We start from the raw sequence: 72089 nt of genomic DNA, 5'->3' as shown, positions 1-72089 counted from the left end.
TAAATAAACAATTCAACCTTCTGATCCTCCATCGATTACTGCTTTGCCAAGGATAGCTGATCAAATTTCTTCTCAAACTCCCATAGCGATTCTCGTGCAGATAAAATTTTACTTCTCTTCTTCACCCACTTCATGAAGCTCTGTTTGGTCACCCTCTGTGAATCCTCAAGAAAATATTCCTCCTACAGTGCCTTCTTGAATTCCTGCAAATTTGGTCCTTGAGCTGCCTGAATCTCTTTAGTTTGGCCCCTAAGTTCTAGCACCGCAATTAGATGAAATCCTTCCATTGCATTTTGATCATCAATTCCATTATCTTCCATTGCCGGCTCGTAGATATTGCAAAATTTAGAAATATCTCGACCTTCAAACCACTGTAACTTATTTGTAATTGTTTGTCGAGCTTTACAAATCCAATCTTCTAGATTATACTATTGTTGCATATAGGCTGCAAACTGTTGCATCATATGTTGCATGGCTGCCTCTTGCAGTGTAGACATCTTTCTCCACAAATTCTTCCCACCCCGGCTCGGTTTCACATTGAGTTCACCAAGAATGTCGGGGAATATGTGTTCAAAACGTGAGCTGGGAAGGTGCGAGGCCTCTGGCTGTGAGAGGTGTGTGAGAGAGAGAACAACAGACACAATCAATGTAGACAAAGCTTAAACACTTGAATCTGATAGCTTAAACAAGATTTTGAGCCTGATTACCCAAAGCGGGCTGTTAACAACACCGCTACTTAAATTAAATGTTACTTAAGGAGTTTAGGCTCCTTACATCGATTTAACCTGACTTAATTCGGGTGATAATAGAGAAAATAAAACTTCAGTTATCTTGATGATGATAATTTTGAGGTCGACGATAATAATATTGAGGATGATGATGCTTTCCCCCTTGCCTCACTTGGCCTTCCAAGCTCGCCTTGATGCTCTTCCTCTCCTTCAATCCTCCTTTGTTGCTTCAAGGTCGAGAGGAAGATATTAAATGATGGAGCAAGAGGGCATGCTATGAAAATTGAGAGAGAAAATATGAGGAGGCTCCATTCATTATGGCTTAATTCAGATCAGGCTAATAAGATTGGACTCAACAATAGAGAGGAAGAGACTTTGATGGATTTCCAAGATTTTGGGAGAGAGTGGGAGGGATATAATTCCACAAGGCTTGAGCATGAAGAGGAAGGAGAGAGCTTGGGATAAGAGTGGGCTATGGGAGGTCTCTCTTGAGAGAGATATCAAGGCTTATGGCATAAGGAGAGAAGAGAGAGCTTGAGGGATTTTTCATGAGATTTGGCTATGGGAGCCTGGATCTTTCCCCTTTTTCTTTTTTGAGAGTGGCCGTTCTGCCCACTTTCCCATGCAATAACCCCCTTTCTCAATTTAACTTCAAGTCTTTCTCCCCTACCACTAGCGATATCGCTAAGTGGAGGGTGCGGGTATCACCTCTTCCTCATGTGGCATGGCCGGGGTCGACGAAGTGCACGAAAACTGCCAAGAGTAATACCGAGCAAGGGTGCCATGACCCGGTAAACAACTTTCATCTCTTTGGTGACATCATCCAAGCATTGTGTTGCTCCTTGCGAGCTCTTTGTCCCCCTTTTCCTGCTCTGTTCACTGTCGTCCGCCATTACTCCCCCCCATTCACATTATGTTCCAAAAGAAACCCTTTTTTGGGATAGTGGGCAATGGTCCTTTTGACTTAGTGGGCGGCTGGGACCTCTTAGTGCAACACATTTGGCATACACTCCAACCAAGGCGCCACATTCGGCATGTTTTTTGGCCAAGGAATTGCTGGCTAAAATTTCTAGACTCAAGCTCATCAAGAACTTAATATGCTTTTGTAAAGGTACCACATTTGGTTTATTTATCGGCCAAAGCACTGCTCCACACGGCATATCAACCAAAGCAATGCCTGTCACAACACATTTGGCATACATCTTGGCCTTAGCATTGACGATCATCATATTTGATTTACATCTTGACTACGGTGATGCCGAGCACACCCAGCTATCAATGCACTACAAGAGATGAAATTCTGAACAAGATACTCCTTGAGCACTTATTCTACCATATTTTAGAACCTAGTTGAAGCTCAAAACTCCTAGATGATGAACTAATCAAGGCTATCAAAGTGGTACGGAACTGGCCCTTGGTGAAACTTAAACTAGCAATATCTTGACAACCAGAACTCTGATTGACAATCTGAAAAGACTGACTCGCTCCTCAAAGTGAGCACTTTAGACTCATACATTCATATCAACTTTGACCCTTCTGCCCAATCCGGTACAGATCTCCTATTGACTCAAACTTCAAACTGGTATAATTTCCTATCCGTAGCTCCAATTGATGAGCCGCAAAGACAAGACTGTAGAGCACTTCAAGTACTACAATTCTAAACAATAAACTCCCAATTATGACCATTTCAAGAATACTCTCTTTTAGCATCTACCAAGGCAATTTTTGGCCCTTTAAAGCCGCATTTGGCATACTTTTAGCTTAAAATTGGCTTGTTATCAAGCCTTGACCACTGATCACTAAATATATAGCCTTCACAGAAGCTTAATTTACATCCTTCTACTCATTTTCCCTCCATGGAGGTGGAGCTATAGGACAACGCAACTACATGGTGGCTTTTAGTGTAGTCAATGATGCCACAACATCCCTATTCAATGCCATGTATGGCCTTGATTTAAATGCACACCCAACCAAAGGGGATATTGAACTTTTTGCCGCTATCGTCAACAATGCAATAATGATTTGGGGGGAACATGATTATCGCACCCCACAAGAGTGTGTAGCCTTTGAGTGACATGTGGAGGTTTTGGTAGAAGTGTGGATGACATACATTGTTGTGCAAGGATAAGCCAATGTAGCTAGCAATGACAACAACAAAGCCAGCAATGACACTAGCTATGAGGACAACTAGATTTCACCTTTGTTCGCTAAGTGTTAGAGAAATAAGCCCCTGAGACCATATGAGTATATTGCACTATTTTGTTTTGCTCTATATCTATCTTATTGTAGTTATTGTTTTAAGATGTGTAATTTCAACCCTTTACATAATAGTTTATATAGGTTTGTTATTGTAGTATTTCAGTGTTGTTCAAAGTCAACTTGGATTATTATGGACTGTAAACTGTTGAAATTGGTTTGTTGCAAACGATTCGTGTGCATGTATCATTGTCCGGTTGATGGATAATCTTGTTGCACGGTGTATATCATGATGTTTGAAAAGAGTGTGTGTGCTCTAATCTGGGTATATGTGTTTGTATACGAGTGTGCATGTGTATGAGTGCACACAATTGGGACGAAATAGAGAGAGAGAGACTTATCACGACAAAAGTTGGATTGCATTATTTTAAATTGTAAACCCTTAAAATTGGATTGTTGCAAATGAGTCGAATGCAAGCCTTGTTGTCCGACTGGTGGTTAAGCTTGTTGCTCGACGTATATCATGACGTTTCAAAAGACTTCATGTGCAATGATTAGGGTGTATTTTTGTGCTTGTGTATAACTGTACATGAGTGAGGTAGAGACTAACATCAATTGTCGCATTGTCCAGTTGGTGGTTATTTTGTTGCTCGACATAGATTATGATGTTCTAAAGTGTGTGTGTGTGTGTGTGTGTGTGTGTGTGTGTGTGTGTGTGTGTGTGAGAGAGAGAGAGAGAGAGAGAGAGAGAGAGTGTGCACGTGTGCCTGTAATATTTATGTGCTTGAATGAGTGTACATGAGAGAGACAACAAAAAGAGAGAGATTTGTAAATGATGGATGTTTGATCGAGGTGTGTCCACCAAGAGAGAAATTCAATGTGTGTGTGTGTGTGTGTGTGTGTGTGAGAGAGAGAGAGAGAGAGAGAGAAGAAGAAGAAGAAGAAGAGAGAGGGGAATTTTAACATCGTAGGAAACTATCCAAGAGACAATAAAGATCTATCCGACGAGGAGAGTTCTAGATCAGTTATTCAAGAAGGAAATGGCATAACCAATCTACCACACTTGGGTGATAGAAAGGTTTTACCATTTTCCTCTTTTTTTTAGCACGCATACACCCACCGACATAGGCACACACTCATGTGAGAGAGAGAGAGAGAGAGAGAGAGAGAGAGAATCTTTTTGGAATCTACTCATCGGATTCCAAATAAGCGCTCAGTGAAAAATGCTCGCCAAATAATTACGTCCCCCCAATACCATGTCTTATATCAAAGGGAGTGGAAGCTAAAACTGGATCGTTGCTCAAGTGGAAAGCGTGGATGGAAAGATAAGCTCAAGCATTTAAAGGTGAGTTGAGTAGATCACCTCTCGGAGATTAACATTCTCTAACAATGATGGCAATGTGGTAATTTGGACTATTATAAATTGTCATAAATTCACTATCTATTTAATGTTTGAACTCTTCAGCCATCACCATAGTATGATTTATGCTATCATGATCCAATGTAAGTCTCTCAGATCATCATTCATCATCAGAGCATTAGTAGATGCTTGATTTCCCGCAATTTTAATCCAATGTTCACCTAGCTGCGTTAGTAGACCAAATTCCATATAATTTTTTACTCGTGGTTAACCTCGTTGTTTTTTAAATCCTCAAACATATAATTTTGAAAGGGTTTAAATGATGTCATAATGGATTTTGGAAATAGTGAGTGGACTGGCATAGCAATGGGGAGAGCTGTGAGCGTTATGCTAGGCTATGTTTATATGACTAATCAAAGTTTGAGTGTAGTAATGACTTTGGGTTGCATTGTGGGTAAGTTCAAGATACAATTATAGAACAATTATGGAAAGACTCTTACTTTTGTTAATACAAAGTGATCAAGGGAGAAAGAATGTCTCTTTTCAATGATACGTAGAGAAATAATGCCACAGATCCTATCCATGGCATTAAGAGAGCCCCCTAAAATGCACACACACATGGTGCATCAAATATGTCCACTACCTAGCACAACACATAGCTGCAACAACGCATGGATCACATACTAGTAGTTTCTTGAAAGTCTTCTCTTTGCGGTCCTATCTTTAATGCCTCCGGGAAAGGCATGCAACATGCATTGGAAGGGAGTGGCCACTTTCTCTCCTCTTAGAGTGTAATAAATCCAAGTGGATTATGGTATCAATCTCAAAGCCCATTCAAATTATATTCATCGGGCCATTGTGAATTCTTTGGACCAAGAGTTGCCAAACTACTCTAGTAACTTTAACTCCATAATCGAAGGGAGGTAAGCCCAAAATTATATATTATTCAAGTAAGGAAAAAAATATTTTGTTTATTTTACTTTTAGGAAAAAGTATTTTGTTTATTTTACTATTTGTACATGGTTTTAAAGTAGAGTAGATGAATGTGGTTTACTAGAAGATAGATAAGTAGATGGTTTTAAAGTAGAGTTTAGATGCAATGGAAAAACATACATAAGATAAATGTGGTTTACTACAGGATGGGTAAATACAACTTGCATTTATTGAAGTTAATATAAGTATATTAAAATTCTTAAAAGATAGAATATTGGGTGCGAATAAATACGATGGCTATGAGTGCATTGAGAGTGGGAGCATAGCTACGATTCTCTTTTTCTAGCAACGGTAAACATTAAAGTTGAAAGATGGAAGCATGTTTTATAAGTGCTTGCTCAAGAGAGTTACCATTTTAGGCGAGTCAACATAACTCATGCATACAAAAAAGACGAGATCATGTCTTCTACATGGAATTTTTGCCTTGACACTGAAAAGAAAAGGAACCCCCCCCCCCCCCCCCCCCCCCCCCACCCTCGACTCTAGCTCGTTGTCACCATCTGTTAATCCGGTCCTCAACTATTACCATGTTCTCTAATACTCTCTCTCTTGCAAAAGAATTTTTCATGCCAAGTTAATTAAGTACTATGTTCATGTTGCTACCATCAATTAAGTTCACCCTCTATGTTCTCAAAGTAATCTCACAAAAATGCTCACTCTAGTTCTCTTAATTCCACTATTCTCAAAGTTCATAGGCCATTTACATTACATTGGTATCAAAGCATTTGGTTTCTCTTTTCTTGCTTAAGAAGAGAGGTCCTTAAGTAGCCTATTAATGGTTGGTTTTGTTAATTATATTAGGGTAAGTGGGACTGGAATCTATTATCGGTTTTGTTGAGCCAACTATGTGGGATATGGTGCACACCTCGGGAGCTTCGGTCTTAATAATGGGGTCTTTTTAGACTTGCCTATGGATTTACCATTATTGAACCATAAGAAGTCCAAAAGGAGCTATCCCTAAGCAATTCTGCTATCTTAGACCCACCCCACTACTCTCTATAATTAACCAATTCGAGTCGTGGCTGTAGATACTTAAGTGCTTATTTTCAAAGGCTGAGAGGAGTTGCAACTAAGGTTTTGAATTTCCAAAGAATACAATAAGTAAATGCATAAGTATAATTAGCATGGCTGACAATAACTAAGAGAGTAGAATGAACATTGATAACTTTGATTTTGCACATGAAGGTGCTAATGATGATGCCCCCATGTTTATCAATTATCTTGTTACTAGGTTGCATCAAGCTATGGGCAACCCTACTTTGCAAGGCGAAGTTACTCAACAACTTTGTGCTTATGGGATTTCCCTTCCTCTCCAAGAGGAGAGAGCTTAGGAGGCCTCTTGATGAGACCCCCAAAAGAAGACTCTCTCCCATACGAGAGGAGGAATCCAAAGAACAAGAAAGTAATGAATCCCTAAGTTCCTCTGAAGATGTGGCTCCACGAAGATGGTGGTCTAGACGATCGCCAACTCCTCCATGAGGAAACGGTCAACACATAGCCTTTCTCCTGGTCACTCCAAAAGGGAAGAGAGGAAACAAAGGAAGAAAGAGGTCACCCTCTTCTTCTTCTTCTTCTTCTTCTTCACCTTCTTCCTCTCCTGAGAGGAAAGCTATGGATATTCTCCTAGAGAATACAAGAGGGGAGGACATCGCAAATCATACCCTACATGGCGAAGATCACAAAAGCTCAGAGAAGTTCAAAGAGGGAGAAACGAGTATCTCTTTTCTCACCTCACCTATGAAGGCACCTTTGGTGCCACTTACAAAGTATTGGCCTTCATCTAGCAGTTTGATGCGGCCTTTGGAGACGAGGGCTTCACAGAGTCCTCCAAGCTAGCTATGCACTTCTAGAAATTGGCTCGTCAATGGTGGGCTAGCCTTTGTGGCAACGGTGAAGCCCCAAAGACATGGAAAACTCTACAAGTTTTCATCATGAAGAAATTTCTTATAAGCGATGCAAAGGACAAAGTACTTACCGAATGGCGTAGTTTGAAGCTTCTCTCACATGAGTCTATTCACGAATATGTGGATAAGTTTTGGGATTTACATCTCAAGGCTGCTGTCTTCCAAAAGATAGACTTTGTCGAGCAAAAGCAACAATTTTGTGCGGGATTACGTGAAGAAATAGCCAAGTATATCAACTCCCAACGGCCTGGTTCTGTCACCGAAGTAATCCACCACACCATGGTTACTTCCCGCATCAATTTCCAACAAGGGGCTAGACGTAATGTCAAATCCATGGAAAACAAAGACAAAAATGATGAAAAGGGGAAAACCAATGCCCAAAATTCTTCCCAAGGCACTTCCTACAACAACAATAACAACGACAACAACAATAGGGCCAATGAGAAGGGAGTTTACAAAGATAAAAACAAACTCTTTCATGAAGAGCTTTAAGCTTTTCACAAGGACCATAAGTGTTTTAAGTGTGGGGAGCAAGGACATGGCTATCGTTCTTGCCCCAAGAAAAAGGCTCGCAATGAGACTCCTAGGGCTTCCACCATCGAAGCTCCAAAAGAGGATGCTCATTGCAAAAGATCAACTCTCTCCTATGCTTGGGGAAAGGTAAGGGAACATGATGCCTTCATCTTGTTTGACCCTGGCTCTACCCACAACTTCATATCAATGGAGTTGGCCACCAAGTTGGGCATTCAAGCTTTTGAGATGGGAGATATTGTAACGGCTGACACAACTTTCAAGGGACAGTAAGCCTCTGTTACTCCCTTGATTGGGAAGTTGAGGCTTCATGTCCAAAGCTATGTCGACAAAGAAAAATTTTCATCTCTCCTCTCCAACATAGGATGCTATCCTAGGGGCGCCATAGTTTGATCACATGGCTACCAACATGAAGTTCCCTGAAAGGAGAATCTACTTCACCTACAGGGGAAAGAACATGTATATAGATGATAATGAATCTGGTTGTACTATACCACTTGTAAATTCACCAGCATTTGATAAGTCAATAAAAAGCTCAATTTTTGCGTACATGATTTTTGTCAAAGAATCCACTAAAGACGCTAATGATTTATCAAATGAAAATGGTAGGAATCAAGAAGAGTTAGACTTGTCTACTTTTCTAAATGGATTCCAAGATGTTTTCATTGATGATATCTCTATGTGCTTACCTCCAAAACGAGGGGATGATGACCATCAAATTGAGCTCCTACCAGGAAGCTCACCGCCTAACAAGCCTCCTTATCGAGTTTCCAAAGCTCAACAAGAGGAGATCATGAGGCAAGTACAAGGAAGTTGAGGCCTAGCTCCTCTCCCTTTTGTTCTCAGTCCTTTTAGTGCAAAAGAAAGATGGTACATACCGTATGTGTGTGGATTATCGAGCACTAAACCATATCACTATCAAAAACAAATTTCCCGTGCCTCGGGTAGAAGATTTGTTTGATAAGCTACAAGGCTCTACCTACTTCAGTAGTATTGACCTTAAAAGTGGCTATCATCAAATAAGGATAGTTGATGAAGATATCCTAAAGATCATCTTTCGTACAATGTTTGGTCTTTATGAATATCTAGTCATGCCTTTTGGCCTGAACAATGCACCAGCCACATTCAATCGTTCGATGGAGAAAATATTTAGACCCTACCAAAAGTTCACCAGAGTGTTCTTTGATGACATCATCATCTACTCCAAGTCCTTGGAGGAACACAAGCAACATCTCCAAGTGATTTTTCAAGCATTGAGGGGAACAAGCTTTTTCTCAACCAAAAGAAAGGTGAATTTTTCCTTCAAGAGATTCAATACTTAGGTCGTATTATCTCTGAAGATGGTATCCATATGGATCCATCGAAGTTAGAGGTAATAAAAGCATGGCCTAATCCAATGAATCTACATGAGCTAAGAAGCTTTATTGGTATGTGTGCATACTATAGACGCTTCATAGCAAAATTTTCTCAAATAGTAGGACCATTACATGACTTAAAAAGTAGAACGTTAAGTATTAATGGACTGCTAAGGAGCAAAATGCTTTCGACAAGCTCAAAGAGAAGCTACCTCTCAACCAGTCCTCATGCTTCCGGATCTCTCAAAGCCGTTTGAGGTCCAATTTGATGCTTGTGGTGATTGCCTTGGAGCAGTCTTGCTTCAAGAAGGGCATGACATAGCATATGAGAGCCGAAGGCTCAATACGGATGAACGGGTCTTGAGCATTTATGAGAAAGAGATTTTAGCTATTCAACATGCCCTAGACACATGAAAGCACTATTTATTGGGGACTCCATTCATTTTACGAACAAACCACCAAAGTCTCAAGTACTTCATGACGCAAACCAAGATTTTCGACAAACAAATGAGGTGGACAAATTTTCTTTCGCAATTTTATTTTCATATTGCTCACATTGCTAGTAAGCACAATCAAGTGGCCGATGCACTTTCACGAGACGAACAAAAGTCAATGCGATATCTATAGCAACTCACAGTGATCTATCTTCTATGATAGATGAGTATTCTACTGACCCCGACTTTAAAGATGTAATGTCAGCCCTTGATTTGGGGAAGAAAGAGGAACCATTCACCTTGCAGGATGGTTATCTTCTCCATGGCAGTAGGCTATGTTACCCACTCCCTTTGCTAGAAAGTCATGTACGAATCCCATGCCCTACCATGAAATTGGACATACAAGAGTATGTTTCAAAATGTGTGGTATGCCAAAAGACTAAGTATGATAGAGGGAAGAAACCTGGATTACTCTAGCCATTGCCAATCCCTAATTCACCATGGAAGAGTATATCCATGGATTTTATCTTTGGATTATCCAAGTCTATCCATGGGAATATGGGAATATGGACAATAATCGACAGGTTTAGCAAGCAAGCACACTTTATTCCTGTCAAAGAGACTATTAAGGCACACCAAATGGCAACCATCTTCATATCTCAGATTTTCAAACACCATGGATTACCAACATCCATCGTGTCAAATAGAGATCCTAGAATGACCTGTGATTTCTAGAAAGGTCTCTTTGAAAATCTAGCTACAAGATATAATTTCTCTTTGGCCTACCACCCACAATCGGATGGCCAAAGTGAGATAGACAGTCTTACAATACTCGATCTACTAAAGACTTATGTTACAGAAGTAGATCAACGATCATAATGGGAGAAGTACTCACCCCTTGTAAAGTATGCGTACAATAATATTGTCCATACTACTACAGGAAAAGCACCTTTTGAGATCATAGAGGGAAGACCTAAAAGTCCCTTGCTACTTAAAGTACATGGGAAGATCTTCACTGCTGATGAGTATAGCCATGACCTACAAGAATCTTTTCAAAAGGATAAGGAGGCTATATCCATCTCTCAACAAAGGCAAAAAGCTGATGCTGACAAGCACAAAAGATACTTAACGTTCAAAGAAAATGATTGGGTCTTACTTAAGTTTCCCAAGGCTCAATTGAGGCAAACGATAAGCAAAAATCCTACGGGCCATCAAAAGTATTATGCTAAATTAGCAAAAAGATACTGTGGCCCTTTTCAAATCTTGAAGCCAATCAATGACATGGCTTATCAACTCAAGTTGCCCAACCATTGGCTCATACACAACGCTTTTCATGTGAGCCTACTTAAGCCCTACAAAGGAGAGCCACCAATAGAACCAATTATTGAAGACCCTTCAGAAATCGAAGACCAAGAAGAGGTGCTACAACCCGAAGCTATCCTTCGGCATGAAGACAAGGTACTATGGCATGGTAAGATTATCCGACGGTATCTTATTAAGTTCAAAAATTATCCTTTTGAAGATGCTAGACGGATGCAAGAGATACATCTTAAGGATAGTATGAACCTTGTCAATGCATACAATGCTGCACTAGAGTAAGCAAATGTAATTGCTTTCTAAATGAACAATGTTTTTGTCTTATAAACTAATCCTCTTTTGTGCACAAATTTAAATAGTATGCATGCTTAGAATCATGTTTGTGATGATGACGTCACTCAAACACCAAGTAAAATTTGTGAGTCTACTTTGGGAGTATGATATGGACTAAAGAGTAAACATGCTTGCGGCAGCTACGTCTCCCAAGCACCAAATGGACTAGTCATCCATTCTGGAATGATGTGATGCCGCAGGGTGAAAAGGGATCCTCTACCCGCTAAGAAACATAGACTAATGACTAAGACTTTGTCTCTTCTACCTCATAGTCGAGGACGACTATGATTTCAAGAGAGAGGTAATGTCATAAAATCTAATATCTAACCAACCCAAATGATTTTCTCATATTAAACTGATCATTTAACGTGGGAGAATAAACGAGAACAAGGGTTAGAATATAGACATGTGCTTATGGATCTGTCTCAACACGGGGCCAAGGTTAAAGGGATCCAAATGAGAGATGGTTTGTTAAAGAGCAATGCTACCTAATAGAGCTTAAAGACCTTAGGGTTAGCTTCATTAAAGACCTCCAAAAGTTAGTGTTAAAAAGTCCTTTGACCTTAGGCAGGCTAGGGATGACCTTAAGGTGGGAACCCTGTCCAAGAATGAGGTACTTGTTGGCTTGCTAACTAAAGTGCTTAAAGTGTTTGTGGGAACCTTGCCCAAAGCTTGAGGTGATTTTTATGCTTAAAATGACTAAGGTTCTTGAAGTGTTCAATTAAAAGATAAACTCTCAAGGGGCATAAACGGTTTCCATGGTTTCCATGCTCGATTGACTAAGTGCTTGAAGTGTTCAATTCAAACCAAATGACTTAAGAAGCATAAAAGACACATGGCAAAATTCTCCACATGTGGCTCTCATAATGTGCTTGAATCCTATTGGATAGGCTTTAAAGGGGTCCAATGAGAATTTAGATGCATAAAAATAAATAATTAAGTTCTTTCTCTCATAGAGGAAAAAGAGGACACATGTCCCAAATGATATAATTACATATTACTATAGAGAGAGAGAGAGAGAGAGAGAGAGAGAGAGAGAGAGAGAGAGAGAGAGAGATGTGGACCAAGCATGAGAGGGGGTATACTCTCCCACATACACACACGTGCACACACACACACACATTCTCTCATTGTGTGGAGTGTAAAGTGCAAGAGCTCCATCTCCTTCTCCAAGCTTGTTGAGAAGTGGAGAACCTACACCAACACTCTTGGCTATGGAATGCAAATCCAACCAAGAGCCATGCTTCAATGCTTAAGCTTGTCATCTTCTTCATCTTCATTACTATGCTATTATGCTATGCTAAGCAAGAAGAGTGATAATAAGTGAGGAACTATTTCTATCTCCTATGGATGATTCTTCTTCCTCTTCTCTACCCTCATTCCCCGCTAGCTCTCTCCACCTTCGAAGGTGTTTGAGGCCTTGGGACTCAGGCTTGGGATAGTTGCTTTTTGCAAAGTTTATGTTATGCTTGTGAAGATTTCCATCTTCATTGCATCACCTAGGTCACAAGGAACACAAAGATTGTATTGTATCAAGTCTCTCTTGATGGGAGAATCTATAATACAAACGCCTTTTGGAGGGGGGACATGCACCAAGTAAATTCGGTCCTCAACTATTGTCATGTTCTTTAATACTCTCTCTTTTACAAAAGTTTTATCCATGCCAAGTTAATTAAGTACTATGTTTATGTTGCTAACATCAATTAAGTTCACCCCCTCTGTTCTCAAAGTAACCTCACAAAAATGCTCACGCTAATTCTCTTAATTCCGCTATTCTCAAATTTCATAGGCCATTTCCATTAGAAGAAGGACTGTGTGTTGACTGTTTCCTCATGGGAGGAGTTGACGATCATCTAGACCGCCGTCTTTGTGGAGCCACATCTTCAGAGGAACTTAGGGATTCATTGCTTTATTGCTATTTGGATTCCTCCTCTCGTATGGGAGAGAGTCTTCTTTTGGGGGTCTCATCAAGAGGCCTCCTAAGCTCTCTCTCCTCTTGGAGAGGAAGGCAAATCCCATAAGCACGAAGTTGTTAACTTCGGCTTGCAAAGTAGGGTTGCCCATACTTGATGCAACCTAGTAACAAGATAATTGATAAACATGGGGGCATCATCATTAGCACCTTCATGTGCAAAATCAAAGTTATTATGTTCATTCTACTCTCTTGGTTATTGTCAGCCGTGCTAATTATAATTATGTGTTTACAGAGTGTATTCTTTGGCAATTCAAAACCTTAGTTGCTACTCCTCGTAGCCTTTGGAAATAAGCACTTGAGTATCTACACCCACGGCTTGAATTGGTTAATTATAAAAAGTAGTAGGGTGGGTCTAACATAGCATAATTGCTGAGGGATAGCTCCCCATTATTAAGACCAAAGCTCACAAGGTGTGCACCATATCCCACATAGTGGGATCAATGAAACCGATAATAGATTCCATTCCCACTTACCCTAATTGCCGAGGGATAACTCCCCATTATTAAAACCAAAGCTCGCAAGGTGTGCACCATATTCCACATAGTGGGCTCAATGAAACCGATAATAGATTCCATTCCCACTTACCCTAATACAATTAACAAAATCAACCATTAATAGACTACTTAAGGACCTCTCTTCTTAAGCAAGAAAAGAGAAACCAAATGCTCTGATACCAACGTAATGGATATGGCCTATGAACTTTGAGAATAGCGAAATTAAGAGAATTTGAGCGAGCATTTTTGTGAGATTACTTTGAGAACATAGAGGGTGAACTTTATTGATGGTAGCAACATAAACATAGTACTTAATTAACGTGGCATGAAAAATACTTTTGCAAGAGAGAGAGTAATACAGAACATGACAATAATTGAGGACCGGATTTACTTGGAGCCGGTCCCCCCTCCAAAAGGCGTTTGTATTATAGATTCTCCCATCAAGAGAGACTTGATACAATACAATCTTTGTGTTCCTTGTGACCTAGGTGATGCAATGAAGATAGAAACCTTCATGCATCACAACATACCATAAACTTTGCAAAAAGCATTAACTATCCCAAGGCCGCAAACACCTTCGAAGGTGGAGAGAGCTAGCAGGGAATGAGGGTAGGGAAGAGGAAGAAGAATCATCCATAGGAGAAAGAAATAGTTCCTCACTTATCATCACTCTTTATGCTTAGCATAACATAATAGCATAGTAATGAAGATGAAGAAGATGGCAAGCTTAAGCATTGAAGCACGACTCTTGGTTGGATTTGCATTCCATAGCCAAGAGTGTTGGTGTAAGCTCTCCACTTTTCAACAAGCTTGGAGAAGGAGATGGAGCTCTTGCACTTTGCACTCCACACAATGAGAGAATGTGTGTGTGTGTGTGTGTGGGAGACTATACCCCCCTCTCATGCTTGGTCCACACCTCTCTTTCTCTCTCTCTCTCTCTCTCTCTCGTATTATTTAAATATTTCAATTGGACACGTGTCCTCTTTTTCCTCTTTGAGAGAAAGAACTTAATTATTTATTTTTATGCATCTAAATTCTCATTGGACCCCTTTAAAACCTATCCAATAGAATTCAAGCACATCATGAGGGCCACATGTGGAGAAACATTTGAAATTCTGTCTTTTATGCTTCTCAAGTCATTTGGTTTGAATTGAATACTTCAAGCACGTGGTTAATCACACATGGAAACCGTTGATGCCTCTTGAGAGTTTATCTTTGAATTGAACCCGTCAAGAACCTTAGTCATTTTAAGCATAAAAATCACCTCAAGCTTTGGGCAAGGTTCCCACAAACATTTTACGCACTTTAGTTAGCAAGCCGACAAGCACCTCATGCTTGGGTAGGGTTCCCACCTCAAGGTCAAAGGACTTTTTAACACTAACTGTTGGAGGTCTTTAATGAGGCTAACCCTAAGGTCTTTAAGCCCCATTAGGTAGCATTGCTCTTTAACATACCATCTCTCATTTGGACCCCTTTAACCTTGGCCCCGTGTCGAGACAGATCCATAAGCACATGTCTATATTCTAATCGTTGTTCTCGTTTATTCTCCCACATCAAATGATCAGTTTAATATGAGAAAATCATTTGGGTTGGTTAGATATTAGATTTTTTGACAAGTAGTGTACGAAAGCAAACATACCATACAATAAACCGTCACTTATATATACCTACTGCCAAGCCCATTTAGGTACACACACCACTCTCACATTTTTCATGAATACTTGTAAATAGTTACATTGCACCGTATAGGTTTTAAAAAAATTACAGTTTGGAAAAAATGCAAAATTTTCCATGATTACAATATGAGTAACAGATTTGTTTTAGGAATATGTTCTTCCCTCCACAAACCTTTGTACTCACTGGCAAGGTCTTTAATGACCTCGGGTAATGGGATTGACGACGGGCAAAGCTTTGCACTACTCTCGAGGAGAATGTGCGGCCTTAAAAATGGGTGCTAACTTATCCGCTCCCTGTCTAGGTCTCAAACTCACGACCCCCTCGTTGGGAGGATGGTACTCTAACCACACACCATCATGGGTTTGGTCGTCGAGTCCTCCACTTCAAAGCGTGATGAAGTAAACATGCACACACAAAAGTAACCGAGACCTAATTAGTAAACCATGACGCCATAAGCCTGTTGTCACAAAAAGCATGCTTTTCCTCGAAGTCCCAAGCTCCGTCTTCATTCAAGACCCCAAGTGATATAGTGCGGAGGCTCAAGAAGACCACCACGTGTGCCGATGCACATCAGCACGTGCTAAAAGGGTTGTTGAGGAAGTGGGCACTGCCCATTTTGCACAAGGTTTACCGTATGAAGCTTTCTGGGAATTTTTCAGTAATGCCCTGCGCGTGACTCTGAGTTACGATGGAGGAAGCGGCATCGTCTTCCTCCTCTTCCGGAGCAGCATCAGCATCAGCATCGTTTGCTGCAGCAGCAACGTCGTCGTCTTCCTCTGTTGAAGCAGCAGGTGCCGCAAGGCAACTTCTGATGGAAGCGAGAGATGATGGGCTGCACGAACTTTTGAGGGAAGCGAGGGATGATGGGCTCCATGCTCACAGTCGACAACTTCAAATCAGAGCGCTGCGCGACATTCGTGGTGAGTTACCCCCCTTCCTCTTCCTTCTTCCTCTCACGACCTTATCTGTTACCTAACGCAAGCAAAGCCGAGCCTATATATTTGTTCCAGCGTTTTAGCAGAGGGACCAGGATTTATTAGGGGAGTCTAGATTGCTGGCTTCGCATGCCATGTATGTTTACATTGGCAGACTCAGATTATCACCAAATGGTTGGGAGGACTTTTACAGGCGCATTTTCTTCATTTCTATATTGTCGCACGCGGAGTCTACTGATTGAAGTTGGGCTCTTATGGCTTGGACCTAGTGCACAGTATACGTGTAGGCTGATGACTCAAGCATCAGGGCTTTCGTTTGGATTATGCCTAATTTCGAGGTGGCTCCTTATCAGAGCAGGGTTATGGCTGGCAGGTTAGGGAGAACTAGTGGCCAAGGTAAGGTGCTGTCCATGCCAGAAAACGCAGCAAAAGAGGCTGAAAGATGCCGCTGTAAACAGAGTATTCAGCATCGCTCACGGTGTCGGGAGACATCGGATGCCGGATGTTGGGGCAAGAGGACGGGAGGGGCACCAAGTAATCGACTGAAAATCAGCAAAACAGTCCCAAATCCGAAGTAGAAGGTCCAACAGTTGGTATGAGCAGCCATGGAAGGAGCTTTAGGTTGCCAAGGAGGTGTAGATCCGGCTTAAAAGAGGGGCATCCAATCATTGAGGTACAAATCTGAAAACGCTGGTGTGTAGATCTCCCTTTTGCAAAACACTGGGCAGCAAGCAAAAAATGCTGGCTGCATAAAAAAACGCAAGGCAAAGAAGGTGTCCTCTGCTGAAAACAATGACCTGCAGAAAAAACGCAAGTGCTGAAATGTTGCAGCAGCAGAGGTGTGGAGAAGAAGGCGCAGGTGGAGGGGAGGAGGTTGGAGATCGAAAGGGAAGCAAAAACGCTAGCAGCCCACAAGAACGCAGCCTAGAATGGAAAACCCTAGTGGGGTAGCAACTTCGTTGCGATGAAACTCCCCGCAATGGCCTCCTTGCTGATGGCGATGGCAGATCTAGCACCCTTGTGCTCTGATGCCATGTTAGAGTGTGCAGCGGAAGGTGAGAGAGAGAGAAAGACAATTGCACGAGAGAGAGAGAGAAGAGACATGACATGAGATAGATGGTGGGTGGAAAGGTTGGCAGCCCAATAACTCCAGGTGGCTACATGGTGTGAGACAATACAAGACAATGAGAAAGAGGGTGCCCCTCCTCCTATATATAGGAGAATAGGGGCTGGTCGGGCAATAATCCTCAATATAGCCAATGACCTAAAAATATGACCCTCAAATATAAATGGGGGAATATGTGACCAAAACAGGTCTAAAGTGGGAGTGCTGAACAACCTTAAGTGTGCCTGAGATCCGTGTCCAACAGGTGTACGGGTGGCCAACCCACAACCAAGGACCAATGTGCGTGAGTGGTGAGGAGCCTGTAGACAGTGTGCGAAGCATCTGGAGATGAAGAATCTAACATCCATAAGTTGGTAGGACTTCTTCTTCTGTTACTTGTTCTTCTTAGGGTTTAGGCCTCTCGGCCAGGATCTGCAAGTTGGCTCCATTCTTTAGGGCTTTGACATGTTAGCAGTTTGTGATATCCCCCCTTCTTGAAAGAAAGTAATCGTCCGCGACTACAGCATATCTGCAAAACAACTCAAGTTAGCTCAAAATTTTTCTAAGGGACAATCCGAGGGACAATCAGTTTGCTCTTTTTTTTTGTTAAGGAGTTGGCTTCTCCTTTCGGCTCTTTTGATCATGCAGTTGGCTTCTCCTTTCGTTCGGATCAGAACTCTTGATATTCCGGTGTAGTAAAATTAGCCATCACACTCAGACCGCACTGATCTTCCACGGGTGTGATGCACTAAAATTACATACCCAGGCAATCTCATCCAATTAGGAATATTCAGTGGTTGGCACATCACAATGCAACACAAATGCTCACATATGCATGTTACAAGACATAGAAACATAAAGTCGTCAATGAACACTTCTCTCGCATAACCTAACAAGGTCTGGGCCGGGAGATATTCAACAACTCCCTCATCTCTCCTCCTGCTGAACCTAAAAAGGTCTGGGTCGGGAGTTATAGAGGCCTTTTACAACCAAACGCCCCTCAGACCGCAGCCTGTGTCATTTGGAGAGTATTGGCTCCAAACCTTGGCGCCCCTTTCGGTATTTCTTTATATTGCATCAACACAATACAAGCCTGTACTCAAGACTCTGCACCTTCTCCAAGAAGCATGCCAGAGAATGAGCCCATGGCCTCATATTTAAAGTCCCTAGGCCCCAGAAGTAGTTTTACATGAAAAGCGCTTAAACTCAAAAGCATTTGGTCCAAAAGCAATGCCCAAAAGCTACCAGCGTAATTTACGGAGTCCGTACAGCCTGCCACATCAGTATGTCAGCGTAAAACGTGGAAATCCATACGGCATGCCACGTCAGCACTGTCATCGTATTTTTCGGAGCGCTCGTACTGTTGCCACTTCATCAGTTGCGCGTGTTTGAATGGGTTTTGCTTTATTTTAATTCCTTTATGTCACTGGGGCCCCATCGGATGGGGTCCCACATAAGTTGTTAGGACTTCTTCTGTTACTTGTTACTTGTTCTTCTTAGGGTTTAGGTGCCTCGGCCAGGATCTGCAAGTTGGCTCCATTCTTCAAGGCTTTGACACGTCAGCAGTTTGTGACAGAGAGGCAACCCCTGATTTGCAATGGGATTAGGATGGCCGTCAGCTAGGAATGAGGACTAATATAGATTAGGCCGGTGGAGATCCTGCCTTGTCATTGCTTCACTAGTCAGAAGCTACCATGATAGATGTAGAGTTTGCTGGTCGAGAGTAGGGAACCCGCAGCGGGATTGCTCTTCAAATGGCTGAGATTGAGGCAGCCATCTCCTGATAATTGGCACTGGGGACTCTGGATCAGCAAGCATATCTCATATTTCAAGTAGATGTTGGTGCCAGGTGCATAAAGGTCTCCTTGTTGACATTCAAGCACCACGACCTAGGCATGATCCAACTTGTCAGCTATGGTCTTTACAGATTGATGATTCTTTATGACACTACTTATGGGTATGTCCATATGCTCATTTGGGTTGGCGAGTGATATGTATGTTTATGTGCTGAATGTTAAGAGTTCATCTTCCTGTCCGGCGATCCCAAGAGCAGATTAGAGAGTGAGGGTTGTTTTGTGACTGTGCCCGCCCGTACTTGAGGTAGACGTACCTGTACTTGGTGGTGCACATCATTGTATTGCTGGCATGAGGCGAGACCTCCGTTCCTAGGGTTTCTCGAGGTCAGAGTCTCGAGACATCTGCAGTCATGCTACTAAATATGTGTCTCTTACTTTCAGTGAGTTTACATATTTATTAGCTATTTGTTATCCATTTGTGGGGTCGTGGGGTTTTCTGGCTTGGTAGGGCAAATTGGAGTTTGTCCTATATAGGCCCCCCCCCCCCCCCCCCCCCCCCCCCCCCCCGTACTCTTGGCATAATGTGTTAATCAGATTACCAGCGTTTGGGCACTCTCTGTCTCCTAGCGTTTGCAATGTGGGCAACACATTCTCTCTCTAGCGTTTTTGCACATCCTCTCTCTAGCATTTTTTGCAGGTGGCGTCATTCCCTTGCGATCTCTGCTCCAAGCCCTAACGCTCCCTCTTCCAAACTGTTCCCACTGCTTTGCGGTGGTTGTGCACCTCCGGCGAGATCTAGTGCCCATTCGCGCTTGTGCCGTGACGGCGAGGAGATCCATCGCGATAGATTCGAGATCTATTGGCTGCCTGTCACAAAGAGGTCTTGATCGTGGTGGTTGACGAGTCTCTCATCTGATTCACCTTCTTTCTGTTGCACCTTTGACACTAAATGGGATTGCATCATGGTTTTGTGACTTGGGGGGCAGCCAATTGGCTTTAGCCTTCCCAAGGTAACAATTATAGGAGGCAGCTCAGGGTTGTCTTTGTACAATTATACAGTAAAGTATGGTATAGTTTCGTATGGGAAAAACAATATGTTACAATTTATATCGTACTGTTTAAATTCGTAGGGTGTGTTTTTTAATAGTGTTATAACCATTTAATATTGTACCGTCATACAACATGGTTGTACAATACACCATATTTGCACGATATGGGCTTTGAATTTTTGACACCATACGGAAACTTCCACAAGGCAGCTACAAAATTAGTGTTCATGCTTAGAGATTGGGGATATCGACAAGGCCCTTCAGATATGCTACCTTACACTATCAATGATTTTGATGCCCACTCGTGAGACACAGTTTTCATTACAATGTGCTGCATTACTCTATGGATTACTTGGAAGGCTTGTTGCACCCGTGTCTTGAGTGTCACTCCTTTCATTACGTCACACACTTTGGTGGAAATGTGGTCAACGCTATTGTATGTTTTGTTGTCCAAGCCGTACAATGTACTAGAAAAAGGGAACACCACGATGGTCGGCAGAGGCGAAAGGATCCGTCACAACCTCTCCATGGTCCCACTAGAGGCTGAGTCCCGAACACCCGCAACCTCTAGTCTCTTGTGTCTGCCTCTTGAGAACTGAGAATCTGGATCCAGGAACCATTGCTGCGCTACGCTCCCACAACTCTAATCTGTTGGAAAATGTGGAAGAAAGCCGACCTACACAGATCGTGAGCAAGCGGACCCTCTTCTCTTGCACCTCAAGGAAGAAGCATAGATCGGGATCCCGAGCTCCCACAACTCTAAGCTTTTGGATAATGTGGAAGAAAGCCAACTTGCACAGACCTTGAGCAAGCGGATCCACTTCTCTTGCACCTCAAGGAAGAAGCACACTCCCTCATTGTAACAGGCCATGATTGCAATCAACACCTCTATCAACACCTCTATCTATGTGAACGCTAGGGTCTAAAGCTCAAACCAATCTGCAAGGGCCCGAGAATGCTCCTTGCACGTCCTGCCTCATAGCTAGTCGTTCCCAAAGTAGACTTAACATGTCCTCGAACATCCTTGAGCATGCTTCAAAAGCAAACCCACTCCCCATAGGGTGGTCGAGAGAGGCAAAAGAATTCTCACAAAGTGGTGACGTTGCATGACTTTACTGGATTGGACAAAGTAGAAACATGGTACGGAGAACGAGGATGGAGAACGGGGTCGGTGTGTTGAATAATAAAAAGCTTTTTTTTTTTTTGGATTTTTTTGAGCTACACATATGTCCCATAGACCTAACAGCCAAGCCTCAAGGCAATGAATTATGAGAGCAGAGGGGGATTCAGCCTGAACAATAAAGGCTAAGGAGGCCAAGCTTGAGGTCCTCCTTTTGTAAGCTATGGGGGCCTCCAAAAGTGGCCCTATAGGAGCCCAAAAGCCATGGTGAAAATGGCCCTAAAAGGATGCTGGCTACTACCTCTTTCACTGACTTTCCAGGTAACATCACTTGTGAGTGGAAAGGGGTGTTATACTCGGAGGTAGACAGGTACATGCACGGCCTCTCCTTATTTACAAACGGATCGTGAGATAGAGGTTGGGTGTGTGAGAGCAACCTCGAGATAGACCTCTAGAGGAGAGGTTACGAGATCGGGATGGAGAGGAGGACCTCGAGCAGTGGACAAAAGGATAGAGCAGGAGGATCGGTAGTTGGGCCACTTCAGCAGACCTTGGATCTCTTGGAGATTCTATCGCAGGTGCCTCTCACTGTAGGATCTATTGAGTGAGATCACAAGAGTGAGTCCTCTCATTTTGCGGAGGAGTTTGACTACTTAGCAGGCTTTGCATCATGAGCATATGTCCCATCAAGCCTGCACAGTTCTTTGTGCTTGGTCCATGGAGATCTCCAGACGTCTCTTTGAGAAGTGGACCACTGTGTATTGACATGTTTTTCGTTCAGTTGTCAGGATCGTGTCACATTTTCCTTCATCTAGAGAGAGCTCCATGATCAGATTCAGAGTACAGGTTTTACATGAGGGCACCTTTTGGACCAGGTAGGCTGTTTATGATACCATACAGGAGCAGATGATGGTTGAGGCCAACTATTTTATGGATATCAGACAATTTGCAGATTTGTTTGAGAGCGGCTTTGGGGAGGTTGATTTGGTCAGAGAGATGTTTATCTCGGTATCTCCCCTTAGCTTTTGAGGTGGACGACAAGAGGGTCCGTCTTGCCTCTCTTACAATATGGTTGTGCCACAGATCTGCTTCCTTTTTTGGAGTTCATCATCAAGAAATGTTAGAATGGATGCGGATGATTTTAGAGGCACATCCTAGGGGTTCACAATCCTTAGCTTTTGTGAGTTGCTATAGGAGGTCTTTACAACGGATGCTTTATATTAATCAGGTACACAACACTGGACTTCGTGGTTTTTGCTACATTGTTCAAGGTGGACAAAATTTTGGGCACATTTGTGTAGGCTTGATCACTATCCAGATAGCTACATTTCACTACCTGATTAGAGCATCTTTATCCGCAGATGTTTCCTGTGGTTGGTTTGGGGATTTTTCCCATGACGTCATTGTTTTTCTTTCAAGGTTTTTCCCATAATTGTTGTATATGGACCATGGTTGATTTTATGTAATGCATAGGGCACGCGCGCGGGCGCACACACACACATAGAGAGAGAGAGAGAGAGAGAGAGAGAGAGAGAGAGAGAGAGAGAGAGAGAGAATGAAATGACGTGTCAAGCCATTGAAAAACGGAGCCAACCTGCAGATTTCGTCCGAGGGGTCTAAATCCTAAGAAGCAGCAGCAGAAGAAAGAAGTCCTACCAACTTATGGGACCCCGTTTGATGGGGCCCAGGGGACCTAAAGGCATTAAAACTAAAGCGGGACCAACACGCGCGCACGTGTGCACACACACACAAAGTGTAGAAGATGATGATGTGGCAATAGTATGGACAGCCCGCAAAACGCGTTGACATGTTATGTGGCACCTGCACAATTTCCACGTTTTACGTTGATGACGGGTCGGATTTTCGTAATTTGCGCTGACAACTTTTTATGCCAATTTTTTGGGACGAGATGCTTTTGAATTTGAAGCTTTTCATGTAATTGTTTTTCATAAGCCAAGGGCCTTTAAATTTGTGCCATGGGCTCATTCTCTGGCACGCTCCCGCGTGGAGGTGCAGAGGATGGAGTACCGGCGTTGTATCTTGTTCAAGCAATATAAAGAAATACCGAAAGTGGCACCAAGGTTTGGGGCCAATGCTCTCTCGGGGTGCCCGTTCCCATGATAGTGGTATCAGAGCTTCAGGCGTGTGCCTTTCTAAAAGCATACCGGTCCTACCAAAGAGCAGACAGAGCAAGATGACGCTTCCAAGTTTTACAGAATTTTTATCAAAGAATCTTCGTGTCCAGACCCGAGACTTTACTTCCAAGTTTTACAAGATTTTATCAAAGAATCTTCGTGTCCATACACCGGACTTATTAGCCACTCTCACCCTTCATCGCGCATCAGGCGCGCTCCCGTCTTCATCGCTATGTTTGACAGGGCACAAGCCATGGTGAAGTAATTAGAAGAATCTGAGATCTCTCGAGCCATCGTTTTTTTTTCTAGGGGCAGTGCCAAGCCGCTAACTCCAAGGACTTGGCAAGCTTTCAGTAAATTTTTGCCCGAAGCTACATGCCTTTAGACATCTTTCTTTGTAACAAACTTGGACACCCCAAGTCTAGAATCTGTCGCGACACTGGAGAGAATCACTTAAAACACTTCACAACTTTAAAATCACAGTTCAATTCGAGACGACACGCCTCGGCGTAGTTCTGTGCCCAGAGAGTACAACTCCCGCAGGGTCCTCGCTCTCAGACTCTGCGTCTAGATGCTCTGAGAAGTGAGGCCCATAGTTATTGGGGAACGGACCTTAGAGGGCCTGGAACGTCGGAACGGCATTCCACAGTCCACAGCAACAAGGAACGGCCTGGAACGTCTGGGTGTTTTGGCAGACAGTGACTCACCGGAACGGCGGGACCGGAACGCCTCGGAACGGCCAGTCAACGGACAAATTCCAATGGTCATAAATGGTAGATTTTGGGACACCGACACCAAGTACTTCATCCATGGTTGAGGTCGAGCCGGGCCTAGAGCTTGATGATGAGGAATGGGAGGATGTGCATGATGTACAGCCGGCTACTACGAATTGGGAGGCTTCTCAGGCTAGTGGCTCTTGAGTCTTAAGTATTGAGACTCAAGAGTTGCGACTTTAGGACTTCCAAGTTCCATTATCCTTACCTTTTTGTATGGTTGCTTGCCCTCTTTGTAGCATCTTTATGGTATTTGTCACCTTTAGTCTTTTTGTAACAAATTGTTGACGTGTTGACCTACTGAAGAACGGAGCTACCAGCCGAGGGGCCTAAACCCTAAGAAGAACAAGTAACAGAAGAAGTGTCACAAAGTGATGATGTGGTTGCTCGAGAGTAGAAACCCTAACCCTAATTTTTGCAAGAAACCCTAACTGCTGAAACCCTAATTTTGAAACCCTAACCCTAAAACTTGCAAACACTAATTTTAGAAACCCTAACCCTAAAACCTGCAAACCCTAATTCTAGAAATCCTAACCCTAAAACTGCAAAAACCCTAACCCTAATGGAGCAGGAGATTTCCGCGTTTTGCGTTGGCTAATGATGTGACAGGGTGTACGGATTTTCGTGATTTATGCTGGCAGCTTTTTGGCTTTGCTTTTGGACCATAAGCTTTTGAGTTTTGAAGGCTTTTCACTGTAATTGCTTTTTAGGCCAAGGGCCTTTAAATATGAGGTTAGGGCTCATTCTCTGGCATGCTTCCTGGAGAAGGTGTCACCAGCGTGTGACTACTATTTATCCTTTTTGTTGATTTCTTTCTTATTATCTATTTACTTTCACTTTTTGGAAACACCCCTCGGGAAATCTAACTGCCCTGCATTGCATAGCTAGTGTGGAACTGTCCAGAGGGAGTCCAGGCCTGAGGGCAAGAGAGCACTAAGGTTGGACAAGGACTATGGTTAGCCAAGTGGGGTCATTGACTAGCCAAAGTGGAATCCTTTGCTACAGATGTTACATTTCAGTTTTGGATGTGGCCGCAGTGTACAAAGAGGGTCGGATGACCTAGAAAGATACAATGGCAGCATCTCCTAAAATTTAGGGAACTGCTATTTTGGGACCTGAAAATGTGTTGGCGTCATTACCTCCGGAATGACAAAGGGAACATTTTCTTACTCTGCCGTGAAGTCAACTGGGCAACCGGTTGGGATATTTTTAGGCGGCAACCCCGAAACGGGAAAATGCTTGTAAATGTGCCAAGTGGCACATTCTGGTGCACTTGCCTTATGCAACAAGAAGTGGCGCTGAATTTGAAGAGGGGAGAGCCTCATTTTCAGATTTTGTCACAGGTTAAGAGCTATGGAGTGCTTGCTTTCCCTCTTATGCACAGTGCGGTGCCAGGAGTGATGCCCTGCACGCTATGCACTGCCCTCTCTCTCCCCTTTGGCAGTATGTTATGCCCCTCTAGTGGGCTCTTCATTTGACCAATGTACAGTTGTGTGGGTTCATGCGCGATTGCCGAGGCAAGAGCCTCTTGCACAGGTACTGGATTAGCTAGCGGCTAATCCCCCCGCAGGTACAGGTGAATTCGGAGAGGTTTCACGCCAGAAATCTCGTCCGATTCAAAGGGCAAGTAGCCCTACAGGTGCGGGAGCTCGAGGACTTGCTAGGGATGCGACCGGCACGTGAAACGGAGCCCGAAACAGCGAATTACAGCCTGCTGTGTATTTTTGCAGGTTTAGGGTTTTGGCCCTAAACGGACCCTAATACCCCCAGGAGGTTCGGGGACGCAAGGGGACCGCTGTACAGGCGATCTGGCGCATTTTCAGGGCTGAAAACAGAGAATTCAGCGTGCTGCAGATTCTCGCCAGGTTTTGCAAAGTGCCCGTATGCGTCGGGAAAGTCGGTCAATGTGTGGGAATACTGACCGTGAAGGGTTCTAGTACAGTTATGTTGCCGAAATCGGGCTGGAACAGAGGAAATTCAGCCGAGTTTGTGCGGGGCAGCTTGTAGGGAACCTCAGCGTTTATTCCCTCTTGTGAACAATAAAGAAATACCGAAAGGGGCGCCTAAGTTAGGGGCCAATCTGGTGTCTGTCTACTCATACAGGTGCAATCTAGCAGCCTGTATCCCTCTCCCCTTTGTTGTGTCTTGAAAGTACAGGTAAAATAGACGACTAATAATGGGTGAAAGCTAAATCAAGGTTTAAAGTAAAGTCTACCGCCCTTTTTGGATTGAACAGGCCGGTTTCATGGTTCCATCGACGGGATTAAATCACTTTTTCCCATAGAAGTGAGCCTTGGTCAGTTTTGGACTTGAAGACACAGGGGATCATAGACCAGACACAGGGAATTGCAATTATGGCTGACAGACCAGATGATGTGACTGAAGAGGTTTCCTCTTCACAGGGTCAACAGACACATGAAGTGGGTGAGTCCTCAAGACCACCACAGACTGATGATGATATATTCAGGACCCAGTTGGCTAGTGTTGTGGCTATGTTTACACAAGTAATGCAGAACCCAAGGTTTTTAGCCTTTCTGCAACCTCCTGTTCCGTCTCAGCAAGTTGGGTCACTGGATCATATTCAAAAGCCTGTTAAGGCTCGAGCACAGGTGATTCATACCGCACAGTCAATGGAAACACCTGTACACTGGACGGAGAACATGCAGTCTCCACAACGTATGCCTAAGGTGCAAGAAGAGGTGGCTGAGATGCCAGTCTTTCAAGCTGTACCAGTTCAGCCCGCCACCTTTCAACAGCCTATAGCTGGTTCTAATGGGCAGGGAAGCAACTTACAGGCTATGCAACAGGTCTTCCCACCACCTTCAGTACACCCTGGCTATGTTGGAGGTGGATCGGTATTCGAGAGCATGGCTGGTCATGCACCTGGAAATCAGTTTTACACGCCAGGAACAGTGTTTGGCGGTGCTCAAACGATGATGCCTAACCCCATGTACAGTGTCATGGGTATGCAACCAGGGTTTCAAAGCACTCAGGGACAGTTCGGGATGCCACAGGCAAATTTTGGTATGGCTGGAATTACAAATCAACAGCCAAATATGGCATTTCCAGGTCAAGTTAATAGCGGCCAAGGAACACAGATGAACCCTAATAGTGTTCCCATGTTTCAGTCACTTCCATACGACAATTTAACGCCGCTGGAGAGGCCAACTCCGTACAAAGAAGGTGGCAAAGGTGTGTCATTCACGACCTTTACAGGGTTTGATGACAGGAAGAAGGCTCTTTCATTCCTCCAGCAGTTTGATAAGGCCTATGCAGGGGGAAACTTTACAGAGGCTTCAAAGGTCCGCAAGGCAGCCACTTTCTTGACAGGGAATGCGGGACAATGGTGGACAACTTTATTGCTTCAAGGGCAAGCTCCGTCCACATGGATTTACTTTTAAGCAGATTTTTGCAGCAGCATGGTTATCTGATGATTTCGAAGCAGATGTCATGACAGAATGGCACCAGCTAAATGCTGCTACTTGCAGAAATCTGGATGATTACAATCGGAAGTTTTGGAAAGCTCTACTTCCAGTAACTTCCTATAGGTTTGTGCCATTGACAGAACAGATAGAAAAATACTGTTGTGGCCTACCTAAAGGATTGAGAAAATACTGCACAAAGACCAAAGTCACTACTTTGACGCAGCTCATCGAGGTAGCAAACACTGGCAATGGTTTGCTCAAGGGAGAAGATTGTGAATTTAACACTGGCGTCAAGGTAGGATCAGGCAAGAAAAATTCAGCCAAGAAGCACGTTCCCAATGAGGCTCCTAAAGGGACTCAGGAGTCGGCCAACACAGGGAAAGACAAAGCTACGGCTGAATCAGAAAAAGGACCAGCAAAGAAATGGAAAAGACGTTTTCCTCGCAAGTCAGAAGAGCAAAAGAAGGTCCTGAGGACAGAGAACAAATGCTTTATATGTGAGCAGCCTGGCCACATTGCTTACAATTGTCCTACAAAGAAAAGGCCAGCTGATTCTGAAGACAAGGAAGACAAGAAAGGAAAGAAGCCCATGGCTGGTCTAGTGCCAGATATGGTGGGCGACAAGCCAAATTCAGATGCAAGTGAGCTTTGCAGAGCATGGGGAAAGGTTAGGGATCAAACAGTGCTTATCTTCTTTGATCCAGGTGCCAAAGCCAACTTTATTTCCCCAGAATTGGCTTCAAAGTTGGGAATCAGACCTGAAGAGATGGGGTATACAGCAGAGGCAGGTTTGGCATGTCCTGGCCATACAGAGGCTGTGACACCCATCATTGGAAAGTTGCGTCTACATATCCAGTCCTATGTAGATGCTGAAGAATTTTACATCATGCCACTGGACGGATGTGATGTGTTGTTAGGTATTCCTTGGTTGTCTCGTGTACAGGGAATCATGGATGCCTACAACAAAAAGATCACTGTACAGAGCAGGGGAAAGACTCACATTCTGGATGTAAAGCTTAAAGGGGAGTCTATTCCTACTGTATCAGCTTCTGCTATTACTTCTGTAATGAAAAAGCATCTTTCTGCGTACTTGGTTTTTGCACGTGAAGTGTCAGATTGTGATGAATCAAATTTATCTGTGCTAGATAAAGAAAGGTCAATGTTTTTACAACAGTATAGTGACTGTTTTTCCGATTCATTACCGTCTCAATTACCGCCAGAGAGACCTGAGGACCATGCGATAGATTTGGTGCCAGGCTGTAGCCCACCAAATAAGCCTCCGTACAGGGTTAGTGCGGCTCAGCAGAAAGAGATAATGGGCCAAGTACAGGAGTTGTTAGAAAAGGGGCTGATTCAGCCCAGTTCATCTCCATTCTGTTCTCCAGTGTTGTTGGTGCAGAAAAAGGATGGCTCATGGCGTATGTGCATCGACTACCGTGCACTGAACAAGAATACCATCAAGAATAGGTTCCCTATACCTAGAATTGATGATATTATGGACAAATTAGAAGGAGCAGCTATGTTTAGCAGGATAGATCTAAAGAGTGGGTATCATCAGATCCGCATTAGATCAGAGGATGTGCACAAGACTGCTTTTAGAACGACGTTTGGCCTTTACGAATTTTTAGTGATGCCCTTTGGTCTCACAAATGCTCCTGCTACGTTTAATAGGATGATGGACAGAATTTTCCGTCCACACCAGCAGTTTGTTGGTACATTCTTTGATGACATGATAGTCTACTCAAAGAATGAAGAGGAGCATAGGCATCACTTGGCCATTGTGTTCAAAGAGCTACGCAGTCATAGGTTGCTCATCAATGCAAAGAAAAGTGAGTTTTTTTCTGGAAGAGATTCACTTTCTGGGACACATTGTCTCAAAGGATGGTGTCAGAATGGATCCTGCAAAAGTCGAAGCGATCAAGTCATGGCCAAATTTGAAGACGGTGCATGATGTCCGAAGCTTTTTGGGACTATGCTCCTATTACAGAAGGTTTATCCGAAATTTCGCTGAGATTGCTTCACCTTTACATACTCTTCAAAAGAAGGCAGTCACCTTCAGATGGACACAGAAAGAGATTTCAGCTTTTAATCTCTTAAAGGAAAAGATGACTTCAGATCCAGTCATTGTGTTGCCAGATCTTAGGAAGTCATTTGTGGTCCAGTGTGATGCCTGCGGTAGTAGCATTGGTGCAGTGCTAATGCAAGATGGCAGGGTAGTAGCCTATGAGAGCAGAATTTTGCAAGGGCCAGAGATGACCATGCAGGTCTATGAGAAAGAGTTACTGGCTGTGATTCATGCGCTCTTAAGTTGGAAACACTACCTGCTATGTGCAGATTTCGTTGTCCAAACGGATCATCAGACCTTGCGATACTTCTTGACACAAACAAAGTTATCTGAGAAGCATATGCGATGGGCAAATATCTTGTCCATGTTCCATTTTCAGATTGTGCATGTGGAAGGCAAGAAGAACGTTGTGGCTGATGCCTTGTCAAGGAAGCCACAAATTTCAGCTGTGTCGATTCCTTATCATCATGAACTTGATGATATGAGAGAACAGTATGCAAATGATGAAGATTTTGCAAGGGTCTTCGAGCAGCTAATGGATGGACAACGTCATGAACACTGTCTTCTCAAAGATGGGTTCATGATGATGCATGGCAGATTGTGTGTCACAAAGCCATTGCGACGCAAAGTTATGGAAGAGAGTCATGTCCCACCGTATGCAGGGCATCGTGGTATCGATGCTACAGTTAAAGCGGTAGAGACATTCTTCTATTGGCCTACATTGAGAAGAGATGTGGATGCCTTTGTGCGAGAATGCCTAATATGCCAAAAGGTCAAGTTTGACAGGCAAAAGGCACCAGGGTTATTGCAACCACTACCTATTCCAGATAAACCATGGGAAAGTATTGCTATGGATTTTATCTTTGATCTTCCGAGAACGCATACAGGAAATGATGGTATTTGGACCATTATTTGCAGATTCAGCAAACAGGCTCATTTTATTCCTGTCAGGAAGAAGATAAAGCCAGATCAGATGGCTCGCTTGTTTATGAGCAATATTTTCAAGTATCATGGCATGCCACAGTCGATTGTTAGCGACCGTGATCCACGCATGAGAAGTTTGTTCTGGAGAGGCTTGTTTGAGAATATGGGCACCACGCTCAAATTCTCTTCGTCATTTCATCCTCAAACAGATGGGCAGTCAGAAGAGGCAAATTCTACTGTCCTAGATCTGCTGAAGTGCTATGTGTCAGAGCATAAAGGAAAGTGGGAGCAGTATTTGCCATTGGTGGAGTATGCATACAATAATACAGTGCATTCATCAACTGGCAAGGCACCTTTTGAGATAGTTGAAGGTGGCAAGAAAGTTCCTCCCATACTGCATACAAAGGACAAGATATTTGAAGCAGATAAGTATGTTCAAGAAATGGATGAAATGTACAAGAAGGTCAAAGTGGCCTTAGAAAGGACTCAGGCAAAGCAAAAGAAAGCAGCTGATCGTCACCGCCGTGAAGTGGTATATTCACTTGGTGATTGGGTGCTTTTACGCTTTGAAAAGGCAAGGTTAAAGAAGATGACGGGCAAGGAAAGACTGTTTCCAAAGCTCAGCATGCGTTACTATGGGCCTTTTCAAGTATGCGACATAATCAGTGATGTTGCATATAGGCTGAAATTGCCTGACAGTTGGAAGATTCACAATGCGTTTCATGTGAGTCTTCTCAGACCCTATGTGGGTGATGTGCCAGAAGATATACCAGCTGAAGATCAGCTGGAAGTCGAGGAACTTGACGAGATCTTGGTCCCTGAACAGATTTTGGCACACAAAGAAAGGAAAGTGAAAGGCAAGGTTGCTAGGCGTTACTTGGTAAAGTTCAGAAACTATCCACTAATGGATGCTAAGTGGATGGAAGAAGGTGAACTTGCAGAGTCACCAACTGTGTTATCACTTTACCTGGAAGCCTTCGATTTGCAACCTACCTTGACCCCTTGAGTTTCAAAGCTAAATGGATTGTCAGTGTGACAATGGCTTCTGAAACAAATGATGTACAAGGTATTTAAAGTGAGCTCAAATCAAATACCTGTTACATGAATGTTAGAGCTGTACAGATTGTCAGTTTGGCAATTGCTCTTATGGAATGTCCAAAAGTTTGGTTAGTGCTATAGAAGTGAGTATTTCTTGTCAGTTTGTCAAGGATACAGTGATTGCTTCTATTGAAGAGTACATGTGTAACTGCATTCTTAAACTATCGGTTTGGGTATGCTCGAAAGTGTTACAGGATCCAACGTGTACTATAAGACAGTGGCAAAATGTGCAGCTACCATTTTGTCATTGGAAAGTTAGTGACTCAAAGCAATGGCAGAGTGCGAAGCTACCACTATGTCATTGGGACAGGGTTCACACGCAGGCAATACATGAGTCAACAAGGTGTTGAATACACCAGGGTTGACAATGAGCATGTATGTGTCGTACATGTGTCGACAGGTGTTGAATACATCAATGTTGACTAGGAGCTTGTACGACATAGATGCAAACGAGGACGTTTGAGATTTCAAGAGGGGGGTATGTCACCAGCGTGTGACTACTATTTATCCTTTTTGTTGATTTCTTTCTTATTATCTATTTACTTTCACTTTTTGGAAACACCCCTCGGGAAATCTAACTGCCCTGCATTGCATAGCTAGTGTGGAACTGTCCAGAGGGAGTCCAGGCCTGAGGGCAAGAGAGCACTAAGGTTGGACAAGGACTATGGTTAGCCAAGTGGGGTCATTGACTAGCCAAAGTGGAATCCTTTGCTACAGATGTTACATTTCAGTTTTGGATGTGGCCGCAATGTACAAAGAGGGTCGGATGACCTAGAAAGATACAATGGCAGCATCTCCTAAAATTTAGGGAACTGCTATTTTGGGACCTGAAAATGTGTTGGTGTCATTACCTCCGGAATGACAAAGGGAACATTTTCTTACTCTGCCGTGAAGTCAACTGGGCAACCGGTTGGGATATTTTTAGGCGGCAACCCCGAAACGGGAAAATGCTTGTAAATGTGCCAAGTGGCACATTCTGGTGCACTTGCCTTATGCAACAAGAAGTGGCGCTGAATTTGAAGAGGGGAGAGCCTCATTTTCAGATTTTGTCACAGGTTAAGAGCTATGGAGTGCTTGCTTTCCCTCTTATGCACAGTGCGGTGCCAGGAGTGATGCCCTGCACGCTACGCACTGCCCTCTCTCTCCCCTTTGGCAGTATGTTATGCCCCTCTAGTGGGCTCTTCATTTGACCAATGTACAGTTGTGTGGGTTCATGCGCGATTGCCGAGGCAAGAGCCTCTTGCACAGGTACTGGATTAGCTAGCGGCTAATCCCCCCGCAGGTACAGGTGAATTCGGAGAGGTTTCACGCCAGAAATCTCGTCCGATTCAAAGGGCAAGTAGCCCTACAGGTGCGAGAGCTCGAGGACTTGCTAGGGATGCGACCGGCACGCGAAACGGAGCCCGAAACAGCGAATTACAGCCTGCTGTGTATTTTTGCAGGTTTAGGGTTTTGGCCCTAAACGGACCCTAATACCCCCAGGAGGTTCGGGGACGCAAGGGGACCGCTGTACAGGCGATCTGGCGCATTTTCAGGGCTGAAAACAGAGAATTCAGCGTGCTGCAGATTCTCGCCAGGTTTTGCAAAGTGCCCGTATGCGTCGGGAAAGTCGGTCAATGTGTGGGAATACTGACCGTGAAGGGTTCTAGTACAGTTATGCTGCCGAAATCGGGCTGGAATAGAGGAAATTCAGCCGAGTTTGTGCGGGGCAGCTTGTAGGGAACCTCAGCGTTTATTCCCTCTTGTGAACAATAAAGAAATACCGAAAGGGGCGCCTAAGTTAGGGGCCAATCTGGTGTCTGTCTACTCATACAGGTGCAATCTAGCAGCCTGTATCCCTCTCCCCTTTGTTGTGTCTTGAAAGTACAGGTAAAATAGACGACTAATAATGGGTGAAAGCTAAATCAAGGTTTAAAGTAAAGTCTACCGCCCTTTTTGGATTGAACAGGCCGGTTTCAGAAGGTGTAGAGTCTGGAGTGCCGGCTTGTACTATGTTGATGCAATATAAAGAAATACCAAAAGGGGCGCCAAGGTTTGGGGCCAATACTCTCTGGGGTGGAATTCCGCCACTATGTGTCGTCGCGTGTCGTCTCTCTCTTTCGGTTCAGTTGTTCTTGGAGTGCTAAAAGTCTGTTCAGTCTGTTCTTTCCTATTGGTACGTGGTGCCCGTCTTGTGACAGTGGTATCAGAGCATCAGGCGTGTGCTTTTTGGAAAGCATACCGGTCCTACAAAAGAGCAGACAGAGCTTTTTGGAATTTTATTTGAGGTATCTTCGTGCTCCGACGCTGGACTTATTAGCCACTCCCACCCTTCATCGCGCATCGGGCGCGCTCCCGTCTTCACCGCTCATGTCTTACAGGGCATAAGCCATTAAGATCACTTTCAAAAGAAGGATCCAAGATTTGTTTCGAGTCACTGTTTTTCTCAGAGGTAGTGCCATGCAAATGTTGATGTCTATAGCTACCAAGCAGCATACTCGAAGTACTTGGCACGCTTTCAAGAAAATTTTTGCCCGAAGTTATATGGTTTCTGACATCTTCCTTTAGAGTGCAACTTCTGGCAGAGTGGGGTATCCTGAAATGTCTTACAGGGCATAAGCCATTAAGATCACTTGCAAAAGAAGGATCCAAGATTTGTTTCGAGTCACTATTTTTCTCAGAGGTAGTGCCATGCAAATGTTGATGAATACAGCTACCAAGCAGCATACTCCAAGTACTTGGCAAGCTTTCAAGAAAATTTTTGCCCGAAGTTATATGGTTTCTGACATCTTCCTTCAGAATGCAACTTCTGGCAGAGTGGGGTATCCTGAAATGCTTGCCATGGAAACCCTAGCAATTATAACTTGAAGTTTCTCGACATCTCTCAGTAGATGTCTCTTCACGAGCAGATGACCTTGGAGGTTCGGTGTGATTGCTATCTCTTGGGACTACCATCGTCGCCAAAGAAACATTGTCTGTCCAAGAGCTGATGGACCATGTTGTGCTCGGCTACGACCTCATGGAAGGAACCTAACCCTAATTTTTGGTGCAGGTTTCAAGATGGAAAGTCAGTCGACTTTTCGAGCTCGACTGATGTCGAGATTGCTTTTTAAGTTTGAGTTCTGTTTGATCTTGTTTGGTGATCCTGTTTGAAATTTGTTTGAAATGGATGGTATCTGTTTTGAACCTGTTTTGGTGCCGATTTGAATTGTTTTGACTCTGGTTTGATACTGGTTTCAATGATTGGTGATTTTACTCCCAGGTGGAGAAGTGAGAAATACTGTTTTGGTATTGTTTGAATCTCGGAACGACGCAGGCCGATGCTTGGGGAGCGTATTGTTATATGTTTGAAAACCTCCGAACGACGCAGGTCGATGCCTCAGGAGTGTTTCGTTGTATGTTTGAAAACCTCCGAACGACGCAGGCCGATGCCTGGGGAGCGTTTGGTTGTATGCTTGTAAAATAATTGTTGTTGTGACTCCCGGCCCGGACCTAGATGGTTATGTGGGAGGAGTATTAAGAAGTCTGAGCAGTGGTTACTCTCAACACCTTCAAACGACGCAGGCTGCGGTCTGGGGGGCGTTTGGTTGTAAAAGGCCTCTATATCTCCCGGCCCGGACCTTTTTAGGTTATGCGGGAGGAGTGTTCGTCGGCGGCTTTATGTTTCTATCTCTTGTAACATGCATATGTGAGCATTTGTGTTGCATTGTGATGTGCCAATTAATGAATATTCCTAATTGGATGAGATTGCCTGGGTATGTAATTTTAGTCTATCGACATTGCTGCCCTTAGGGTTAGGGTTTCTGCAGTTTTAGGGTTAGGATTTCCAGAATTAGGGTTTGCAGGTTTTAGGGTTAGGGTTTCCAAAATTAGGGTTTGCAGGTTTTAGGGTTAGGATTTCCAGAATTAGGGTTTCAGCAGTTAGGGTTTTTGGCAGAAATTAGGGTTAGGGTTTCTACTCTCGGGCAACCACATCATTACTTTGTGACACTCCTTTTGTTACTTGTTCTTCTTAGGGTTTAGTCCCCTCGGCCGGTAGCTCCGTTCTTTAGTAGGTCGACATGTCAGCAGTTTGTTACACTTTTGGTATTGTGGTCACTGGTTTGCCCTCCTTGTAGTCTCATTATGGTATATGTCACCTTTGGTTTTTTTGTTGGCGGGTCTTGTTAGCCAAAATTAAGCGAAGCGTATTTTACTCAATGTTATGGCTCAACTTTCAAAGTGTCAAGTCTTTTTTCTTACTTCTACTCTTGCAATTATTTGAGAGCTCTAATCTGTAATTACACGTGCTATTGTGTATGGGTATAGCTTGAGCCTTGCATGTCCATGGTCTTGCACCGCCACCTTGACCACGTGCAGTAGAGTCGACTTCATCCCACCACGACCATGTTTGCACGGTAGGCCTCGTTCGAGAAGAGCCGTCTTGGGTGGAGTTAGCTTGAGATGACATGATGGTGGAGAGAGAGTAGAGGAGAGCTTGTGTGGAGAGAGTAGAGGAGAGCTTGAAAGTTGAGAGGGTAGAGGAGGGAGAGAGTGGGTAGAGAGGAGACTCAAGGGTAGAGGAGGGAGAGAGTGCCAAGTGGGTAGAGAGGAGACTCAAGGGTAGAGCTCCAAGCCTCGTGAGCAATGAGAACTTGAGACATAGTGACCCAAAGGGTGGCTTTTATAGCCACTGGGTCGCCTCAAACTTTCAATATGGTTGTTGGGTTTGCAATTGGCCGTTTGAAACGGCCCATATTTTCAAAATTCAAAAAATTTGACCGTTGATCGGTTGCCCGTCTTTGGCCATCCTCGTCTGTCCTCGGGACGTTCCCTTGCGTTCCACCTTTGGCACTTCATTTCCGGCTGTTCCCATCTGTCCGAGCCCGTCCCCGTCCTGGTTTCGGCCGTCCCCCGCCCCTAGGGCCTGTCCCCTCCGTCCCCTGTGACTGTTGTGATGTGACTGTCGTCTTTGTACAAGTGCTAGATGTGTCGTGTCTAGTGCGTCGGTACTAACAATTAATTTCTACTAAGACAGTTTATGGCCTCTGTCTGTTTTGCATGCGTAATCGAGGACGATTACAATTCTTTCAAGAGGGGGGCATGTCCAACTTATGGATCTTTGCCGAGGAGCCTAGGGACACCTAGGCCATTAAAATTTAAGCGAAGATCATGCTGATGTGGCTGCTGTATGGACGACCGCAAATTACGCCGGAAAATGCGTTGATTGTACGGATTGCCGGGAAACGCGCTGGCTGGTTGTACGGATTTCCGCAATTGGCGCCGACTGCTTTTGTTGGTAGATTTTAGCCAAAGATGCTTTTGGAGTTGATTGCTTTTGATTTATTGCTTTTGGGGGCTCTACTTTTGGCATCCCTTTGTAACCTTTATAAGTGACCCAAGGGGCTCACTTCTCAGGAGTCGGCGCATCTGGACGCAGAGTCTGAGAGCGAGGACCTGCGGGCGGTTGCACTTTGCTCAAAGATTAATTTAAAAGAAATACCTATCTCTCTTGGCACGGAACTACGCCCCAGGCCGTGTCGACTGTTAATTTTCTGAAGTGTTTTGAAGTGAATCTCTGTTGTGTCGCGATAGAATCTTGACTTGGGGTGTCCAAGTTTGTTACGAAACGTGAGCGCTGTTGTGGTAGCTGCTCCATCTGTTTCCGAGTGTCCCTAAGACTGGCTAGCCTCTCCTCTCATCAGGCTTTCTCTATGTTTGCGCAGCTCGAGCAAAAACAATCCCATACATTTTTGATCCTCATACCCCATGACTCTAGAAAGTGGTCCAAAGCCCTCCCCGAAGGGGCAGTGAAAGCGGCCTCGTATTTCATAGTAAACTGGGTAGCGGCATGTGTAGTGCAACTTTGTCTCCGCCTCCATGTGACATACGCTCTATCTACGAGTCTCGATTCGAAGATGGTGTGAAGATGTATCTGGCCAATAGCGCATCGTATCCCATGAGATAAGTGGGTGTCCATGTATTTGGGCCGCTTCACAAAACCATCCTCAGTAAGCTCAAGAAGATGGTCTCTATAGAAAGCCATCTTCGTGCCTAGTTCCTACGCCGGTTGTATCCAAGTCCTCCTGGTATCAAGCTGAGTTAGGTCTTGGCGGATGAGCCTGGTGATCTCGGACTGTGTAAGAGTCAAAGAGGGTGCATCCAATGAGTATTGGAAAGGGGGCAATCTATCCATGCTGAACCCATGTCCTTGAAACCATGATGTCATCTCCCCATACCAGCATGCTGTATCTCCCTGCATAGCTAACTGTCAACTCAAGTGCTAGGTAGGCATATCTATCACTGGGGAGGTCCCATAATTGGTGTTTAAAGGAGACTGACCTGTTGAGCTCCTCAACCACTAGTTTGGGTTTGTGTGTGTGTTGTGTGTGTGGGGGGGGGGGAACGGTGCTAGCTCTGCTCGAATAATGTCATGTGGTACTGAAGCCTTGGCTCTAATAAGCCGTGAGATCATAGAGACCAAAGGCTTTTCCATGCCTCTTCATCCATCAGTCCGACCCGACCTCCCATGATGGTCCAAAGAGGGCCCCCATATCTGAACTCCATAGAGCAGCCACCAGGGTGTCAAAAAGCCAGAGCTTGTTCGAGGCTCCTGAAAGTGTCACAACTTAGATGTGGCTGCCCAATACACACACGCACCTTCCCTTAGGCTGAGAACAGTCCTGGCACGGTGGGCTGAAAAATTGCTGTTGTGGCGTTGCAGTACTGACAGGCCTGCAATTTGCGAAAATAGTGACACGTGGCAGGTCCGTATAGATTGGCCCGGATTTTGCGGCGCTTTTGGCGGACTGTTCTATGGCCAGCTTTTGGGGCAGATTTTGGCGTAGCTTTGGCTGCTTTATTTTATGCAAGGAGATATATATATATATATATATATATATATATATATATATATATATATATATATATATATATAGAGAGAGAGAGAGAGAGAGAGAGAGAGAGAGAGAGAGAGAGAGCTTTTTATTAAGCCTTGCTTTATTTTCTCTCAAGAGAGAGTTTGTGAGGGAAAGCTAGCTTTTGATTTTTAACAGCTTTTGGGGCTCTGCTTTTAGCATCCCTTGTAAACCTTTAAATAAGTGGGTAGGCCTCCCACTCTGTAGAGCATCTGGACGCAGAGTCTGAGTGTGAGGGCCTGCCTACTCTCTTGTACTTTGAACACAGCTCAAAAAGAAATACTGAAAGGTGCGCCAGTCTTTGGGGCCAATATCTCTAGGCACGGAACTCCGTCAGGCTAGTGTCGAATCAAGTGTGAACTGTGAACTATTTTGAAGTGATTATTTGTGGTGTCGCGGTAGATTCTCGACTTGGAGTGTCCAAGTCTGTTACAGTGGTATCAGAGCGTGTCCGATTTCTTTTCTACGGGAAATCCGATCCTTTTTACGCGGCACTTGTGGCTTTAGGCAAAGATCAATCGACTTCCTTTGCATTCGGAGATTCGAGATCACTGCTTAGAACAAAAGTCAGCTTCCATTCAAGAGTTGATGAGTCATGCGAAACGGGGTTTTGCCATTCACTCGGGTAGTTTGACCTACCCCACAAATGAAATCATGACGCAAAGAGCCGAACAAACTTCGACAAATGAAAGTAGAAAGAGGAAGAGCAATCCAGAAAAGAAAGAAAAGGATGCTCGACCCAAACTTACTCCTCAAGAGAGGACTCGCTACATCAAGGAGGGGAAGTGCTTTGGATGCGGGAAAACTAGGCATATCTCTGCGAAGTGCCCTAAAAAGGCACAGAAAGAACAGAACGACAAGGACGACGAAAGGCCTGAGAGTTCGAGAGCAGCTGAGGACCGTGGAAGAAAAGGCAAGATGAAAACAAGACTGGCTCCAGATTGTGTGGATACTGATCCCAACACGATGGACAAGAGTACAAAACTTTGCCGAGCTTGGGGCAAAGTGAAAGACCAAGAAGCCCTGATTTTCTTTGATGGAGGAGCCAAGGCCAGCTTCATTTCACCGGAATTGCCTGCGCGGCTCGAGATCACTCTCGATCGAATGGGGCCACTTGCAGAGGCAGTTCTAGCGGCACCCTGCAGGGACGTTTCCATTACACCAGTCATTGGCAAACTTCGGTTGCATTGTCAGGGGTATTTGGGGCATGAGGACTTTTACATAATGCCTTTGGAAGGTTGTGATGTCCTCTTGGGAATTCCCTGGTACAACAAGAACAACGCCGTGGTCGACTATCAGGCGAGGAAAGCGACTTTGACCACAGAGAAGGGCAGAACTATTGTACTCGATGTAAAACTTAAGGGCGAGTTTGTCCCTATTGTATCGGCTTCGGCCATTTCTAAATTAATGAAATCCAGTCTGTTTGTTTACTCGATCTTTTTGAAAGAGTTGAGTGATGAGATATGTTTGAACTTGATAAAGAACGCCAAGATTTTCTCCCTCTCATGCTGATTGCTTCTCAGAGAGCCTGCTAGGCGAGTTACCACCCGTTCGTCCTGAAGATCATACCATTGATCTGAGACCTGGAAGCACACCACCGAACCGGCCACCCTATCGTGTGAGCCGAGCCCAGAACGAAGAGATTATGAACCAAGTGAAAGACCTCTTGGAAAAGGGTCTTGTCCATCCTAGTATTTCATCGTACTGTTCTCCTGTGTTGTTGGTTTTGAAGAAAGACGGATTTTGGAGAATGTGCATCGATTATAGAGCTCTCAATAAAATCACCATTAAGAACAAATTTCCGATTTCTAAAATCGATGATATACTTGACCGACTTCAGGGATCTTCGTGCTTTAGCAGGATTGACTTGAAAAGTGGATATCATCAGATCTGAATCGCGTCGGGAGACGTCTACAAGACAGCCTTTCGGACGACTTTTGGGTTATTTGAGTTTTTGGTGATGCCTTTTGGCTTAACCAATGCTCCTGCGACATTTAACCGGATGATGTATGGGTTAGTCAATTGGGCATCTATGAGGTCCTGAGTGGATCTAGATGCGGTTGCTAATTGCATTGCCGATGAATCATGGTCTAAGATCCGAGTGCATGTTAAATGTGATTTTTCATGTGATGTCAAGTGATGTCCTGTGATGTGATTGTCGATTGGTACATGTGCTAGATGTGTGTTCCTAGTGCGTCGGTACTAACAGTGTGTCTCCTAAGATAGTTTATGGCTTTTGTCTTTTGTGCAGGCGTAATCGAGAGCGATTACAGTGCTCCCAAGAGGGGGGTATGTCACAACTCAGTGACGTGGCTGCCCAGTACACACACACACACACACCTCCCCTTTGGCTGAGAATAGTCCCGGCACGGTGGGCTGAAAAATTGATGACGTGGCGTTGCAGCACGAACATGCCCGCAATTTGAAAAAATGGTGACATGTGGCAGGTCCGTACAGACTGGCCCGGATTTTGCGGCGCTTTTGGCGGACTGTCCTACAACAGCTTTTGGGGCAGATTTTGGCGCAGCATTGGTTGATTTATTTTACGCTAGGAGATAGAGAGAGAGCTTTTTATTAAGCCTTGCTTTATTTTCTCTCAAGAGAGAGTTTGTGAGGGAAAGTTAGCTTTTGGGGCTCTCCTTTTAGCATCCCTTGTAAACCTTTAAATAAGTGGGCAAGCCTCCCTCTTTGCAAAGCATCTGGACGTAGAGTCTGAGAGTGAGCGTTTGCTTACTCTCTTGTACTTTGAACACAGATTAATACAAAAAGAAATACCGAAAGGGGCGCCAGTCTTTGGGGCCAATATCTCTAGGCACGGAACTCTGCCGGCGGGCCAGTGTCGAATCAAGTGTGAACTGTGAACTGTTTTGAAGCGATTATTTGTGGTGTCGCGGTAGATTCTCGACTTGGAGTGTCCAAGTTTGTTACAGAAAGTGGATGTGTGAACACATCCTCTCCAATCTCCCTAATGTTGCATAGGCTATGGTCATCTCTCTTCTCATCAGGCTCTCTCTGTTTTTGCACAGCTCGAGCAAAAACAGTCCCATACATCTTTGGTCCCCATACCTCATGACGCTAGAGAGTGGTCCAAAACCCTCTCTGAATAGGCAGTGAAAGCGGCCTTGTATCTCATAGTAAACTGGGCAACGGCATGTATAGTGAATTCCGTCTCAGGCTCCATGTGACATAGGGGACGTCCTGCCTCTGCTGGTACTCGGCTGTATCTACTAGTCTCGACCCGAAGCTTGAGAGAGAGAGAGAGAGAGAGAGAGAGAGAGAGAGAGAGAGAGAGAGAGAGAGAGAGAGAGAGAGAGAGAGAGAGAGAGAGAGAGAGAGAGAGAGAGAGAGAGAGAGATGAAATGAAATGATATATTAACGTCTACAAAAGGCCAAAATGACCTATGAGACAACTGATTACAATGATGAGTCTAGTACCAAGTCTGGGTACAAACAAAGAAAACTACAAACAAAGAACTGATCTAGGAGTGCTACCGACTCCTATGGTATCATGCCACAATGGTACAGAATGGGGATAAGTGTCACCATGATATAATATGCAGTAGCATGAGGCCTATCTTGATCGACACTCTGGGTGTCGTGCTAGAATCCTATGGATTCTCTGTCGCAATCTCCGTCGGTGTTGCGTGGCTCCCCTCCTCAGCCGCGGTCGTCTCAATCTCCCCAACTCTATAGCTCGGTCAATGAGAGTACCATTGGTGTGTGTATGGGTGGGAACCGAGCTTTGTGATGGTGGTGTCCCCTCTGGCTCTGTGGTACTCAGACTGAAGAAATCTGAGATGCGTCTCTGGGGCTGTCTCTGTCTTTGCCCTCTCAATAGAGCGTCTCTGTCTCTGTATCTCAAGTAGAAATAATCCGAGACATCTTTGATCTTGATATCTCATGACTCTATCTAACGAGTCAAAACCATCTCTGAATAAACAATGAAAGCGTCCCCGTATCTCATAGTAGACTGTGCAATGACATGTAGTGAAACTCTGTCTCTGGCTCTGCATGGCATAACTGACATATCCTACTGTCTGCTGGTATGCCTCTGAATCTACCTGTCTCAATCCCAAGCTGGTGTGAACATGTGCGAATCTGGCCTATGGCACATCGTAACCCATGAGATAGATGTGTGTCCATGTAGCTGGGCCGTGTGACAAATCCGTCTGTCGTGAGTTGGAGAAGATGCTCTCTATAGAAAGCCCTCTTCGTACCCAACTCCCGTGATGGCTCTATCCATGTCCTCTTGCTATCAAGCTGGATAAGATCCTACCGAATGAGTCTAGTAGTCTCCATCCGTGTGAGAGCCAAAGATGGTGCATCAAGAGAATACTGGAAAGGGGGCAGCTTGTCCATGCTGAAACCATGCCTCTGAAACCATGAGCTCATCTGTGCATACCAACATGATGTATCTCCCTGTAATGCCAACTGTCTGGATGACTCAAGAGCAAGCCTAGCATACCTGTCCCTGGTGGTGTCCCATAAGCTGTGTACAAATGATACTGATCTGGTGAGTGCCTCAACCTCCATAGGTGGGGCAGCCAGCTCCGCACGTATGATGTCATGTGGAACTGAGGCCTTGGCTCTAATCAACCTAGAAATCATAGATATCAAGGGTCTCTCCATATTACTCCATCCAACACTGTCAACAGAAGGTCCCCAAACCTGAACCCCGTAGTGCATAACTGAAGCGACCAAAGTGTCGAAAAGCCAGAGCTTTGTTCGAGGTTCCTGGAACTGAACCTGCAAACAAATCCTCTCTAAACCGCCTAGGGCTGCATAGGCACGAGTCAATCTAGTGTCTGCTGCCACTTTCAGTGTGAACCTCGGTCCACTAAAGACCACCCCAAGATATGTGTATGCATCAGTGTACTCCATACTGTCTTGCCCATATGTGAATGTAGGTGCTGATCTCCTAACCCACTGTGGCGTGGTATTAAATACCATGACCTTGGTTTTACCAAGGTTGATAGACAATCCACTATCCCCTGCAAAACTATGCAATGCGTCCAAATGTCTCTGCATACCCTCTGGTGAGTCTGATATCAACACGATATCGTCAGCATACAATAAAAGAGGGATCCATATCCCCGCAAGCTGAGCACCTCTATCTCCTCCTCTGTCAATATAATCAGAGACCTCATCAACATACATACCAAATAAAGTAGAGGACAATGGGCATCCCTGTTTCACTCTGATAGTGGAGTGAACTATGTCAGATATCCCCTATGATGTGCGTACATGACCCATCTCTGAGCTGTACAATGCCATAATCCCCCATATCAGCTCTGTGGGTACCCCCAATTCCATAAGTTGACGCATCAATCTGGCCCTCGGTATTGTGTCAAAAGCTTTGCAGAAGTCCACAAAGCTGCAATATATCCGTCTACCATGTGCTCGACCCTCCTCAATGATAGCTCTGAGTGTAAAGACATGATCTAGTGTGGAGAAACCCCTCCTGAAACCAGCCTGCCCAGGTGCCCGTATGCCCATAATCTCTGCCCAAGTGCTCAGCCTATGCTCAAGGATGGATGCATACAACCGTGCCAATGTGTCCTACCATGATAGTACGGTAATTCCCTGGCACTGTGGGGTCTCCTGTCTTGAAGATAGGTACAATAGTAGATAATCTCCAAGACTCAAGAAAGCCCTCACACATGACACGGTTGAATAATCGTGCAAGCATCTCTGCCAACAAATCCCTAGCATGTATAATGTGCTCTGCTACCAAACCCTCATGATCCTGTGCCCGTCTGGTCTTCATCCTGTCAATGGCCTCCTTTACCATCTCAGTGGTAAAGAAGGTGCTCGTTGCCGGACATGGCTGTGGTGGATCTGGTAGTGGTGGCTATCCAGGTACAGTGTATAAAGATGCTGCATATTGCCCCCATATCTCTGTAGAAGTAATCATTGGTGGGGGAGACTGCTCATGGAATAAACGCCAAGCCTCTCCTGAATCTCTACTAAGGAAGAGCTGATATAAATCTTGCTCCATCTGGACCAAGAAAGCTCGCTTCTTCCGTCGCACTAGTCGTCATGTAGCGATACGAGACTGTCTATAGGTGATCACTCCCAATGCAAGCTCCCCCTGTATCTGAGCTCTCCTCTGTCGACACTCCTCATCATACCAGTTGTTCTGAGGCATGTGCCCAGAACGACGTCTCTGACCAGGTTGAGTGTGTGGGTATGCCTCTGTCGCTGCCCCATGCAATGTCACTGTCAGCATAGATGTGATCTCCTCCATTGTGTATACTGGCTCTAATGTGCATAAAAGTCTACGTATCTCCTTTGCATAGACTGAGTCAGTCTCTGGTGTAAAAGTATAGCGTGGATGTCTACCACCCCGTGAGGCCTGAGATGTATTGTACTCAAAGGAGACTGATAATGTCAAAAGTGCATGATCTACTGCTATCCCAACAGGCCTGGGCCCCACTGTGAAATCCTGAATGTGAGAGATAAAGCTCGGATGTGTCAGAACATAGTCTACAGTATTGGACCCATGTTTGTGTGGAAAACAAGTAAAACCTGTAGACGATGAGAAAGTCGGTAAGCCATTCAGTATGGCTAAACTGTGAGTAGTCGTCATCTCCCTCAGGTATCTCCCATACTCTGTATGCTCTCTGTCGTGTGAGCATCTCTCAAGCCCCATCTCCTCTGGCTCTAGCTCTCTGAGCATCTCCTCTGAGGTGTCATAGAAGATCGTCTGTGAGCTACCTGTACGAGCATTGAAATCCCCCAAAAGTATGATGTCTCCATCCTTGGAGAACTCCCAGATATCATCATCAAGTACAAAGTAAGGAGACTGTCCTCTAGGTGAAGCATATATTAGAAGTGCTGGGAGGAAAATAGCATATGGCGATGTACAAGAAACGTCCAGTCCCTGCCCTCAGCCTCACCCACAAGTATCTGGCCTGATCATCTCTACGAAGTATGTGCAGTAGTGGTTGGAGCTCCTCTCTGAAAAGAACTGCTACACCTCCTGATCCTCTAGTCCCATGCGCAGATCTAGTGCATGTCCGGCAAGTTGTCTCCCATCTGTATCCTGATATATGCAGCATCAATTGTCCTGGAGCCTGATGAGTCTCTGAGTAGAAAACAATGTCTCTGTCTCTGAAACTGTCCTCAAAGGCTCCCACATCAAGTCTATACGAACCATTACAGTTCCAAACCGCCATCCTGAGAGTGGTCCCATAGGTCTCGCACCGTCATGTAGAGCGGTGCTCTGTAATCACTACTACTACATTTCTGTAGAAGGCTAACTTTCCCTTCTCCCTTGCTGCTATAATTTTCGGCATGACCTCTCTCATATGTGCAAGTTGTGAGAGCGTAAGATCATCTCCTAAAAAGATACCTGTTTTCTTTTGAGAGAGAGAGAGAGAGAGAGAGAGAGAGAGAGAGAGAGAGAGAGAGAGAGAGAGAGAGAGAGAGAGAGAGAGAGAGAGAGAGAGAGAGAGAGAGAGAGAGAGAGAGAGAGAGAGAGAGAGAGAGAGAGAGAGATGAAATGAAATGCTATGTTAACGTCTTTAAAAGGTTAAAGTGACCTATGAGACCAGAAAGTTACAATGTGGTGGATGTGATACAAAGTTTGAGTAACAAAATAAAAATACTATAGAATCCTAAGCTACTAGATGTGAGCTAAGCAGCTAGCTGGGCTTGTGTAGGATATGGGTAGGGGTGAAGTGAGTGGGGGGGCTAAGATAACAGAGTGTGGGTGTATCCTCAGAAAGAGCTAAATCATAGGAGATCCAACATCGGTTGTTGGCGGATCTCATCAATCCCCTCCATGGTCAGTATTCTGACCGGGCTTCGTGCATGTCGGGCCAAAGTGATCCGAATCCTGTGATGTAGCCTCGGTCGATGCTGTGTAGTCCTCCGCAGTCGTGGGCGTCTGGATCTCCCTAGTTCGGTTGCTCGATCGATCAATGTGCCTCTGGTGTGAGGAGAAAGTGGGCTCTGTTGTGGTAGTAGCTCCTCCAGGTGTCCAATGTCTACTCTAAAGAAGTTTATGATTCGTCTCTCAGAGTGACTAGCCTCTCTTCTCATCAGGCTCTCTCTGTGTCTGCGCGGTTGCTCGATCGATCAGTGTGCCTCTGGTGTAAGGAGAAAGTGGGCTCTGCTGTTGTAGTAGCTCCTCTGGGTGTCCATTGTCTACTCTAAAGAAGTCTGTGATCCGTCTCTGAAACTGGCTAGCCTCTCCTCTCATCAGGTTCTCTCTGTGTCTGCGCAGCTTGAGCAAAAACAATCCCAAGCATCTCTGGTCCTCGTACCCCATGACTCTAGAGAGTGGTCCAAAGCCTTCTCTGAACAGGCAGTGGAACCAGCCTTGTATCTCATAGTAGATTGGGCAGTGGCATGTGTAGTACAACTCTGTCTCAGGCTCTGAGAGAGAGAGAGAAATGAAATGTTATATTAACGTCTTCAAAAGGCCAAAATGACCTATGAGACCAGATTGTTACAATGTGGTGGTCCTATTCGTTGGGCTTCTTTTAAGAATGTCTTAGTTAGTACTCATTACACAAGTTCTTCCATAAAAGCCCTCAATCGTTTGAGGCGTTTAAGGAAAAAACATCTTGCGGTAGATCGTCCTCTAAGTCCGGTTCATACCTCTCAAGTTATTTATGTTATTTATAATATTCACGATAGTTCTATGATGTATGTTGGCCAAACCTTTCGAACAGCTTTTGTTCGTTTTCAGGAACATGTAAGAGAAGCGAGAAAAGTTCAAAGTAAGAGCACCGTACGTGAAAGTGTGAAACCCTTGTATGCGGCAATAGCAAAACATGGGTTTCAGTCTTTCCGTTGTTTTCCCATTGAGCACATAGAAGGTAATTTTAGAAACTCTACAGTGTTCTATAAATCAGCGTGGCCTCGAGAGTTGTTTTGGATGAGAACTTTGCATACTTTTTCCCCTAAAGGTTTCAACTTGGAAGGAAAGTCTTCTTTACGTAAAAATAAGACAATTTACCATAAGAAACCTATGCTTTGGCGAAGGCATCCCAAACCCGAGTTAGTTCTCCCTTCAAGTCAGTTTAAAAGAACTTGGATTCCTAAAGGTTCTCGTTCAGATCCGCCTTCTATCCCTGAAATCAATTCAGTTGTTTTGCACAACACTATCACAAGTCACAAGAGATCCAACATTGGTCGCTGGCGGATCTCATCAATCTCCTCCATGGTCAGCAATCTGTCCGGGCGTCGTGCATGTCGGGCCAAAGTGATCCGAATCCTCTGATGTAGTCTCTGTCGATGCTGTGTAGTCCTCCGTAGTTGTGGGTGTCTAGATCTCCCAAACTCAATTACTCGGTCGACCAGTGTGCCTCTGGTGTGAGGCGACGAGATTTGCTGTGGTAGTAGCTCCTTTGTGTGTCCAGTGTCTGCTCTAAAGAAGTTTGTGATGTGTCTCTGAGACTGGCTGGCCTCTCCTCCCATGAGGCTCTCTGTGTGTCTGCGCAACTCAAGCAGAAACAAACCCAGGTATCTCTGATCCTCGTACCTCATGACTGTGGAGAGTGGTCCAAAGCCCTCTCTGAACAAGCAGTGGAAGCGGCCTCGTATCTCGTAGTAGACGGGGCAGTGGCATGTGTAGTGTAACTCTGTCTCAGGCTCCATGTCACACAGGGGGCATGTCCTGGCCTCTGTTGGTACTCCGCTGTATCTCCCCGTCTCGATCCGTAGCTGGTGTGAAGATGTGCGTCTCCGGCCAATAGCGCACCGTATCCCATGAGACAAATGGGTGTCCATGTATCTGGGCCTCGTCACAAAACCGTCCGTCGTAAGCTGGAGAAGATGCTCTCTGTAGAAAGCCATCTTCGTGCCCAGCGCCTGTGCTGGCTGTATCCATGTCCTCCTGGTGTCTAACTAAGTCAGGTCTTGGCGGATGAGCCTGGTGATCTCGGACTGTATAAGAGTCAGGGAGGGTGCATCCAGTGAGTACTGGAAGGGTGGTAATCTGTCTATACTGAACCCATGCGCCTCATACCATGTTGTCGTCTCCCCATACCAGCATGCTGTATCTCCAGTGCAAGGCGGGCGTATCTGTCTCTGGGAAGTTCCCACATGTGGTGTATGAAGGAGACGGATCTGGTAAGCGTCTCAATTACTAGTGGGGGGGCAGCTAGCTCTGCCTGGATAATGGCACGTGGTACTGAAGCTTTGGCTCTAATGAGCCGTGAGATCATGGAGACCAGGGGCTTCTACATGTCCCCAGATCTCAGCTCCATAGAGCAACGCAAAAGCCACCAAAGTGTCAAAGAGCTAGTGCTTCGTCCGAGGCTCCTGAAACTGAACCTGTGAACACATCCTCTCCAATCTACCCAATGCCGAATGGGCTCTGGTCAATCTAGTCTCTGCTGCTCTCCTCAATGAAAATGCTGGTCCACTAAAAACCACTCCAAGGTAAGTGTAAGCATCTATATACTCCATGGTCTCCTGGCCGTATGTGAATGCGGGCACTGACCGCCTGATCCACTGTGGTTTTACCAAGGTTGACAGACAAACCACTTTCATGGGCAAAACTATGCAAAGCATCCAAGTGATGTTGGATCCCCTCCGCGAGACAGAGAGAGCATCAGCCCTGCATGACCATAGGTGTCCGCCCCTCGAGCACACATTTGATACATCATCACATCCGGAAGTGGGCACCAGGAGGCTCCTATATACCTCCACGACCCAGATACATAAAAGCAGAAAAAACAACCCAATAAAGGGTGCTGGACAAAAGAAATCCTGCTGGCTGTTATGGCCCGGCCAGACCCAAGTGTAATGCACATGGGTGGCCTGCCTGGGAGCACGCCAGCCAAAACAAGTATGCCCTAGACCTAGACGAAGCAGCAGAGTCTTAGCATTGGGCACCTTCACTGTCCACTTATCATCAATGAAGTTTAAGCTTTCTGATGTTCCTTGCGCATGCATGCACTTGGTGCTGTTTCTAGGCCTATGAGAATACACTTTTAGAGCCGAGAAAAAATTATGTTCTTGCAAAGAACATGTTGTTTGCTTTTCATCTCTGGAGAAGTGTATCTTTCCTGCAAAAGTGCTCTCCTTTGTTGGTTCACTTTCAGCCTGTTTAGTAGGAAGAATTATAGAAATTTGGACTTCCGGTAGGTAGATGTTAATTTCTTGATACATAGGCCTCAGGTATACAAAGATCAGGTTAAGTTTACGAAAAACTCACCTCCTTTTTGGTGTTAGGAATATATTCGAATGGTTTTTTTCTGGTTTTTGTTATGCGTTTTTAGTAAGGTTGAGGCGATCTCTGCACTATGGGCTCGTGTTCATACAGTCCAACCACTTAGGCTACCCCATTCTCGTTAGAGTTTTTTTTTCTGAAATTACACAAATTGTGGCTGTGGGCAGCAGCATACCAAGTGGTTTTATGTTAACTTTAAAATAACAGTTTAAACCTTGGTTGCCTTTTTAATTCAGTTGCTGGATTGTAACTCTGCTCCTTGTTTAATAGTCACAATGTAATTTTAAGAGATGTCAAGCGGAAACCATACAGAAGGTTCCATTAGTGACATTTGTTTTTGTACAGCTGCCAGCATGCAGCATTTGAATATGCTTCAACAGCCACCAGATGCAATGCAAGAAGCTGCAGACTTTGCAGATCAATTTTTCGAAGCGCCAAGCTCTTCTCAAATTGCTGAAGTCAATACTGTTCTAGAAGCTCAAAATAGTGAGGTGCCATCCTGGTTTGAAGACTCAGTAGATTATTTGCTTAGATCGATGCATCCCTCTCCTCTTTCAGGCAGAGGCAGAGCTAGCTTGGAGGATGCTACTGGTAATGGGCATCCGTCTTCAGGACAAGTATTGGACACATCATTGAACTACAAACGCCCCAAAGTTTTGGGGTTTTCGACGTAAATCTCATCGAGGAGTCATTCACTTTGTGCAATTCTTCTCTAATTGTTTCGACATTAAGTATGCAGTAGTTACGTATTTGTAAATTGTCTTTACATTAATTCCTTTGATTGCTTTTTATTTTAGGCATGGCTTGAAAGCATGTTCCAGGGGTGGTCAAAATACTAGCTGCCAGGCCTCCCATTTGGGACTCATTCCTGCCAAGGGCCAGCATAGGGGTCCGGTAGCTTCTGTGCAGTCTTCAATGCGAGACAGAAATCATGTGCAGCAGGATGACTCGCAAAGTGGAACCACAGTTGCATTAGGCTGTGATGTTCCATCCATGTATGTCATAGAGGACTTGCTTCACACGGTAAGCGAGTGTAATTGCTACCTGGTGTTTGTTATGGAACTGGTGGAATGGATCAGTGGTTGCACATTTCCTAACGGATTGGAGAAATATAGGTATTTTCTCGCCTTGATCAAAGGAGTCTGTGTCAAGCAGCTAGAGTTTGCCGTCAGTGGCGTACTGCTAGTGAATATGAAGATTTCTGGAAGTCATTGCATTTTGGGAGCAAGGTCACACAAGAGCAAGGCATGGAAGTTAGAACCTTTTTACGTTGCTGGGTATTTGGTTAACGTCTTTGTGTGTTTGGGGTGTTTATGATCAAGTTCTGTCATTTGATTCTGGATCGGTGCTGTGTAGTTGTGAGCGTTTGTCGTAGGTTTCCACGAGCAGTGGATTTGAGCTTTACACACGTCAGTCTAGTTGATGATTTAGCAACGCAAGCAATGCATTCTCTTCGGTAATGGTTTTTTTAATTCGTTTTCATTTTGTTGTGTAATTGCTTTTCATATAATTCGGTCCCGACCTGGAAGTAGCTTTTTGCAGTGCTAAACAGTCTCAATTACCTTTATCTATGACTTGTACTTTATGAACAGCCATTTGGAGAAACTAAGCATATACAAAGGGAGCTTGGGGGATAATTTTTTCAATGTGTTGGCAATGGGGTGCCCAGCCCTGCATTGCTTAAATATTCATGATGTGATTCTGGGAAATTTGGGCTCACAAGAAGTTCAAATTCGCCACAAAAATCTGGGTGTACTCCGGGTGACAGAATGCAGAGTGATGCGCATAGGGATCAGGTCAGTTTTCATTGATTTGTAGGGTCATCGACTGATCTGCAACATGGGGATCAATGAGCTGAATCTACTTGCCATATAGGTGTCCTCTCTTGGAGAAGCTTTATTTGAGGCAAACGAACATGGCATCTGCTACTCTAAATTGTTCCAGACTCCTCAGTCTAGATGTCTCTTCTTGCATGAAGCTTTCCGATGCGGGTGTTCGTCTGGCGGCTATGAATTGTCGTGGCCTTCTAGCTTTAAACATCTCACAATGCTCTTACATTAGTGATGAAACTCTTCGGGAGATTTGCTCTACATGTACAAATTTGCAGGGGTTAGATGCTTCTGTGTGTCCAAACATCTCCTTACAGGTGGCTAGACTGTAAACATGCAGCCCTGTTTCCAATGTCCATTAGCTGTGCTCATAGTTATTTATGTATCCACTGTGGTAACCTTTGGTAAATGTACTCCAGGGCGTTCGCATGCCAGCACTGAAAGTACTTAAGCTGAACAATTGTGAGGGCATAAATTCTTCGTCAATGGCAGCGCTATCTCAATGCATCATGCTTGAGGTAAAACTTAACAGTGTATGCTAAGCTTTATTGTACAGATTGTTGTGAAAGCAAGTAGGGGTATTGAAAGGTCAAGCACTTTTGCAGGCTATCACTCTGGATGCTTGTGTTTTATTGACGGCAGTAACTTTGAACTTGCAGCGGCTGCAAAGCATAAGTTTAGCTAATTGCAACAAGTATGATTCTACTCGATATAAAGAGCTTTGTTTCATGTTGGCTTTTCTCTCTCTAGGGATTGTTATAATGTTTTGCCTGGTTAACTTCTCTATCAGGCTTGTTGAACTGACTTTACAGTGCCCTGCCTTAGTGGATCTTGATGTGGCCGATTGCACTGCTTTAGCCCGCCTGGATATTAGTTCACTTGCACTGAGGGTATGTGCTAACATTCAAATCGCCACATAATATGGAGGAGTTTGAGGCTAAATGACTGATGTTGGCACTGGTTTTATTATGTGCAGAGGCTTTTCCTTCAGAAGCAAATTAGCCTTATTACATTAGCATTGGACTGTCCTTATTTACTTGTTGTAAATCTTTTGGAGTGCGACTCCTTGGCAAATTCAATCTGTGAAGTTCTTAGTGATGGTGGTGGATGCCCAAGGCTCAACTCTTTGACCCTTGAAAGTTGTGAGGTAATGTGCTGTTGTGATGAACTCACAGTTCAGTTTAAACATCGGTGGTGATTGTGAACTATTTTATGTACAAAACCTACATTAGCCATAGGCAGCTTGCATTCTTGCTATGATTGGTCAGGAGATCTTGGATATGATTCTTTGAGGTGAAGCTGTTCAAAATGTATTGCTCATGTGGTGAGATTCTTTGACTTCCTATGCAGAGCCTTAGTGTGTTAAGTTTGTCGAGCACAACATTGGGCACCTTGTCCTTCGCTGGATGCCAGAATTTGGTCCAAATTGAACTTGCATGTCCAAATCTGCAACAGTTGCTTCTGGATGGGTGCCGTCAATTGAGTTTTGTCTCATTGGCTCCGGTAAGGTTTGCTTCTTTTTTTCTGAATCTTATTACCTAGCAGTTCTTGAACATTTGCAAAGGTGCTGCATGATTAAATCTTGTTGATATGACAGGTGGGTCTCCAATCCTTGAACCTTGGAATTTGCCCACATGTGACAAGTCTCAATGTCGAAGCTTCTGCTATGACTTCTGTGGATCTTAAAGGGTGTGGAGATCTACGCAAAGCAGATATTGTCTGTCCACAGCTTCTGTCATTAGATGCCTCCTATTGCAGGTTATTTCTGCATTATCACTTCCGTTTACTAATTGAGCTCGGGATTTACATTTATACTTTGTTTCAAGTATGGGCCTGATAAATTTTCGCTTATTTGTTCTGCCTATGTGGGGCCTCTATTGCAGCTCATTGAATGATGAATGCCTCGAAACAGCAACTATGGCTTGCCCTTTGATACAATCATTAGTATTGGCGTGTTGTCCTTTAGTCGGACCTGATGGCTTACTGACTTTAAAGAAGCTTGGCAGTTTGACCACTCTTGACTTATCTTACACTTTCTTGAGGGATTTGGGTCCCATATTTGAAAGTTGTAAGCGGCTAAAGGTATGCCTGCTCTGTCGCAGGGGCTTTTAGTATTTCTCGGATGTTCATCATTAAATCTCATGTTTTGACCTGCCTGTTTTTTTTAATTTTTTCCAGGTTTTGAGATTGCTAGCATGCAAGTACCTGGAAGATTCACCACTGGATGCACTACAATACAATGGGACCCTTCCTGAACTTAGAGAATTAGATTTATCTTACGGAGGGCTGGGCCATGATGCTTTAAATGGAGTTCTAACAAGGTGCACTTACCTTACACATGTCAATTTCAATGGCTGTGCAAATCTTGGTGACCTGGTGTGGGAGGTTAACAATCCAGAAAATGCCCATGAGGTGCAAAGTTGGCAACATCAGTTCCAACTTTATGATGATTCGCCAGAAAATTCAAATACTGCTGTTGCTGGATGTTCTTCACATTCTTTCAATTTCCAGTCTTCAGAAAATCTTGAAATGCAAGATCAAAAGATGGTCTTCCCGCATGCTCTTCAACAGTTGAGTTGTGTGGGATGTCCCAACATGAGAAGGGTCAAAGTTCTTGATGCTGTTGGTTTTCACGATCTTTCCTGTTTGAACCTATCGCTCTCAAGGAATCTGAAGGAAGTTTATCTCGAGTGCCCCTCTTTGACAACTTTGAACCTCAGGTTGTATTTCTAACTTAGTGCCCACCAAACAATCTCTTTTGTTCAACCTTTGACAAAAAATTTCTGTGCAGTCACTGCACAGCATTGGAATCCCTTCAGTTGAGGTGTCCTCGGCTTGTCAGTCTTTCCCTTCAGGTTTGCTTTGCATCTATCAAAATCTGCAGAAGATTGATCTCTGAAATGTTTTGAGGAGGAGAATCTTGTGGAAAAGGAAGGGTTTGAAGGTTTTGAGTGTTCATTGCTAGCATCAGTGTTGGCAAAAGAGAGTCTTCGTAGATTAAAATGTTTTCTTGTTGTGTAGGTGAATCAAGAAGTGGCTCTACCAGCTGTCTACATTGCTTTTATAGGCCCTAGTATTAGACTTGGCTCTATTGAAGGGCCTAGCTTTCCGTGTCTATTCCTAGTCTTTAAAAGTTATCAAACTAATGTTAATAACGAGACTCTTATGTGGGGTTTACTCTTGATATGTTTAGACATGTCATATTGGGCTTTACGCTTTGGTAGATCTTAGTACCGAGGTTTAAATCTATGCCCCAAAAAAGTTTGTTGGTACTTCTTTGGCTTAATGTTAGTGCTGTGGTACATAAGATTGCCACTAGCAGCTCTTTCATGCCCACTAAGATTGCCAATGGTAGTGTCTTTTGCTTAATGTCGAGAACCTTGTGATGGATGCCCTTTATGTGTTTTTCCTCCTGTTTATCTTGAGGGTTGTTGCGATCTTTGGAGGCTCTTAATGCTTGCATAAAAGCATGGGGGGACAATTTTTGCGAAAAACATGTTAACGTGGCACCTCCGGATTTTGCGCTGCAAAACGTGGAAATATGTATAGCAGCCTGCTGGGCTTTTGGCAGGCAGCTTTTTGGCTCTACTGATTTTTGTAAGTCTCTGCTTTTGGGGACGCCCAATTTTAGGGGCCCTTTGTAATCTGTTTAAGAGTGCCGGGGGGGGGGGGGGGGGTTCTGCAGATGAACTTGGTAGCTGTTTGCAGAGATTCCTCCCCGGCTGTTGTACTTTTGTGATCATTAATCAAGAAAGAAATACCAAAAGGGGTGCCAGACTTTGGGGCTAGTGCATCTGGAAGCGGATCTTCTTTGCTTTGTGTCGACTCCTCTCTCTCTCCCCCCTCAATTTTAGTAGTTGTAGTTTCTGTTCGTATATTGCTATTGATTTCTCGCTTGGGTGTCCAAGCCTGCTACAGTGGTATCAGAGCATAAACGATTCTTCTCCTATGAAGGATCCGATCCTTTTTCCGCTTCCACCGCTTGTTTAGAAAGGGCTTTGGACCACTCTCCAAAGTCATGAGGTACAAGGATCAGAGATGCCTGGGTTTGTTTCTTCTCGAGCTGCGCAAACACAGAGAGCCTGATGAAAGGAGGGGCGAGCCAATCTTAGGGACACATCACAGACTTCTTTAGAGCAGACACTGGACACCCGGAGGAGCTACTACCACAGCAGAGCTTGTCACCTCACACGAGGGGCACACTGATCAACCGAGCGATTGAGCCGGGGAGATCTAGACGCGCACGACTGCGGAGGACTACACAGCGTCGACAAAGGCTACATCAAAGGATTCGGATCACTTTGGTCCGACATGCACGACGCTCGGTCAGACTGCTGACCGTGGAGGAGATTGATGAGATCCGCCAGCGACCGATGCTAGATCTCTTGTGATTTAGCTATCCCAGCTAGCTGCTTAGTTCACACCTACCAATTTAGGATTCCATAGTATTTTTATTTTGTCATTTTATCATTTTGTTACTCTGACTTTGTATCAGATCCACCACCTTGTAACGCTCTGGTCTCATAGGTCACTTTGGCCTTTTGAAGACGTTAATATAACATTTCATTTCTCTTCTCTCTCTCTCTCTCTCTCTCTCTCTCTCTCTCTCTCTCTCTCTCTCTCTCTCTCTCGCGCGCGCGCTCCTAGTGCCCCCTCTTCTGGATGGCTATATAAGAGCCACACCTCTCACTTGAGAGGTTGGCAGAGTGGGCCCCTATTGAGAGCGTGCTCTATGCACTAGTGCTCTCCATTGAAGTTTGAGAGGTTGGCAGAGCACCCACCCCCCTATTGAGAGCGTGCTCCCCATTGAAGCTTGAGGATCAGCCCTTGTGTAGTATGTGGAGACTTTGAGCTCCCATCACCTAGAGCAAGGTTTCTCTTGATCATAGGCTCATGTGGGATAAGATTGGTCGCGAGAAGTGGAAGGAGACTCTCCTTCTCTCGCGATTAGCTGCTGTAAACTCTCTAATTTCAGACCTAAACACCCCCGTTTCTGCAGATGAACTTGGTAGCTATTTGCAGAGATCCCTCCTCGATTGTTGTACTTTTGTGATCATTAATCAAGAAAGAAATGCCAAAAGGGGGTTTTCTGAGTTCTCACCAACTACACATCTGTGTGAGGATGAAGAGCACTCCACCCCTAGTGGAGGAATGGAAAGAATCAACGGAGATTTGATTGGAGCAAATTTGCTTCTGAGGAATCGAGAAGGGATAGTGGCAAATTTCCGGCAGGGGATCTCGACAGGACAGAGTTCAAGCGCCAACTTTAGGTAGTATGTGTGGAAAGCGAATGATCAAGTACTCCAAGGACCTGAACTATTTGAAGTATGTGAATAATCATTTGCTTGATGAGGTTCACACCCAATGGCAGAAGACTATCGACTCTCCTATGAAGTTGGCGAATAAGACCTAAGCAAAGTCGGTGCAGAAAAGCAGAAATTGTACTCGCAAGAAGAGTTTGATGAAGCTCTTGAACAAGGTTGCATTCCAATCTCGTGTTTATCATTCTTCCCACATCATATGATAAATATGCATATTGGTATTAGTATGCAACGTACTAGTTGTTACTTATACGCATTCATGAGTACACATACATGTCACGTGCACATCTAACCCTATGTGCATGTGGACAAGCTGTAACTCCTACCTCTAGGGTTTAGAACAGCCTAGGAAGTGTTGTGTGAGCCTGTACGCAGGACGTGCATGTCTAGGCACTTTAGATTAGTTGCATACCCTTTGATTGCACATGAGCACAACCAGGTTGTGCTAGGTGTAGGTACAAGGGAGTGTTTCCATACAGTTGCATTAATACCCAGCCTAGGTATTTATCTGCATGTTAAGCACCTTTTATTAATGAGTTTATTAACTCATTAATAAGGGACTTTTTAAGAAATCGTGGGATTTTTTTTGGCATTGCCTGACCCAGCTTTAATTCCATATATAAGTGATCCTAGGGGTCACTTCTCAAGCATAAGTCAATACCTCAGTACCTGTCACAAATTATTGACGTGTCAAGTCACTGAAGAACGGAATCAACCTTCAGATCCCGATTGAGGGGCCTTAACCCTAAGTGAAGAAGCAGAAGAAACAGAAGAAGTTTTATCAACTTGCAAAGTCTTGTCGAGTGGCCTATGTTTAAAGAAGTGTTCCCACCAGCTCATGGGACCCCGTCCGATGGGGCCCAAGTGACATAAAGGCATTAAAATAAAGCAAGACCCTTAACACTCAATCCCTTACGAAATTGCTGATGACGTGGTGTCACAAGACGAGCACCACGTGCCAATAGAAAAGAACAGACTGAACTGACTTTTAGCACTTAATAACAACTGAACTGAAATAGAGAGAGAAAGCACACGCCACACGAAGTGGCGGAATTCCACCCCAGAGAGTATTGTCCCGAAACCCTGGCGCCCCCGCCCCCCTCTTGGTATTTCTTTATATTGCATCAACACAGTACAAGCCGGTACTCCAGACTCTGCACCTTCTCCAGGAAACATGCCAGAGAATGAGCCCTAGCCTCATATTTAAAGGCCCTTGGCCTAAAAAGCAATTACAGTGAAAAGCCTTTAAACTTAAAAGCATTTGGTCCAAAAGCAAAGCCAAAAAGCTGCTAGCGTAAATCACGAAAATCCGTACAGCTTGCCACGCCATCAGCCAGCGCAAAACGCGGAAATCCGTACAGCCTGCCACGTCATCATGTCAGCACAAATTTCGGAAATTTGTCTGTTGTCCTTAGGGTTAGGGTTAGGGTTTCTGCAGTTTTAGGGTTGGGGTTTCCAGAATTAGGGTTTGCAGGTTTTAGCGTTAGGGTTTCCAAAATTAGGGTTTCAACAGTTGGGGTTTCTGGTAGAAATTAGGGTTAGGGTTTTTGCTCTCGAGCAGCCACTTCATCAGTAAGTTGGATCCATTCTTTAGGCTTTGACACGTCAGCGGTTTGTTACATGTGGCAACTGTACGAACGCTCATGGTTTACGTTGATGACGTGGTAAGCTTTACGTATTTCGGCAAAACACGTTGGTAGCTTTTTGGGCTCATGCTTTTTGGACCAGATGATTTTGAGTTTGATTGCTTTTCAAGGCCAAGGGCCTTTAAATATGTGCAGAGGGCTCATTCTCTGACACACTTCTTGGTGAAGGTGCAAAGCGTGAGTATCGGCATTGTACTGAGTTCAAGTAATATAAAGAAATACTGAAGGGGGCGCCAAGAATAGGTGCCAGTGTTGTGCTGGGGTGAAACTCCACCACTCCTTGTGTCGTCTATCTCTTTCAGTTCAGTTGTTATTGAAGTGCTAAAAGTCTGTTCAGTCTGTTCTTTTTCGTTGGCACGTGGTGCCCGTCTCGTGACAGTACCAGCACCAAGTACCTGCAGTACCTCAGCATCTCTAGCGTTTTTACCCCATATCAGCCTACAACACCCCATCAGCACCAGCGTTTTTAGTTTCAGCCATAACCTCGTTGTACCGTGGCAGATCCAGCCATCAGTACCAGCGTTTTCAGCAGCCCAAGGGAGCAGATCAGCCAGCGTTTTCAGATTCAACCCTCAGTTCAGCCAGCGTTTTTCAGGTTTTAGCTCATCCTTGATGTCGGCCATAGCAAATCAGCACATAGCCTTAATGAGCTTGCAGATCCCATTCAGTATCCCTAGCGTTTTGCATTTTCAGCCCTTAGCCTTACAGATCCAAGAATCTACAACAACATCCCATCAACATCTAAGCATCTAGGATTATTGTATGAGCATTTGTGCAATTTTAAGCAAATACCTCTCTAGCGATAGAGAAGAAGAAGGGCCTTGGAGGGAGGTAAGATTGGTGCCCCTTTCGGTATTTCTTTTATATTAATCTTTGAGCAAAGTACAACTCTCGCAGGGTCCTCGCTCTCGGACTATGCAATTTTAAGCAAATATGTCTCTAGCGATAGAAAGGGGGGCCCCGCCTTGGAGGGGGGTAAGACTGGCGCCCCTTTCTGTATTTCTTTTTTATTAATCTTTGAGCAAAGTACAACTCCCGTAGGGTCCTCGCTCTTAGACTTTGCGTCCAGATGCTCTGAGAAGTGAGGCCCTTAGGGCTCTTTTATTCTTACAAGGGATGCCAAAAGCAGTGTCCCAAAAGCTTCCAAACTCAAAAGCAAACAATCCCAGAAATTTCAAACTTAAAAGCAAATAAGTCCCAAAAGCTTCTTGCTTCAAAAATTGCCTGAAAAAAGCAATCAACGCAATTTACGGATTTCGGTATAGTTTCACGTCAGCAACTGTCAGCGCGTTTCACGGATTTCCGTACAGTAAGCCCGTCAACACATTTTTTGGGTGTTCGTACAGTCAACCACGTCATCACTTTGGTTTGTGTGCGTGTGTTCGGGTTGCAATGCCATGTCATCAATTTGTGACATGCCCCCCTCTTGAAAGAATTGTAATCTCCCTCGATTACACCTGCAAAACAAAGAGAGGCCATAAACCAATTCAATAGACATTGAACCTAAGTACTGATGCACTAGACACGACACATCTAGCGCTTGTACAAAGACGACAATCACATCACTGCACATGACATCACAGGAGATCACATGACAAATCAATCACAAAAAAATTCATTCCAAATCTCAGACCATGACTGCCAGCAACGTATTTCGGACTCGAGCACTGTCGTGTGCGAGAATCATTTCTGCGGATCCCAATCCATCACTAAGTTTATATTGAACAAAGTGGTCCAATCATTCAGTTCCAGTTTTGTGGCCATCTCATCCCGCAGGAACTCTTGATGCGCGCACTTCAATTCTGTTGAATCGGTCGTGTTTCAATTATGAGGTTCATTCGGGAGCTGTCACTGCTCCAAAATCATCATCATCATCTTATTCTCAATCCTATTGTTTGTTCACAAATAGAAGGTTCTTCCATATTAGTTTCATTCAAAATTCATGATACTTATCGGATTTATTATGGAGCGGTCATTGCTCCCCATTGTATTCATCATCATCGATTTCACGTTCTTCCAGACAACATTAAGCTCCTACATAAATCGAAATCATCTTTGGAAATTCCTATTTCAAAGTTCTTCATTCACACACTTAGTTCATACCGAACACAGTGTTTCAATCATCTAGTCATCTCATCCGTCCAGAAGTCTTGATGCTCCTAGATCCCTGTATAGCCATCTCATCCCGCTGGAACTCTTTATAGTCAATCTTATTCATATGGGAATCTTGATGCACTAGATTATCTTCATTCTAATTCATCATTCTTATCTTGAATCGACGGATCCATTCTTGGGCTTCCGTCGTTCCCGATCTCACCATCTCATCCTCATTTCACCTGTAAAACATGCAAAATTTTAAGCAAATGGTTCATCTCGTTGCCAAAGAGTCGAGGTCGAGTTCCATGTTTCCAAATGCATATGCATGTTCCTTACTTCTAGTAGTAGTTATCTGTACACAGATAACAGGAGCTTCCAAAAACATTAACTCCACACATAGTGAAATTTTATGCAAAAACCCTAATTTTTCAAAGTTGTTGGATATATGATCTGTTTGCATCAATGCGTAGAGCTTGTTGAGAGGATCAACTTTGCCTTCTGTTGCATATCCAAATTCTCAACCATTGAAGAGATTTTTAAAGGTCTTCTAGCAAACTTTCGTTGCCAAAAATTTGTCGTATTCTATATTCGTTTCTTCAGTTCTCGCGCTTGATTTTACTTTTCTTTGCTTGCCCATGGAGAGGTGTTATCTTTGCTAAATTCTTCACGAGAACCCATGTGTAATCTGGGATTCTTTATGGCTTATGCCTTGTAAGACAGAGCGATGAAGACGGGAGTGCGCTCGATGTGCGATGAAGTAAGGGAGGGAGTGGCTAAAAAGTCCAAGGTCGGTCCCGTGAAGATTCTTCAATAACAATTCCCAAAGTGCTCAAGTGCCCTTTCTGCTCGTTCATAGGACCGGTATGCTTTGAGAAAAGCACACGCCTGATGCTCTGAGAAGTGAGGCCCTTAGGGCTCTTTTATTCTTACAAGGGATGCCAAAAGCAAAGCCCCAAAAGCTTCAAAACTCGAAAGCAAACAGTCCCAAAAAGCTTCAAACTTTAAAGCAAATAAGTCCAAAAAGCTTCTGGCTCCAAAAACTGCCAAGAAAAGCAATCAATGCAATTTATGGATTTTCGTACAGTTCTGCCATGGCAGCAGCTATCAGCGCGTTTCACGGATTTCTATACAGTCAGCCTGCCAGCACATTTTTCGGGTGTTCGTACAATCAACCACGTCATCACCTTGCCGTGTGTGTGTCCGGGTTGCACTGCCACGTCATCAATTTGTGACTCTCTCTCTCTCTCTCTCTCTAGTCCTTGTACATCTCTCATGAAGTAAACAAAACTTTCTCATTCAATAAAAGGAACCTTAGTACACAATGAGCACTTATCTTGAGCATTCACCATAAGTTACTTCCGCTGCACATTACAATACTTGTGTGTATGCATGCTACTTGTGCTGGAAATCGACTTTCGAGGCGACTAGTGGATCCAAGAAGCGCGCTCGGTATGCGTACAATAATACGGTGCATTCGTCTACTGGCAAAGCACCTTTTGAGATTGTTGAAGGTGGCAAAAAGGTTCCTCCCATTTTGCATACAAAGGACAAGATCTTTGAGGCAGATCGATATGTTGAGAACATGGATGAGATGTATAAGAAGATTAAAGTTGCCTTGGAGAAGACTCAGGCAAAGCAGAAAAAGGTTGTTGATCGTCACCGTCGTGAATTGCTACTATCACCTTGTGATTGGGCTCTGTTAAGGTTCGAAAAGGCAAGGTTAAAGAAGATGAAGGGCAAGGAACGGTTGTTTCCTAACCTGAGCATGCGTTACTATGGGCCTTTTCAAGTGCTTGACAAGGTCAACGATGTGGCTTACAGGCTGAAATTGCATGATGCATGGAAGATTCATAATGCGTTTCACGTGAGTCTTCTAAGACCCTTCGTGGGTGATGTGCCAGAAGATATGTTAGATGAGGATCAGCCAGAAGTTGAGAAACTTGATGAGATCCTGGTACCTGAGCAAGTTTTGGCACATAAGGATAGAAAAGTTAAAGGACAAGTTGCAAGACGCTATTTGGTGAAGTTCAAGAACTATCCGCCTATGGATACAAAGTGGATGGAAGAGCATGAACTGTCAGAGTCACCAGATGTATTGCAGCTTTACCTTGAAGCCTTTGGGTTACAGCCTACTTATGCCCCAACCCAACGTGTGCAAAGGAGGGGTAATGATAGAGCTAGTACATCAAATGTACATATGAATTCAGTGTAATAGATGGAAATGACAAAAGTATGAAGGCCTCCATAAGTCATTTGTATCTAATGTTATGACCTTTCTTGCGGATACATGCAATGATAAAAGAGTGTTAATAGCACAAGATCATCAGTGGGGTGTATCTATGGTATGCAATCGAGGACGTTTGCGATTTCAAGAGGGGGGTATGTCATGGGGACGTGGCAACTGTTATCTATGTCACGAGGATGTGGCAACTGCTAACTTTAGTTGTTGGTTTCTTTCCAAGGGGTTTTGTTTTGTTTTTGAGACCCTCTTCTTGAAGTAGCAAACGGTCGGACATTGCATGGCCAATGTGAACGGTAGTTTCACACGCAGAGGGGTAGTGGTCGGCACTGGAATTCGTATGGTAAGAGGATGTCTAGGCTCAGAGCAAGATCATATAGGTCCCCCCGTCGCACTTAGCAAGTTGGTGGATACTAGGAAGTGAACTCAATTAAGGCGTAAAGTCAAGGTGGGACTACCAACAAAAAGTATCCGACAGTTGGGCCACATTGCACTTTTGGATGCGGTCCCAACGAGGATAGATGGTCAGAAGACCAGTGGGAGCCCAACGGAAGCATCTCCTAAAATTTAGGGAACTGCTATTTTGGGCCTTTAAATGTGTTCGCGTCATTACCTCCGGTATGACTAGGGGAACATTTTACAACTCTACTGCGAAGTCAACTGGGCAACCGGTCAGGATATTCTTAAGCGGCGAACCCGAAACGGGCAAATGCTTGTAAATGCGCCAAATGTCGATTTTTCATGAACTTTCCCTTGCAGAAAAATGGGCGCTGATTTTTAAGCTGGGAGAGGCCTCATTTCAGCTTTTGTCACAGGTTAAGAGCTATGGAGTGCTTCCTTTCCCTCTCATGTACAATGTGGTGCTAGGAGTGATGCCCTGCACACACTACACACTGCTCTCTCTCTCTCTCCTACGTGCAGTTATGTGATGCCCCACAAGAGGGCTCCTCATTTGACTGATGTACAGCTGTGTGGGTTCATGCTTTTGTGCTGAGGCAAGAGCCTCCTTGAGTAGGAACGGGGGTAGCTAGCTGCTACACCAAAGCAGGCACTGGTGAGGGTCATAACCTCACCATACAGGTGAAAATCAGCGCTGTGTATGCGCTGTAATTTTACTGTTTTTCAGCCATACGGACGCCAAAACCTTTGGGAATCGTGCCCCACTGGCAGAGGACAGTTAGGGGACTTTTTGGGGCTGAAAACAGGGAAAAAACCAGTAAATACAGCGTGCTGAATTTACTGTTTTTGGGCAGGAATCAGAGGGTATACGCTAGTAGAAGCGAGTTCCAGCAGGGGAATTGGTTTCGCGCAAGTTTAGGGGCTGTTATGCTACGGAAATTTGGCCAAAACAAGCGGTATCTAGTGGGATACAGTCAAAGGATTCCCATGACTCTTCTTTGTACTTTACCCTCCTAAAGAATAAAGAAATACCGAAAGGGGCGCCAATTTTGGGGCCTACAGGTTGTCGGCGTCTGCTCGGAGCATTCTAGCTTCCGAGCCGTGTGTGTGATTAAGTGTTAATTCCCATTACAGGTCTCCTTTGCAAAGTGCTCTGTGTGTAAAGAATTTCGGGTGAAAGCCAACGCCTACCGCCCTACGGATTGGTTTCACCTAGCCAAAATGCAAACTGACCCACTTAAGTCACATATGTGGTCACTCGCTTAGAAGCGATCTATCCTAGATAGATTCACTCCCACTCCGTGGTCCGAGCGAGAGAAGGCCAAGCTATCTAGAGGCCTCACAAAGCCCGAGTGCTGCCAAACATCTGAGACCCTCAAAGTCATACATAGCCTCTCCCAAGCTGCCAACTCAACCCCGTGCACAGTAGCATGGCTACCTCCAATCCTGTCAAAGGGGTTCTCTAGCATGTTGAAGTCACTCCCAATGCACTATTGCTCTGCATGCGGTAGAGACTCTACAATGTGAGACGAAAACTTTGCATGTGCACTTGCCACATTGGGCGCATAGATGTTCAGGAAGCCCAAGAGGTAGTCGTGAACCTGCATAGTAATCCATTGAGCCTTGCCAGACACAATAATACCTTTGCCCACAATGGCTTGCTGCCAAGAGTCCACAATAGTCATACATACCCTCCTTGGATACCACCAGGTCAAAATACAGCTGACCAAATTGTCTCATATCGACCACGCAAAAGCTGGCCACATCGTCTAATGCGGCTCTCACAAAGATGATGCTCCTACAGCATAAGAATATCAATCTCTCCGCCCACAAGGCATCGCCGAAGCTCGTGATGCAATCGACCCCGCTTGACACTGAAACTGGGGCCCACGTAATCCATGCACATTCCATGAGACAATCCTCATGGAGAACGAGAAAGAACTGATGCTGGAACAACAACTAACCACGCTATCTTCGAGGCTGGCTTGGATGGGGAATAATCCGCATCCAAGCGTCCCTGAGATAGGCGTGACTGCAAAGAATGTCTAGCCCAAGCCCAAGAAGGGCGTGCCGTACGCAAGGCAACCTCGTCTGTCCAGGAGTCCTCATGTATGTATACGAAGTGTACCACATCGTGTCTACATCCTGCGGAGTCTGGAGGTGTTACTGAAAACTTGGCCAACGACTACAAAGTCTGTACTAGATCTGTAACCCCTAGGTCTCCCGTGTGGTGAGAGAACTCGCGGGCCTGTGCCTGCAGCCAATCCATCACTGAGTCCAGACTGGTCCCTGCCAGATAAGGAAAAAGAGAAGCAAACCGCTGTGTCCAGGGCCTCTATCCTTCCAAGTGCAAGGAATAGTACATGAACTCTGAAACAAGCTGTCTCAAAGTCTGGTGAATAGTCGCCAAGAAACTGTGTGAAGTCGTAGGCGAAGAAGTCCCACGTACGACGAATGTCGAAGCTCGTCAATCCTCGAGGAACTGCCGCAAAGGGAGACGTTTGCACCAGAAGGGGAGTTCGCAAGAAAGGATGTCCCTCTCTCGCCAAGCGGCTCGTGGCAAAAGCGCTGCCTAGAGATCTCCTAGCAGTCGATGAAGGTCTTGCCCCAAGGGCCGGTTGTGGGGTAGAAGCGGGAGGAGATGTGGAAGCAGGGGGGCTAGTGGGAGGGGATGGAGGAAGATGGGGATGGGAGCGGCGGAGGGAAAGGGGGGAGGCGGGGAGGGGGATGGACGAGGGGGACTGGGTGGAGGATGGAGCTGGGGCCTCATCCTGCTGAAGAGGGTCGAAACGGTTCCGTGTGCTGGAACCCACTGCTGGTGGCTTGGAGCCAAGCAACCACCCGGAGGGCCAGGTTGACGTGGTGGCCCCTCTCGACGCCGATCACGAACCTGTTGCCAGACCTCCTCTGCGTGAGCCCCAAGCTCGGAGGGTGAGTGTGCCTGAGTACCCTGTGACTCTGTCTGCTGATGCTGGCTAGCCTTAGGAGGCTGGGGTTGAGTCTGAGGTGAAGGTCGGTGCCTCCTCCGTGGACATGCCTTCTCAAGATGGCCCATCTGTCGACAAATGGAGCACTGATTCGGGAGGCCCGAATATTCCACGTTCTAGCGGAGCCAACCACCACTCACCCGAGGTAATAGAATGACCTTCGGGAGGGTGTGGGTGTCCCGAACCAGAACACGTATTGTGGATATGCCAGCTGCCTTGGCAACTACAGAGGCTGCCTTGCGAGGTGTCTCCAAGACGGTCCCAATCTCTGAGCCAATCTTGGACAAGAGCGGAAGGTACTCCCCCTGCAGGCCGGGGAAGCAGATTGAGATGTAAAGGTCTGCCTCCTCGACAAGAACGTCGGTAGCTGAGTCAAAACCATGGCGTCGCTTTCAAAAATGAGCTCAAACTGTTCGGATGGCCAAGGGGCTCATCGCAATGACCTTGGACGCCATCTCGGGGGTCTCAAACTCTATCTGGTAGTAGCCACGTTCGAGAAGCTGAACGTCGAGGATCTTGCCCACCTCTGCTAAAAGACGGGCATGGAGGAGATCACGCACCTCTCCTCTGTTGGGTATGGTGCCGAGAATCTTACAGATAATAGAGGTGGCCTAAAGGCGAAAGAGCAAGTCGGATGGTGGGTTCCTCGGGGTCGGGCGAGGGGGCTTCCGTTGAGTCCCTCTATGGCGGAGCAGAATCCTCCATCTGCATCTGCTGCTGCTACACAGGAGTGCGGGAGAGGAATGAAGGCGAGACCAAACCCTGCGAGCAGCGAGGGGGGCCTGGCAGTGAGTATGGGGGCAGCGGTCAGCGAAACGGGGGACCCGGCGGGGGGGGGGGGGGGGTGTTGCTGACGACAGGCGAGGATTAAGGGAGAGCTCGTGAGGGCTACGGCAGCAAGCTGGGCAGTGCGCAGGTGGGAGGAGGGGGGCAGCGATGGCGAGCAGCGAGCCGGTTTTACCTTGCAAGTACCTTGCCTTTTGAGTTACCAAATTTTGGATTCCCACATATATTCTCAATGGTAAGAGAGAGGACGTACATGGAAAAGAGTTCTATCACAGCAGCTTGCCTACATTTGGTTATAGCTGTTTACAATGCTCTACATGTTTGTAAGTGCCAAATTGCCTAAAATCTTTTCATGCTGTCCATATACATTGTCTAGAATTTACCATATCTTATTTGCTTTTTTTGGAGAAGCGCCTTACATGCATTTATATGCTTTTGGTAAGCCTCTTTATCATTGTTTGTATCCAAACCCACTACAGACTTTTGATCATCTTGGCCATTCTATATTGAACCACTTCTTCCTTGGGCAACATTGGTTGACACCTTTATGGGGCTTGAGTTTATGGTAAAGCACTCTTTTTTGCAACGTGTGTTCAATCAGAGAAGCATACATAGGTGCATATTTAAAGCCAATGCAAAAAAATGACTTTTCCACATTATGGTTGCAGTTTTGAAATTATAGAGAGAGAAAATAAGCTCTGTTTTGGGGTGGTTCTGCCAGTATTTCTAGAGAGAAGGGAGCAGATTTTGGAGTCTTTTTTTCCCGTTTTTGAGAACTATTCTATGATGAATCAGAATCAGTATCTAGAAAGAGAAGATAGTAAAAATAGGTTAGAGAAAACTGAACGTTGCTCCTGCTATGACTCACAATTTGGCATGGACCACCTTTCTACAGAGAGCATCTATGACTTGCCGGATGGACACAATGATCAGTTCTGTCTTTTACTTAGATGCAGAAACCCTAACCCAAAACCCTTGACGGGATCCTTTCTTGTTCATTTTAGAGAGAAAGGGGGCTCCATATCTCCTATTCTTTGGTGGCAGTCTTTGTACTATCCTGACCCATTAAGCTCCTGCAAGTTACCCTTTGGCACAGCAATCAGGTTGCAGTTGTTTTCCATCCTACTGTGATCTGTCCATGATGATATTTTTTTCCAATGTTTCAAACAGGCATCTAGCATTGCAGCAAGTGGATTGGAAGCAGTTTTGCAAGGGTGTACAGCCCTTGGAACCTTGGATCTACGAAATTGTGTCAAGGTCAGTCTCGAAAAATGGCTTGTATACTGACATTCAATCTTGGGGCGATTCTCTGGATTAAAAAAATTTGTGTCGTAATGCTTGCAGATTTTACCAGAGGATTTGATAGATATTCGTGCTGCCTGTCCAAGGCTACGGCGGCTACTGAGTTCGGCATCGATGTGATTTTCTCCTGTTTTGAGGGCCTAATATTACAAGATTTTTGATTTATTGACATATTTGTGTGTATAGTTCTGCACTTGCCGCATTAATTGATGCACAAAAATCTTATTGAGTTCTGAACGTGAGATTGGATATGATAATTTTCTTCCATGGATTTGTATAGGTTTTCTTGTTCTTACTCTTTGACTGACGGACAGATGTCTGGATTTCAGGCAGACAATGAGTTATTCTTGGTGGTGTTGTATCAGGCAACCTGCTACATATTTATTCTTGGTGGTGGTGTATCAGGCAACCTGCTACACGTTTTTCTAAGCATGGTGTTGTTTTTTGTGTGGGGCTTCCCCCCCTTTTCTTCCAACACAAAAAAAGAAAAAGAGAGAATGTTGTGCACGTGTTTTTCTTGTTCCTCACAAAGCCAGCAGATAAATCATTATTTACTTCGTAGTGCTGTAATTATGAGTTCTATTTGCTTGCAATTCTAGAGCAAAAGCAGTCTTAGATTCTCACATTTGTTTGCGTGAGTGGAGTGCATTTTAATGGATTCTTTTAGTGCAACCTATGGAAACTCGCCAAGTGCATCCGCTAAATGCAGTCAAATTGAGGAGGAACTCTTTTCATTTTTGATGATCGTATTGTGCCTAATTAGCTCCAAAAGTGCCTAAGTAGCGTTCATTAGTACTAACAATCGACCCACTTTGCCAAGGGGCGGGAGTTCTTTTGTAGGAGGCAAAGGAGATGCCTGATGGCACTCACTTGATATGCCTTTGAGAATAACTGTCAACTATAAAAAAGATAAGGAGGATGTGGTGGTAGATACCTTAGATAGAAAGTCTTTCCTGTGGGACATCTCTATGCTTGTTGAACCCTTCAAGCTTTGAGCCAAAGCTAAGCTAAAGCTAAGCTAGTAGCAAATGAATTATCCCCTCATGACTAACTTGGGATCATTAATTTTCAAGGTGGCAAAATGCTATGCCAAGACAACAAAAGCTAGAAAAACTTGTAATGAAAGAGTAATGCAGCACAGCAATCTACTTCTTAATGAGTGATATTTGTGAGTAGGTAGAAATCATCGATGCATGGAGAAGGAAAAATGCCACTACTTGGAAGTAACTTTCAGGTGCCTTTTTATGTGCATCCTTTTATTACTGGGGCTTGTTAGGAAGGCAAGCATCATCCACTTGCTGGGGTCTCTCCTGTATACCATGCATTAGTGTCTGTAGTTAAAATATCAACTCTGTGGCCCTTTAAATTTGTACTTTAGAGTTTATCACTCTTATTTTTGGTCTACCTCTATTTTGCATGAAGCTTCTCCTCTTTTTCCTCTCCTGTTGATCCTCTTTTCCTCCCACAGGTCTTGGATATGGCATAAACCAACATGGTATTACAGCAAGGCGATCATCCTCATCCTCCACTGTTAACCGCCTTGATATAACTCTTAGGAGCAGCTGCCTTCCGTGGAGAAGGTTACCATGCTTGCATGTACCTGTTTGAGACATGGAATCAAAAGTGGTCGTCATGGCTGGAGGAGAGTGCACACAAAGCCCCTCCCCCTCTCCCCTTCTTGAACATGCACACATACACACGTGCGAGTTGCCTTTCGTGGAGTAGGTGACCATGCTTGCATGTACCTCTCTGAGACATGGAATCAAAGTGGTCGTTGTGGCTGGAGGAGGGTGAACACAAAGCCCCTCCCCCTCCCTCTCCCTCTCCCTCTCCCTTCTTGAACATGCACACATACACACGTGCGAGCTATGTTCTGTGGAGAAGGTGACCATGCTTGCATGTACCTCCGAGACATGGAATCAAAAGCATCGTTGTGGCTGGAGGAGAGTGCACACAAAGCACCTCTTCTTGAACATGGACACACACACACACACACACACACATGCGAGCAAAAGCCTACATAGGTGTGCACACCCATACACGAATTTTTATGTATGCATTTTGATAAGCTCACATTTGTCTCCTTGGTACATGCTACAAAGGTTGGATATTGTTACAAAAACATGTGAAATATTCAAGATGAGATTTGCTTGGAGATGATACAGCTGGTAATCTTATGCTCTTTAGAATGTAACACTTTGAGCTTTGCCTTAAGCGGCTATACTCATGCATGCCTAGGTTGCATGTTGAATCTCCCACACCTTTCTTGTAAGCATTGAGCTAATGAAATCCATGAAACAAAGAGTGAGATGCGACAATAGTATCATTGAAGTTGCCCATGCATGTCATCCACAAACTTGACTACAAGACCAAGTTTGGTAAGCATTGACTAGCAAAAGATTCTTTTTGATCCCATGTATAAACAAAGCATCAACAAGTGTGAAAGAATTTCCACTTATAATAGTAAGCACAATCTTCCTAGCTCTCGTCATTGAATATATCTCCATTAGGGACAGTGACAAGTGAACACACTGCAATGAGACATACTATGCATAGCTGCGCCAGAGAAAGCACCACACATGATCCATAAATTCTACAATATTGATCATGAATAGATGGCTCATATTGAGAGTATACTCAAAAAGGCTAGTCTACATCCTGCACAAAATTTGCCAGAGCTGCAATGGTCGCTTATGCGTCTTTCTTACGAGCCTCTTTAGCCTTAAGCTTAGGACATTGCTTACTGAGATGATCGTTTGTCTTAAAGTAATGACAATTTCCTCTCCTCCTTGCCTTATTGTCATACTCTTTAGACTTATCACCATTTGAAGAGGCAGTAGGTATAGGGGCATGCCTCTACTTAAAGAAGCATTAGAGGCCGAACATTGGGATTTTGTTTTTGTTGTGCAACAAGAAATGCCTACTCAAATAGCATGTTCGTTACCCTATTGTTTCTAGACCACGTCTCTTGCAGCAATACAGAGACAAGACCATCAAAATTCACATTGTTAGGTTTGTTCTATGCCAAAATTTTGAGCTGGACACAAAACTTTGATACAAAATTGGTAGAGTATTTGTAACCGATCGTACTAGAAACTTGTGAGGAATGTTTGTGTGCATACTTCAACCGCAATGGTGTGATGACACGTAGTGCTGATTTCTTAAGTGAAGCAAACCTGGATCGAGCGAAGATGCCAAGTGAGGTGAAGACACCCATGAAGATGTAATTTCCACAAACTACTTCCAATGTAATTCTCGTGCTGATAGTGACATGTAATTGATGTATCAAACTCGAAAGGAGAAGGGCGCCAACCCATGGTCATTTTGCTAATTTAATTGAAGTGATCTATTACGCGAACCTCATAAGCTCTTCATCCTAGAGTTGGAGGATTGTAAACAAAGCCTTAGATTCAATTACCTCATTGGGAGTGCGAGCCCCAAATAGGGCAACGTCCTTACAACATTGCTCTCTTTTGAATTTGATAGAATCTTGTTCACGTTGATTCAAACCTATGAGCTTATGCAAAGGGAGTAAGCTACTAAAGGCATTAATTGTAGATTGAAGATGCTCATCTAGTGTCACATTGATAGACCCTTGAGAAGCACTTTAGAAATGCAAGGTGAATGGTACATTTACCAACTAAGTGTAAATTATAGATAGTGATTTTCAAACCTCAAAAAGTGCAAGGTTAGCTTTT

General features: G+C 44.5%; 1 protein-coding gene across 1 annotated transcript; it reads left to right on the top strand.

Annotated features, from left to right (window-relative positions):
- Positions 1-15865: 15865 nt before the first annotated feature.
- LOC147438031 (F-box/LRR-repeat protein 15-like) lies at positions 15866-70546 on the top strand. Its single transcript, XM_086487398.1, has 20 exons — positions 15866-16217; positions 50131-50455; positions 50583-50808; positions 50901-51030; positions 51142-51241; positions 51378-51581; positions 51661-51931; positions 52034-52132; positions 52220-52308; positions 52405-52504; positions 52591-52761; positions 52965-53117; positions 53212-53372; positions 53498-53696; positions 53793-54334; positions 54406-54469; positions 68260-68346; positions 68434-68507; positions 68721-68796; positions 69860-70546. Exons 1-20 carry the CDS (start codon positions 15986-15988, stop codon positions 69875-69877), a joined length of 3321 nt encoding a protein of 1106 aa, XP_086343524.1. The 5' UTR covers positions 15866-15985; the 3' UTR covers positions 69878-70546.
- The last annotated feature ends 1543 nt before the right edge of the window (positions 70547-72089 follow it).

Source organism: Adiantum capillus-veneris, chromosome 17 (assembly GCF_014529385.1).
Source record: "Adiantum capillus-veneris isolate H3 chromosome 17, ASM1452938v2, whole genome shotgun sequence".
Taxonomy (NCBI): Eukaryota; Viridiplantae; Streptophyta; class Polypodiopsida; order Polypodiales; family Pteridaceae; genus Adiantum; species Adiantum capillus-veneris.
This window is presented reverse-complemented; position numbering and strand designations above follow the sequence as displayed.

What these genes read in the sequence shown, in the direction of transcription:
- LOC147438031 (XM_086487398.1), top strand. Translation starts at nt 15,986, where the DNA reads ATGGAGGAAGCGGCATCGTCTTCCTCCTCTTCCGGAGCAGCATCAGCA. An exon ending in CTCAATGCATCATGCTTGAG is followed by an intron (nt 52,133 to 52,219) that starts GTAAAACTTAAC and finishes GCACTTTTGCAG; the next exon opens with GCTATCACTCTGGATGCTTG. An exon ending in TTGACAACTTTGAACCTCAG is followed by an intron (nt 54,335 to 54,405) that starts GTTGTATTTCTA and finishes ATTTCTGTGCAG; the next exon opens with TCACTGCACAGCATTGGAAT.